The sequence below is a fragment of the Cryptomeria japonica genome, chromosome 6, assembly GCF_030272615.1.
Source record: "Cryptomeria japonica chromosome 6, Sugi_1.0, whole genome shotgun sequence".
Taxonomy (NCBI): domain Eukaryota; kingdom Viridiplantae; phylum Streptophyta; class Pinopsida; order Cupressales; family Cupressaceae; genus Cryptomeria; species Cryptomeria japonica.
Genome location: NC_081410.1, coordinates 172266350 through 172338438, shown reverse-complemented (window position 1 = coordinate 172338438; position 72089 = coordinate 172266350).

Sequence of the window (72089 nt, the reverse complement as noted above, 5' to 3'; positions counted from 1 at the left end):
CAACAATGTCAACAAACCTAAACAAGATGCCTTCTCTTGATGAAATATGACATAATTTGACAAAGGAAGAACTCGAAGCAGCCCGACAAGATCTCAGAACATTAATGATTGTCAACACTCTCATTAATAGTGATAGAGATAGATATCTCGCTCTCTTAGTACAAAATGGGGCCAAACTACCACCAAGGATACATATTTGAACAATACTACCACAAGGTATGACATTAAATCAGAATATACCTCAAATACCCGTTACAACGCAGACACAAGCAAAAATTGCTACAACACAAGGTATATCTCAAAATACAAATATGGCTACAACCTCAATACAGTCAACAGTGACACCACCAAGTGCCAATCTTACAACATGGGCAACACAAAATATGGCTACAACCTCAATGCAGTCAACAGTGACACCACCAAGTGCCAATCTTACAACATGGGCAACACCAAATATGGCTACAACCTCAATACAGTCAACAGTGACACCACCAAGTGCCAATCTTACAACATGGGCAAGGCCAACTATGACGCTACAAGCTCCAATTTCTCACACCACTACCTTGGCAAATATAACTGAACCAACAGTCTCAGTTAGTTCCACCTACAATAGTCAGAATATGAATCCAGGGACAACAAGCTTGGCTCAGCCAAATACTACTCCACAATTTGCATACTTCACACCGCCTGCTAGGACTTATGGGACACAGTTACTTGGTCTATCTACATTTCAACAAGCTCAAAGGTACCCAAATACTATTCCTTTTGTAGGGAACATTCATCAAGTCAACACACCAATAACCCAAACATAACTTCTGACTCAACAAATGGAGAACCTACAAAAGAAAATGGCCAGTATACAAGCAGGGAATGATAAAAAGAGCATGCCACCTTTTCCCCAATATTTCGAAATGGCAAAATTTGACAAATATAGAGGGAAAGGAGATCCTCGAGATCATATAAGACAATTCTTCATGGCATGCATTGAAGTAGCTCACAATGATACATACTTGATGTCATTATTTTCAAAAAGTCTGGGAGGGACAGCACTATAATGGTTTTCGCACCTTCCGCCAAAAATTACTTCATGGGGAGAATTAGCTGAGTTATTTATATCCAACTTTGCCTTCAACATAGATAATGCAATCACATTAATGGATTTGTGTGCAACAAAACAAAAAGAAGGTGAGACTTTCACTACATTCTTACAAAGATGGAGAGGCCTATATCATAGATGTCTTAGTCACATCCCTGAAGCAGAACAGGTAGACATCTTTAATGAAAATCTTGTGCCTCCGATTAAATATCCATTGCAAATGCAATGCCTGAATAATTTCAAAGATATAACAGAAAAAGGCATCAAATGTGAGAAAGGCCTATTAGAACAAGGGATATTGAAACACCAAAAGGATAGTGGACCAACCACCAACACAAGTAATGAAAGATCAAAATTTTGATCTAGAAACAAAAATGTCACAAATGACGGAGTTGTTGATGCACGTATTGTGAACAGAGCTCAACAAGCGATATATTTACAAGGACCAACCGATAAGAACCAGTCTTAGACAAATGACACCAATGTATTGCAGTCAAATAATCCAAGGCCTCCAAGGATAGGCGCACCTAGAAGGAACTTCGCACCCTTGGAGAACCTATTGAATAAACATTGAAGAAGTTGATACAGAGCAATGCTATAACTTTACCGAAAGCTAGGTCATATGAACCAGGTCCATTTAAGCTTGCTTGGTGGAATGACAACGACTTCTGCAAATATTACCGTAATAAGGGTCACAAGACAGCAACCTGCTACAAATTGAAGAACCTCATCCAAGATCTCATAGATCAAAGTGAAATTACAGTGGGTAATAAAGAACCAAATATAAGTCATACCATTTTCAAAGACCCTTTTGTCAAACATGACAAAGGAAAGGCTTCTAGTTCTAATACACAAGACAATACTGCCAATTATACTAATGTAGCATTTGACTATGCCATTAACACGCTAAGTGAAGGACATGAAATGGTAGCTACAATCACAGTGAATCCTAGAAGCAAAGATTGTGCTATCATTACAAGAAGATCAAAAGTCACATTAAAAGGAGTACCTCTGAACTAGCCTTCAATAACTAGCAACTATAATATGGTGGATCAATTGAAGAGAACTCCAACCCAAATTTCATTATTTGAGTTGTTGCACATATCACCAGCCCATAAAGCAGTCTTGGATAAAGCCTTACAAGATTCGATTGTGTTCTAGGGACATTGGATGAGAACACATTTCAATCAATGGTGGGAAACTTGTCAGCCTCAAAGGTCACATTCACTGAATGGGATGTTCCTGCAAACCAACTCATGCATAATGATTCGTTGCACTTAGAAGCTTTCATTGACCGAAAAAAGGTTTGAAGAGTACTAATAGATGGTGGTGCGAGCCTCAACATATGCACTCTACATTTGATCAAAGCTCTGGGATATTCTTAATATTATATTGACTCTACTAAGAGAATCAATATAAAAGCCTATGACGATGAGGAACGCCCTTCCAAAGGTATGGTGAATTTACCAATACAAGTGGGACCGGCTACAACAAATATCGCCTTCCAAGTACTAGACAGAGAACTGGGGTACAATATGTTGTTAGGTCGCCCATGGATACATACAATGCAAGCAGTACCATCAACTTTTCACCAATGTGTGAAGTTCCCATACAATGGTATAGAGATCAATGTCCATGGTGACCTGAACCCTTTCCAACATTGTAATCATTTAAGGGCAAGCTCAAACAATCAGGTACCAAACAATCAGGAAGCTCCTATTCACCTACAAATAGAATCATTATAAATTAAAGAAACAGATAAAAATACACCAACCACATCTTCTTTGCATATTAAAGAAGTTGGTTGTGGAGAATATTCCATTTCAAGCACATCAGATGGCAAACAATCATCATTTTCTCCCAGGTCCTTTGAGAAGCCTCAGAACACAACAATGAAGCAAGATAAAGGTAAAGATATAGTAAAATATTTAGATCCTTGTTCCTTCATTAGATGGGGAGATCTACAAGAAGAATCTCTAAATGAAGATATTAATCATTGGATATATAGAGAGGAGGATGACATGGTAGTACCCAAGATACCTCTACATCAATATAGAAATGGCTTCAAGATGTTACAAAAACATGGATATGATGGTGTAGTCACATAAATCTGTCCATTTTAATTAAATGAATATTTGCTATTTATTTGATTAAAAGCCCACTAGCCATCAGTTAATTAAATTAGCATTTAATTAGTTCATCTTCAAACATTCTCCTATTAATTGAATAAATTATTCAATTTATTTTAATTAATTCATTAAACTAAATTCACAATCAATTAAATGAATAAAGCCTACTTATTTCATTTAACCCCCTTTCCTCTTTTAAATAAATTAAATAAAATATTTATTTAAATCACTAAATCCTCCCCCCCACCCCCCCACTTACCCCCCCACTTGCATTCTCCTAAAAATGCAAGTTGCACCTATTTGTTGAAATAAATGAATTTTATTTTAATAAAAATCTTATTTTCCCTCACCCACCAAACCCACTTCCAATCCTAATCCCCTTCTAGATTCTTCTAACCCCTTCCTAATTAGCCTAATCCATCCCCTAATTATTGTCACATTCTTAAGCAACTTGAAGTCACTTCTCAAAGACTCCAAAGTCTTTGAAAAGCATTAAATGCTTTATGTGTTCAACAATTTAACCTCTAAAGTCTTCCAAACCACTAATGGCTCTTACATGACCATTAATGGCTCTTACATAACCATTTATGGTTAATTCCACTTGCACCCATAGTTAGGGACTTTGACCCCTAACTCAACCCTCATGTAACCCATGTGTCTTCTCAAGCATTTATTGTTTTGACCATGGTTATCCTCACTAACTATTGCACAAGAGTTTATCCAATGGATAAAAGCATTATTCTTTGGATAATGAATTTATTCATTCAACTCAACCTTAACCTTACCTCTCAGGTTAACCCTCAGGTCATGTCAAGCATTTAATGCTTATTCCCTCTCCCCTCAACCCCTCTCATGTTGACACTTGTCATCTTGGGATTGGGTTGAAAGTCTTCACATGGATCTTAAAACCATTCAATCCTGACCCTTGTTGAGATTACTCAATCTCAACCATCCATTGCTCCATTTTTCCTATAAATAGAGCTCATTTCTTCAATCTCCAGATCCTGAAAAACTTGTATGCATTTACCTTATAGTCATTTTTAGATAGAGAGCATTTAGCATAAATCATTTACATTCACTCTTTTGGCTTAAAATCAACACTAGCTAATTAAAAAACATCTCATTTTAGCTTTTGTTTACACTTGCATAGCATAGATTAATCATATTCAATCTTGAACCTCCATAAGGCATCCATAGTGTAAAAATTTGCTGAGAGCTACACTCATTTGGAATTTGGAGAGGAGAGGAACAAGGAAGGAGAAGCTACCAACATAGTAGAGAGCATTTGGAGGTGTTTAGTAGCATTTCTTAGATTTATTAAGCTTTCTATCTATTTTGTAGTGTCTTTCTTGATATGCTTACTTAGGAAAGTGTTTTGCTTGTGATTTCTAACACTAACAATTGGTTTCTTGTTTGTTGTTTGTGTTTGGCTATCCTAGCTAATCCTTCCATTTTGCAGATCATCATTTGGTGAACCCGACGTGAATCTAACACCAAAAGTTTAAAAACTACTAACATTTTTTTTATTTTAATTGCCACATAGGTTGTGCTTTGGCGCTTTTGAACACGCTTTAGCGCTTACGAAAGTTTGTGTTTCAGTGTTGTTGTTCACCAGAATAGCGCTATTGTCTGCAAAAAAGTGCTATTGCCCATATTATAACACTTTTGAACTTAGAGTAGCGCTTTTGTCTTTAGTTTAGCATGTTTGACCTCCCTGTTTGACAGAATTTATTTATGTCCGACTGAATCTTTTAGCGCATTTGTAATAAGTTTAGCGCGTTTGTAATTAGTTTAGTGCATCTGTCAGTTATTAAGCGCTTTCATGTTAAATAGCGCTTCTGTGTTTACACAGAGTGGCGCTATTGTAACAGAGAGTTGTAATTTTACACTATGTAATCGAAAATCAAAATTTAGGCTTGTGGAAGCCCACCTAGACTTTATTTCATCTTTTTAACTTTTTGATTGTTGTGCAGGGTGGAGGAGTTTAGAGTAGAAAACATTTGAATTTATTTATTTAACTTTGTTGCTTTTCAAAGTTGGATAAAATGAATTCATCTTCTTTTTTGGTTTAAAAATTGAACTTCATGCTTTATTTTGGGTTCTTAAAAAGAAACAACTTTTATTTGGGCTTAAAACAAACTTCATTTGTCCAAGTTAAAAAGAACAACAAACTCAAAATCCCACAAAGTTGCTTTTTTTGCAAGTTAGGACACACTTTATTTTGGTGCTTAAAACAAGACAAACAAATCTCATTTCTTGCATCAAACTTAAGGAAATTCACAATCAACACTTCAAATTTTGTGCAAGTAAAAAGATCAATCAATTTGTCAAAGGTTTTCATGTTTTAAAGCGATTTACTTCAAAGCATACGTGTTTCAAATTCAGTTGACTAGGATTTCAATTTCCTAATTTACTCAACATTTTGCCTTTGAAGTTAAAAAGAACACCATGATTGTTGGAGCAACATCTCCCAATAGTTAGATCACATTGTGATGATGGGTTAAAAAGAACAAGTGTCTTTTGTGTTTGGCACACTTGTCCAAAGTTTGTCGAGTGGTCCTACTTCTAACACACACTATCCTCTCCCTTGGCTTTCATGGTCCTAGGTGCAAGAGAAAAGTGTTAGTAACACTCAAACTTTATATTTTAATAGAGGCCTGCCAAGAGACACATCACTCTTGGGAACGACCTCGCGTAGTAAATCCTTCGAGCCGCTATAGAAATCAGGTGTGAGCGAAAGTTGTAGCCTTGGGTATAGTTGTTCCTACAATGTAACTTGCCGAAAGGACAAATGGGCCCCACCACAAGTTACAAGGCTCTTAAGTGAGTCACTGCAAAAGGAACTTATGTCCAAAGACATCGAAAATTACTAAAAACATTTATATAGTAGCCCACCCATTCTATTGATTGAGGATATTTGTGAGAAGTTCAGTGCAAGAGCATAGATGGTTTTCCTCCCAAGATACTCACCATACATATTTTCTTGAGTAGAAACATAGCTTTTTGAAAGGCTACTTGTAGCTTGATAAAAGTGGTGACTCCCCCATCATAGGGATCATCTATTTGTTATGCTCGTGCAAGACTTAGTATATCATATCCTTACCTGCCACGACAGGATTCATCAGGTATGTAGTACCAAAGTTGAAGAAATATCAAGATGTGGGCTGAAATTATCGCAACTGGCCATTTGACCTTAGGGATAAAGTGTGTTTGAAGTGTCTTCATTTTGTGTCAAGACCAGTCATAAACTGAGCAGACTTCAGGCTTTTTGGAACAACATACTCAAAAACATTTCGAAAGAAAGGGTCATAAAAGTCCAAAGATTGGGTTGATTTAGACCCACACTTATTTGTGCCTTTTGAGGCAACATTCTTGTGTTTGTGTGCTTGCTTTTGTTTTCTTGTCAAAGAAAAATCAAAAACCAAATTCCAAAACAAGTATTCATCCAACACAGAATTTTCAAAACACCAACATTTGACAAAGATCAAAAACCAAAGAGACAAGCAAATGGTTCAAAACTATATGACCATCCTTCACATTTTGAGAAGGAAGAATCTTCATCAAAATATTAATTTGAAGAAAAGACCATTAAGCTCAAAGGCTTTCATCAAAAGAAGGAGATTTTTCTATCTCAATAGACAAATCTTTGTCTCACATAGAACCTTCTTACATCACATGCGTCTATATCTTCAAGGAAAATCTAACGAATTTGATCAAGAGTTTTTAAACTGTAGAGCTTTTACTCAATATAGAGCTTTGAGCTATCATAAAAACAAAGGAGGCAAAATCAATCCTGCCTTCTTTCCAGACATTTGCATCACATATAACTCAGCTAGGGAAGAACCACCAACCCCTGAACAAAAAGAGGAAGAATTTGTCCCATTTGTGACACAGAGTTTCTATTGAAGTTAACATTCCATCCCTTTTCACATTCATACACATCACCAATCCGTTCCAACTCTCAAAAACATAAAGAGGTCTTGTCCTAAGTTCCTTTTTTTGATATTGCTTGAATCAAAAACAAACACATCACTTTTATAGTGTCTCTACATCTAGGATAAACTCATCCTAAGAGACATTTCTATGCAGGTTAAAACTAGTCTATGAGTGCATCCTCTCATTACTAGGTAGTTGGGTTTGTAACGCATCTCAGGCCTCTCTAAACCTTATCATATAAAACATTGTCAACCAAACACAACAAGCAATTCATAGAAAAACTTTCGTAACATCTACCTTTAGTGCTAGAGATCCATATGGAAAACACTTCACCAAACATATATCTCTCATTCCATCACCAACTCATCATCATTTTCACCAAACTTCAACAAAAACTTGTAAAAAAAATGGCTCAAACCAGATCAAGGACTAGAAAACAAGAAATTGAAGAGGAAGAAGAGGAAAATCTTAATGAATTCCAAGAAGCTCCTGGAGTAAACGCAAATGATGAAAATCCTCATACTCCCACTCCTGAAGCAATCGAAAGGGCACAACACAACCCCCTCTTCAATCGAATTTTTGATGAGATCCTCAGAAACAATGCGGATGCTCACTTTTTAAGGCTTGCCCAAGAGGGAGCCAAACTACCCTCTGATTTTGATATTGCAGAACTAAGGCAAGCATCAGAACACCAGAGTCATAATGAGGATGGACGAGGTCAAGATCACATCAGATACAACCTTCATCAAGGAAATCCCCCACCTCCTCCACTTCCAAATGACATTGACATGTTGCGGCGACAGGTCGAGAATCTCGCCCAACAAATCCATAGTGGTGTGAAAACAAACCAATTTTCACTTAATGATATTTGTCCCTATCCCTTTGATAGGAACCTACATAGGCCACCTTCTCCACGAGGGTTTGAAACACCTAAGTTCGAAAAGTATCAAGGAAAAGGAGACCCTCGCAATCATGTTAGAGAATTTCATTCAGGTTGCCTAGAAGTGGCATATGAGGACACATACCTAATGCGACTCTTTCCTCAAAGTTTGGCAGGGACAACCATGCAATGGTTTTCCCGACTAACAGGCGGCATTAGGACATTCGAAGAACTAGTCCAGAAATTCATTGCACATTACTCACATAACATTGAACGTGATATCACCATGGCAGACCTATGTAACACCAAGCAAAAACTAGGGGAGCTATTTTTAGCTTTCCTGCAACGACGGCAACAAATGTCTAGCAGACGTTCCCTTCAGCTACTTGAAAGAGAGCTAGTGGAAATATTTATTTCCAACTTGAATGAAGAAATGGAATTTAAGTTAGACATGAAAGGCACAAAGTCTTTCAATTACATGATCACACAGGGTTTAAAATGTGAAAGGGCCCTCATCAAAAAGGGGCTTATCAAAATATACAATGAACCAAAAGATGCCCCTCACCCACGCTTTAACAGTGATAAACCTAAATTTTGGAATAAAAACAAAAATATCATCAATGATGGGGTTGTAGATGCAAGGACTATCAAGAGTGCACAACCTATGGTCCGATTTGTGGGGAAAAACCCCCCTCTTAAGACCAACATGGTTCCTCCCCCACCAAATCAAGGATGCAATGTCTAGCAAGAAGAACCAAGGCAAAGACAGCAGAATTATAAACCAAAACTTACATACACTCACTTAGGGGAACCTATTGAAATAGTGTTACATCAATTGGTCTTGTCAAATCTAGCGACCTTACCCAAAACATCTAATTACGAACCTCAGGTCAAACCTCCATGGTGGAGGGATAATGAACATTGCAAATTCCATCAAGGGAAAGGGCATAAAACAAGTAATTGTCATAGATTGAAAGATCTTGTTTAGGATCTTATTGACTGAGGAGAGATTGAAATTGAAGGACATGACCCAAAAACCATGAATAATGATCATCTTATGTTTAAAAATCCACTTCCATCACAAGATCAAAGGGGTCCTTCCACGTCAGGATGAAACACAGATACAACTGATTATACACGAGCCGCCTATAATTACACTGTGAATCACCTATATGATGCCAATGAAAAAATTGCAACCATTACCATAAAAAATACAAGCCCTGCTTGCAATGTTGTTATGCGTCATAGCAAGATCACCATTAAAGTAGCTCCACAAGGCACAACTTCCATCCCAAAGCAGTACAACCTTGTGGAACAGTTAGATAAGACGCCTGCACTTATCTCCATCTTAGAGCTTTTACACCTATCCCCGTCTCATTAAACAATCTTGGATCAAGCTCTCCAAGAGGTGTCAGTCCCTTCCAATCTAAACACAGATCAATTTCAAGCTATGGTTAGTAGTCTGAGGTCATCACCATGTCTCACTTTCTTGGAAAGTGACAATACATCCTTCCAGCAACCTCATAACGCCTCACTCCATATTGAAGGATTTATCAACCAACACAGGATCAAGCGAGTCTTGATTGATAATGGAGTAGGCCTAAATATATGTACATTACAATTAGTCACAGCATTGGGATATGCAGTTGAATCAGTGGATCCCCGCAAAAAGATAACCATAAAAGCCTATGATGATGCAGAGTGTTCATCCAAAGGAGCAGTTGTGTTACCAATCTGAGTGGGCCCAGTGGTGAAGCACATCATATGTCAAGTTTTGGACCTTCCTCTGTTGTATAATTTGTTGTTAGGAAGACCTTGGATACATGCCATGCAAGCTGTTCCATCCACCTACCACCAATATCTCAAGTTCCCTCATAACGGTGTGGAAATTACAATCCTGGGTGATGCAAATCCCTTTGCATATTGTCACAATATCAACCATCAACCCAAAATTACCATTCCCAACAACAAAGAAGTTGTCCCATCTACATCATATGTAAGTCCAACCTCTCTTTCCAGTTCAAACACCATTATACCCAAGCAAGAGAAGCTAAAAATGAAAATGGCAGAGGAAGGTCCTGGGGAGTACAATCTCAGCAAACTCTTTTGTGTAGGGCAACTACCCACTTCTCCTAGAACTCATGGTAAACCTCAAAGGTTACTTCAAGCACCACTGGTCAATCCAGCATGCACTTTGACACCTTTTATCCTTGGAAAATTTCAAGAAGAAGAGTCCAGAGATGAGGACTTAGCAGAATGGATCTATAAAGATCCTATCACCACGCACATCCCACAAGCTAAGCTTCCCACAGATCAATATGGAAAAGGCCTTCTCATTATGCAAAGAATGGGTTATGATGGTCAGAGTGCTTTGGGCCCTTGCAAGCAAGGACAACATGAACCGCTGCAGTCAGAATTAAAGCCTAATGATAACACTAGATTAGGCTTTCAAAAGGAGATTCTTCCTAAGCTCAGATTCAAAGGGAAAACCAGCAAACCTCTATATCAGCCTAATACTCTAAAGATGCCACCCTTGATTATCTCAGCAACACCACAAACCACACCAACTACCCCAATACGGCTAAAAATCCCAACAATATCATCCACAACACCAATCATCCTACCAATCAAACCAGCAACAACAACTGCATCAATAATACCATTCGTAGTATCAGAACCCCCAGCAGTATCGACAACATTAACAACTCCATCAGAAGTAGCAAATCCAACAATACCGATACTCCCAGTATCAAATTCACTGATCCCAATAATCCTCCCCGTAGCACCAATCATTTCATCTACAAAGATACATCAACCGATCACACCTGCGATATTTAACTCAAAAGATATCCCGATATGGTATAGTAATCGGATACTGGAAAGTGACTCAGAGACCGACTCACATGAGTTGGAATTTGATTCAGTACATCTCAATACTTTAGATGAGGAAGACGCATCACCCCCTCCACCTCACAAAGAAATTCGTGTTTATGGAGAAGCGCAAATTAAAACCTCTTGGGTTCCTGGACTAGAAACATCTTCCATAGACCCTACGTCACATCCTACGCCTGATTCTGAAAGGGAAAGTACCATCAATGACCTTCACCACAACGTCTTAACCCTCACTAACACCTCTTATGAACTTAACTTGATTGATGAGGTAATGCCCATTATCCACCCCGAACTCATCAAATGGAACCAATCTAATCCCCCATGCCTTGACCAGTTCCAAAACGATGAGGCGATCATTGAATTTTTGGAACTATGAGATAACATACCAAGCGGGGATCACAAAGATGGATTCGCCATTGAACTAAATATCCCAGCATACTTTAGGGCGGATGCCAAACCTTTCAGCTACAAAAATATAACAATAAAACATGGATCTTCCAGTGAAAACCACACTGTGGCGTTGTTTGATCCCACAAAAGTAAAATGAAAGAGCGTATCCAACGGTGAAAACCTCTATGAGGTGCTTGAAGATGAAAGGTTTGACATCCTCCCCTCTAGAACACAGCCTGAATAATCAACGATCCTTATCGAGGAAACAAAAGAATTCAACGTGGGGACTCCCGAGACTCCTCATCACATACATCTGGCATCTCTTTTAACTCCAGAAGAACAACCTAAGTTTGTCAAATTCTTACAAAAGCGTCAGATCAACTTTGCATGGTCATATGTAGACATGCCTAGTCTTGATCCTGATTTAGTCATGCATCATCTCACCATAGCAGAAGGAGCTAAGCCTATCAAATAGAAGCTTCGCAAGATGCACCCTCAAATTGCAGTACTCGTCAAAGTAGAACTCAAGAAACTCCTAGATGTTGGTTTTATTAGACCAATTGATTATGCAGATTGGATATCCAATATTGTACCTGTCGGCAAACCAAATGGGGGCATTTGTATCTTTACTGACTTCAGAGATCTAAATAAAGCATGTCCTAAGGATGACTTCCCACTACTAAACATTGACATAACCTCAAGGTGATAGCATCCCGAAGTCTTACAGGCTCACATTTCCATGTACAAACAACATAGCAGAACATGAGGCCTTGATCACAGGACTCAGACTAACCATACAATGGAAATTAAAAGAGCTACAGGTATATGGCGACTCCCAACTGGTCATCCGACAAGTAACCGATGAATATTAGACCAAGGATGATAAACTCATGTCGTACAAACAAATGGTGGACAAATTAAAAGCATCATTTACTACTATCACCTTTGAGCAGATACCTAGAGATCATAATTGAGCTACTAACGCTATCGCTACCGTTGCATCTCTCCTCAATCTTCCATAGAATTCAACACACTATGAGTTTTTGGTAGAACAACTTTGGATTCCCGCTTATGATATCCCTGAATCTGAGATGATATGTCACCTTATCGATTTTGAATCCCTATGGTACGGTGAGTTCTACACCTACCTACGCGATCATACACTTCCTCCTAACCAATCAAATAACCAACGTAAAACCTTCATTCGCTGAAGCACTCAATATACCATCATTGCTGAAACCCTATACCAACATAGTCTTGATGGTACTCTCCTTCGATACCTAGAACAAGATGAGATAACAAAGGTCTTGGAAGAGGTACATGAAGGAATTTGTGGAACTCATGCAAGCGGTCCTTCCTTAGAAAAGAAAATCATACGTGCTGGATACTATTGACCGTCCATGGAAAAAGACTCATACTATTTTGTCAAAAAATGCAAGAAATGCCAAGTTCATGGAGTTCTGATACATGCACCAGCACAGGAATTACAACCAATCACAACACCATGGCCCTTTTTTCAATAGGGACTTGACCTCTTGGGTAAAATCCATCCAACGGCCACAAATTCATTATTATTGCCATCGAATACTTCACAAAGTGGATCAAAGCTGGTCCACTTACCCAAGTCACTGGCAAGCAGATCGCCTCATTCATCCTTAATTACATCATCTGTCGGTATGTTGTACTCATGTCCATCATCACAAATAACGGGCTTCCTTTCAAAAATTAGGATGTCCATGAGCTTTGTGAGAAGTTTCACATTCAACACCGCTTTTCCACTTCGTATTACCCACAAGGAAATGGTCAGGCCAAGGCATCAAACAAAAACATATTGAGAATCCTCAAGAAGACAGTCAATGATATCGGTCGTGACTAGCACGTTTAATTAAATCCAACACTATGGGCATATCAAACTAGCATTCGAACCCCTACAGGCGCAACTCCCTACTCACTGGTTTATGGCACAGAAGCCATCCTTCCTATTGAGGTCAAGATACCATCTCTATGGGTTTCCTTGCATAATCTCATAGATAATGAAGCATACCGAGTCTCTCGTCTCCAAGACTTGGAACTACTTGATGAAAGGTGACAAGCTACATACAACCACCTCAAGGCCTATCAGCAACGCATGAGCAAAAGCTATAATCATCGTGTTAGACCTCGTACATTTGAGGTAGGTGATCTTGTTCTTCGAGAGAATCCTCATAACCAACCCAACAGAGAACATTAGGGAAAGTTTGAATCAAACTGGTTGGGTCCATATGTTATCACTGTTGTATTTGGGTTCGAGGCATATCAGTTGGCTACTTCAGAAGGAGAATCGCTAGCAGATCCAATCAACAAAATGCACCTCAAACAGTTTTATACTTAAAGCTACACAGAGCATCAAGCTCCCATACATACCAGCAAAAACACCAAAAACATTCTGAAAAATGTCCTAAAGAAAATACAAAAAAATCAAAATAGTAAAGAAAAATCATACATCCAAATAGTGAACAACCACTCTGGTGGCACCTTGGGTAAGTGCGATGGTGAAAACCTAGCAAACAGGCGCCACTCATAAATGCTATGGCTCCATTGTCTTTCAGACTTGTTGCGATCACATTCATTGCATCCACTCATCCATCACTCAAACCATGGCTTGTTATTGATCTGCAATCAAGGATAATACTTCACACGTCTCGCATCCTACTTTTTCATAGTCATGTCTAAACTAGGGGAAATGCCCTTAACCTATTGCTGGAAGTGGATTCTGCATTACTTGTGATTCATTGATTTATTCATTCGAAAACTGTCTGACAAAATACCAAAAACATTCAAAAACATGTCTCACAAAAACACCAAAAACATTCAAAAACATGTCTCACAAAAACACCAAAAACATTCAAAACTATCTCACAAAATACCAAAAACATTAAAAAACATTGATCACAAAATCCAAAAACATCGGAAAACATCAAAAATCAATTAAAAACATGGAAACACTTCATTTATACGCATCCACGTACATACCAAACAAGCATTTTGAGATAATCCAACAACGATCACTTGTCACATCGACCAAACAATCAACACAGGTACGCACAACTGACTTAACAAGGATGCATCCTTCCTTACCAAAACAAAGACAATATACCATTTTTCTTTGACAAGAAAATTCTGTTTAAAGCTATCAAGTACTTGGTCGGTTTGATAAGTTATGTATTCATTTATAGCAGGTTCCTACACTACTCTGGGATATCCACAAGTGATTAGAGTAGTCAGGATGGTTCCTAAGCATTGTTTGTTTATCTTCTGTGAATTATTCCAATGAAGTTCTGGGGAATGTACTAATGGTTTCTACGAGGGAAGTTCACTAAGCTACATGATCATATGCAAAAATCTAGTCATGGATCACTACGGCTTGCTGCCTATAGTGTATACCTCGACCATATGAGCATGAACCATTATGGAGGGTCCATATTCTTTATTCTTTATTTATTCTTCTTGTTTGTAGGTACAATGCTCCATCCTTGGTTCCTACTGCCTCATCCAAGATTGATACTACCATGCTCAATGATGAAAATAAAGCACTATGGATCGTCATTTCATCTCATCTGTTTATATTGCATTTTGTTGCATATCACCCATCCATTTAATCATTCATTATTCATATGTATGGTTTTGTATGCAAGTGTGAACACGTTTTTAAAAATGTGACATTATTTGGTCTTGGATACAATCACGACAGAGTTCTCTGATACATCATTAGTGCATCATGCAAAGTTTAAACAACCTTGCATTCATCTATCATGAACACATCATCATTGCATTTACTACCATTTATTAGTTGTGCATCATCATTTCATTACATTTAGTTGCATTTGAATAAACCTAGTTCATTATCATGTACTTGCATATAGGTTTTATTAACTTCATTCTTAGATATTCATTAAAGGGCATTTAATATCATTTAGTTGCATTTGCATACATAAAATTCATTATCATTTACTTGCATTAGTATCATTTCATCATTATAAAAATCATGACATTTACATACATTTGTATACATTTCTCATTATTACATATTATCATTAATAGCCATTACTATGTATTCATTTAGTATCATTTAAACTCATCATTCACCATCATTTACACTTGTTTACCATGCATTTGTTTAGATTTTCTTAGTTGCATGCATTTATTTATCTATCCATTAGTTAAAAGTGCATTCATCTATCCATCTCGTATATTCTTATACTCATTCATTTTCATCTTACAAATGATTTCATTTAGGATTCGTTAAAATGCATTCATTATCCTTTTAATTGCATTAAGGTGCAGTTATTCATTATCCATGAGCTGCATTATCATCACATTATCATTTCACTTGAATCATATTTTATCAACATTTAGATCAGAACAAAAACCATTTGTCTCAAACATTGGTTTATACATTTTACACTCATTCATTTAAATATCATCACATAAACATCGGTACTATACATTTGTTTATCCATATTGCATTCATTTTAACCACCTAGATGCATTTACATAAATCATTCCATTCATTGCATTTCAAAATATCAAACATCACTACATATCATCATTTCATCATTAGCATCATCGTTAGTATTAGTTCATTATGCATACATCATCATCATGGCATTACATACATAACGCATTACACCAGCACATCATGCATACATAAACCTGTATCCATATGTTAGCATCACATTCATAAAAACATGCATATAGACATCATATAAATCAAACATAACATGCATATAGGAATCATCTCATCAACACCTACATATAGCAAGTACAAATATTCATCTAAGCACACAATCATAGATCATCATCCTGCATAAATCCATACATATCATCAACATGCATATCATCACAAAATATGGGATCTCCTCATATATCACATCATATCATCTCGCAAAAACATACATGTATCAGAGTACAATGATGTCAAAAATATCGGCTACAAAGAGCCATCCAAGACACGGTCCAAAATGACAATGTAATAACATACATAAATGCTCTCTCAAATGCCACTCTGGCCAGATGTTGCACCACCTACACTACCTCACCGTGGAGGACCCATCACACTACCACTGCTCTGCATCCTCTGAGACTGCTCTAATCTCTCTCGACGCATCTATGAATAGCTCAGTGGCCACTGACTAGATGGCACCACCTGCTCATATAGACCCTGCCAATAATCAACCTCTGCACCTGCCCTCCGTAACTCTCGTGCCAACGAATAAGTCGATGGCCCATGTCCTTGTACTCCCTCCAAGGCCCTAACTCTCTCCTATAGTTGAATCACCCTATCAACTGCCTGATCTCTCTCCTGCAGCACTACAGTCAACTCTGACTCTCATGCAAACAGCTAAACATCTCTAGCTGCAACCTCTGCCTCCATATCCTCTAGCCGCTCTGCAAAAATAATATCATATGATCCTGTAGATCTCCTCCACCTATAGCTCCCTCTCCTCCAATAGCTCCCTCTCCTCCTCTAGTGGCTCCCTCTCCCGTATCGATAGGTGCCTCCCCCTCCCCCATATCCCTGCCACCTAATCTAACTCCTCCCTACATCAAAGGCCCCTGTGACAATCACAATGGCTGCACGCCTCTCCCTCTCCGCTGTAACCGTCCACCTCCACCTCCAAATACACCACCTCCACCTCCAAAACCACCACCCACACCTCCTCCTCCTCCATCACCTCCTCCTACATCACCTCCTCCTACATCACCTCTCCCTCGTCCTCCTACTACCACTTTGTGATCTCCTCTCTTCCTCCGTCTCTATCTCCTCTCCTCCTCGAAGGATGGAATTGGCTCTGTTGGATCTAATATACAAGGAATCGAGTGTGTTGCAATATATTGCGTGTACTCATCCATCACACCTACATCTACAACCCCCAACCTCATCTGTCATGGTCTCACCAGTAGAGTATGAAACTCTGCCAAAGCTTGATCATAGGGTAATACTGGCCCCCACTAGAACCTCTCTCGAACCACCTGTGCATACTCTCCAGATCCACTCGGCAATCCCTACCTCCATCCAAACTGTCTCAATACTCTCCCAGGTACCTGTCTCTCCACAATGTAGGTTGTCCTACCAATCAGGTATCGTGTCATAAAAACATATGGCAAGGCCTCTGCATCATCCTCCCAAGGCTCACACTCAATATACAGTCTCCAGATCACTATATCCAAATCGTTGACCGCCTGCCGCCACCACTCTAACTTCCCCAGGTGGGGCTGACTCATCATACCACCATACATATATACATAGGGCTGATCCACTGCCCTAAATCTCAGACTCACAGGTTGAGTCACAGGTAGGTGCTCCCATGCCCAGATATGTAGCAGAGTGATCCCCACTCCCAGTGAGCTCACCTCTCAATATACTACCTCATGTAGCTCCTGATATAGGTGCAACAGAACGCACAGTCCCCATGCAAAGTGGGTCCCCTCAGTCATCATTTGCTCTATCACCTGGCCCCAACCCATGGCCAATCCATGAGATTGTCGATTTGGGCATAGAAGGCCCCCAACAATACCTGATAAAACAATAGGTAGTGGCTCATATAAGGTGGCTATATCCTCCCATGCTATCGAGCCATCATGAATAAACACATCCTCATCAAAAAATCGTTGCACTGTTGCGGTCTCCCAGGCTCGGTCATATGTCACCTGCTCTCCTCGAATAAGAATATGCAAGATACGCCACACATCCTCCAATGTCACAGTCATCTCCCCTTGTGCTAGGTGAAACGTACACGTCTCACTGTGCCACCACTCTGCCAATGCTGTCATCAAACCATGATTCATTCAAATCACGGGCATATGCATCACATCATACAGGCCTGTCGCTGCAATGCAATCAACCTCGGCCTCTGTCAATTAATCTCGCAACACCTGTGTGGCTGGATGCCTCTCCCGCATCGATAAGATGCAAAGCTCCTCCTACACACGCACATCAACCATCATCATCAGTTGTTTTGTTTCAAACTTTCTTAAGTTTAAACCTAGACTATCAACAGATACTTTGATCCAGTATCTTCGGGTCTCAACAGGTAAGCAATCATAGCAAACCTAGACTACAACAAACATTTATCCTAATGACCTAAGTCTCAACAGGGTTGCTATGGTTCAAAACAACTAACCTCTCCATCCATCCATCATTGTCATCAGGAGATTCTTTTTTCTAAAAACACTGGGGCATCTATTTCTTTCCTAACAAAAGTGCTACTCTGCTAAACAATAGCGCTACTATGTTGACAATCGTGCTAGAACAACTACACATTAGCGCTAAACAAACAATAGTGCTAGACCAACCACACAATAGCGCTACAAGGACACAATAGCGCTTAAACAACAAAAGCGCTAAAACAACTATGCACATACGCTACAAATTGAAAAAGCGCTAAAACCACTATGCAATGACGCTATAGTGACACAATAGCACTAGTTTAATTGACAACAGCGCCAAAACATAGTTTTAGCGCTATTGTTTTGACTCAACTTGGACAAGGCAAAAAACCCATAAAAAATGCATGAAAATCAAAATTTCAAATTCACATACCGTTGGTCCGTAGTCATCTGGCTATTGGAATTGATGAACTCACTCTAGCCGATGATCTGCTATCGGTACCAACATCCTGACTATTGTTCACTCTTTCAAAAAGGTCCCAATCAGCGCTCTGAAATCACTATGGAGATGAATGCAAATGACCTTGTTTTTACCCCTTCACCCCCATATATACCCTTCGCCGTAAACCTAATTTTACCCCGCTCACCATCGTGATCCCCATGACCTTCCAGAGTCTCCCATTTCTCTGTTTTATCTCTGATTTCTTCCATTCTTTCACCAATATTGCTAATTCTTCTCTTCTAACTCCCCGCCAATTTTCATTCTTTTTCGAGAGATCGCCCGATTTTTCAAAATTTTCGGCCCATCTCTCGACGGGGCATACCACCCATTATATTAACATTTTATGGGGCATATTTCTTCATACCTATTTTTCTTTCTTTGAAATGACGCGATAAACCACACTATCTCAAAGAGGGGCAAATGTAGTCACATAAATCTGTCCATTTTAATTAAATGAATATTTGTTATTTATTTCATTAAAAGCCCACTAGCCATAAGTTAATTAAATTAACATTTAATTAGTTCATCTTCAAACATTCTCTTATTAATTGAATAAATTATTCAATTTATTTTAATTAATTTATTAAACTAAATTCACAATCAATTAAATGAATAAATCCTACTTATTTCATTTAATCCCCTTTCCTCTTTTAAATAAATTAAATAAAACATTTATTTAAATCACTAAATCCCCCCCACTTGCATTCTCCTAAAAATGAAAGTTGCACCTATTTGTTGAAATAAATGAATTTTATTTTAATAAAAATCTTATTTTCCCTCACCCACCAAACCCTCTTGCAATACTAATCCCCTTCTAGATTCTTCTCACCCCTTCCTAATTAGCCTAATCCATCCCCTAATTATTATCACATTCTTAAGAAACTTGAAGTCACTTCTCAAAGACTCCAAAGTCTTTAAAAAGCATTAAATGCTTTATGTGTTCAACAATTTAACCTCTAAAATCTTCCAAACCACTAATGGCTCTTACATGACCATTAATGACTCTTTCATAACCATTTATGGTTAATTCCACTTGCACCCATGGTTAGGGACTTTGACCCCTAACTCAACCCTCATGTAACCCATGTGTCTTCTCAAGCATTTATTGCTTTGACCATGGTTATCCTCACTAACTCTTGCACAAGAGTTTATCCATTGGATAAAAGCATTTTTCTTTGGATAATAAATTTATGCATTCAACTCAACCTTAACCTTACCTCCCAGGTTAACCCTCAAGTCATGTCAAGAATTTAATGTTTATTCCCTCTCCCCCAACCCCTCTCATGTTTACACTTGTCATCTTGGGATTGGGTTGAAAGTCTTCACATGGATCTTAAAACCATTCAATCCTGACCCTTGTTGAGATTACTCAATCTCAACTATCCATTGCTCCATTTTTCCTATAAATAGAGCTCATTTCTTCAATCTCCAGATCCTAAAAAATTTGTATGCATTTACCTTATAGTCATTTTTAGATAGAGAGCATTTAGCATAAATCATTTACATTCACTCTTTTGGCTTAAAATCAACACTAGCTAATTAAATAACATCTGATTTTATCTTTTGTTTACACTTGCATAGCATAGATTAATCATATTCAATCTTGAACCTCCATAAGGCATCCATAGTGCAAAAAGTTGTTGAGAGCTACACTCATTTGGAACTTGGAGAGGAGAGGAACAACGAAGGAGAAGCTACCAACATGGTAGAGAGCATTTGGAGGTGTTTAGTAACATTTCTTAGATTTATTAAGCTTTCTATCTATTTTGTAGTGTCTTTCCTTATATGCTTACTTAGGAAAGTGTTTTGCTTGTGATTTCTAACAATAACAATTGGTTTCTTGTTTGTTGTTTGTGTTTGATTATCCTAGCTAATCCTTCCATTTTGCAGAGCATCAGATGGCACCACAGGATTAGGGCTACAAAACCAAGGAATATTAGAACCTATTTTACCACATGAAAACCCAAAGAATCAAGGCTTGGGATATAAATATGTGCCACCAATAACAAAAGCTAGACAATGAACATTGGATATATTGAACAGGCCAAAGGTACTCTCAGATTTCATACCTATAAACCAGCCATCATCAAAGATGGATTTATTTTCACCTCAAAAAAGAAAGAGACTACCAACATCTTCTATCACATAATCAGATGGTGAAGACATGAGACAACTCCTGTAAGAACCTACCACACAGACAACCAGCAGTACAGTACCTGAATCATCTGTGCAAGCAAATATAGTAACAGATACAAGCGTAACACCAGTAGATGAACCAAATCCTTGGTTATTGTCTATACTCTTGCCAAGAGAAACAACTTCAGCACCTCCATTTGAATCAGATGAAGAAAGACTACAAAGACTAATACCAGGCTTAAGAAGGGTATCCACAATACAAAGGAGATCCACTCAAATTTAGTTACTAGAATAAGAGCAGATAAGTGATACAGAATCAAAAAGTGAAATGTACATGGAAAGCGTCATAGATTCTCGTGACTATGAATTTCCATTTGACAATGAAGACAACTCGTCACCAATTTATGATGAAGAAACAACAGATCATAATCAAATATGCATGATATCTGGATCCTCTAAAATGACAAGAGACAAAGACTTTCTCCTCATGCATCCATGTCTAACTAGGGGCAAGAAGGAGAGCCACAATTAGATTGGTTCCAAATGAAAAAGCTATAGCAGAATTCTCTAGTGTAAGGGATGGATTCCCTTATAATGATCACAAAGCTAGCTATGCAGTAGATCTAGACAAAACTGCATATTTTGGAGAAGCAAGCTCTTCTCTTAATCATGATAGTGATGATAAAGCCGAACACATAATAGTTGCCCTACCTGATGGTAAAGAATGGTCAACATTATTGGTAGAAGAAACTGAGGAAATCAACATCAGCGATGCTGAGAAGGTTCATAACATTCACCTAGCAAAATCCCTTGATCTAGTGGAAAAAGAGAAATTTATCAAATTCTTTAAGCAAAGACCCATCAATTTTACATGGTGTTATGCAGATATGCCTGTATTAGACCCAAAATTAGTCTTACATCACTTGCCTTTACTACCAGGGGTAAAGCCATACAAACAAAAGCTCAGGAAAATGCACCCTCACATAGCCTTCTTAGTCAAAATTGAATTACAAAAATTATTAGATGTGGGTTTCATCAAACCTATAGACTATGCTTAATGGATTTCAAATCTAGGTCCTTTTGTCATAACGAAAGTAATTGGAAATGGTGCTTATCATTTGCAAACAATGGAGGGAGATTCACTCCCTGATCCCATCAATAGTATGCACCTGAAAAGATATTACATCTAAGGGTGGGTTCGTTTCAAATTCCATTACTGCATTTGCATATTTCTTTACCGCATAGCATTATCCCTTTCTCATATAGTTGCATCAATAAAACAAGGTGATTGTCTGAGTTATTCACCTATATGCACTGAAAGGAATGAAGGTTGCCTCATTTCCTAGCTACCTGTTCATGAAATTTTTAGGAGGTCTCTAGTCATTCATCTTCAACATCACATTGTGATTATGCTTTATTCTTGGTTGGATAGAGGTTTCCTTATCAAGTCTTGTTACAAAAAATCTATCAATTTCTATATCTCACACATTAATCAAAATCTCTAAGCCATTACAGATACCTAGTTGATCGTATGGCTAGTGAAAAATCCAATATTCTACTTCAGCGTTGTTGTAATTGTCATAACCAAGTAGGTTTCATTACTTACAAGTCAAGGCAAGAAAATAAAAGAAAAAAGTGTTATGTCAATCTCAAAAAAAAAATTGATATATTATTGAAATATCATGCATACAAATGCAACAAAAAAGAGAAAGCTTGACTATGGGAACATGCAATTAACTCCATCAAGGCAATGGACGCTTGTTGGCAATGGAGCAATATTTGAGAGATTATAGTGCATAACCTTGTCGAAGCCCTAAAAGCTTGCTGGCAATGAGGCTCTATCCAGGTTGTTTTTGAAGTCAGAATAACCCACGTAGCTAGCCACATATGATTCTAAGGGTCTTTGATGGTTATAAGAGTTAGAATAAACTCAATTGCACACACATAGGCAAAAGAAGATCAAAATTTCAAGAATTGATGGAGAAGTTTTTCGCGCCTTCATTCATAAATCTTGGTTACATGGTGTGTTAGGTTGGATGATCTAAGTCTTTTGAGAATGGATTGAACTACTATCTCTAAAACTTTTCACACCTTTAATCTAATTAGTGCATTTCAGAATGAAAGATACACACACTCATCCTTGTTTGAATAGGAATTGCATTTTTGTCATGTATCCTGCATTAGCATAACTCATTTCAAAAATTCATTGTCTCAATCACATTATGCATCATCATGAAAGGTCTGCATACTTAGGGGCATATCTAAAAAAACTCAAAAAAATCAAAAAACAGTCCTAAAAAAATAACCTAAACATTTGAAAAATGATTCAGAAAAAATCCTAAAAATTCAAAAAATGATCCTAAAAAACTCAAAAACATTCGAAAAAATGATCCTGAAAAAATCCTAAACATTCAAGAAAATGATTCCGAAAAAATCCTAAACATTTGAGAAAACGATTCTGAACAATCCTAAACATTCGAAAAAATGATCCTGAAAAAATCCTAAACATTCGAAAAACAGTCCTGAAAATCAATCAAAAACATTTGAAATATGATCTTGAAAAAATAAAAAACACTTGAAAAACAATTCTGAAAAAATCCTAAAAAAATCAATATCGACCCACAAAATCAAAAAACATTCAAATACCAATTTAAAACTTGCAATAAATTGTCTCACAAGAATCAAACACCCCAAAAGATGTCCAACAAATACTTTGCACGAAGTTAAACAAAGGATACAACTATCTTGTCAAAACGTCTGCAATCACACTGATCAACTGTCTAATCTATCGATTTATGAAACTATCAATGTGATCAACATCTTGTCTTAAACAGAATTGGTACACTCGAAACCAAATAGATTGGTCTTATACAGGGTCCAAAACTTCTGAAATGAGACATTATCAAAGTCACATGAAACATATCAAAGCAAAGGCATAATCAGTCTAACTGTTGAGTTTTGTCTATTTTGGTTGACTCTTTTTATCAAATTGGCGAAGATCATTACTTTTAGCTACTCAAGGATGTCCAAAAGTGACTAGATAAGCCATGATGGGCATGATCCTTTTCTTTGTTTGTTGTTTGTATTTTGAACCGATGAAGTTCTAGGACAATTGCTCTAGTGGGTGTCTGTGATAGGAGCATTCAACTTGTGAATGTCACACATACCTCGACCCCTAGTGTAATTCCTAGAATGGAGGGTTCATTCCTTGTATGTTACGTGTTTGTTTCTTTGCAATGAGATATCTATACATCTTGGTTCCTCATACCCAGGTGTAATAAGCTCCATTGTTATATAATAAGGCTCAATAATGATAATGTATTTCACTACGAATAAAGCAATGAAGACTTTCTCATCAAAATCTGGCTTACAAAGATTGATTCAATTGATTGATTATCCTCTATCTATTCTACGTATAACAACTAACAATTCTTCTAAGATCTTCAACATGTATTTTGACACACAAAAATATATAATCATTACATCACATTGCATGTTCATTACCATTTCATAATCATAATAAAGTTTTCATCAAACATTATGCATCACAACATCAAATCATTGCATGATATCACATTCATATTGCATTCATCATCACAATAAGGAAACACTAGACCATGAAGTTCACCATCAAAAAGCTCATCAAGAATGCAAATTATATATATCATAAATGTGTCAAAATACATCGTATCTACAACATCAAAATCAATATCCAATATCTCAACCTATACTACCTCTATCAGTAGGTGCATCTCAACTAGCTCTAACCTGTCCCGATGACACTCTAGGTGGACCCATCACTCCCCCACTGCTAGTCTGTCGATAAGTAGATCGACTCGATCTTCTCCCCATGAAAGCAGTAAAACTAGGTTCCCTCTGACCCTTAGGGATAGCCCTCTCATAAACATGTCAATAATAAATAGCCTCTTGTGTTGCAGAAAAATATCTATCTGCCTGGCTACGTGCCTCTGTCACTGGCCCAAATAACTGGTCATATGCATCCATAGTGATATGAGTCCTCCTAAATACCTCATCTCTCTCCCGTTGTAATCAATCTCTATCAGCAGCTATTCAATCTCTCTCCGCAGTCAAATCCTCCATCGCATGTTGATACTTATCCCTATCCTCCATCCGCCGCTGCCGCAAAGTAGCGACCAATTCCTCTAAATGCCTAACCTAATCTCTCAATCCCTCTTCATCTCCTCTATCCACCTACAGACTCTGCAACCTGGGGCATCTCCACATCATAACCATCATCCCCACCCGCATCTCCATCATTGCTTGATGACCTTGATCCTGACTCATCACTCTCATCAGAATTGCTCATGGATGTAGTCCCTCCACCAATATCCACATTCTCTCTATCACTATCCACTTGCCCTACAACTGCTACTATCAGATCTCTACCTCCTCCACCTCTACCTCCTCCACCCCTATCCTCTCCACCTCTCCCTCTGGGACCCCTGCCATGTTTATGTTGGTATTTGGGTATTTTATTGTCATTGATGTCAACACCTACTAACACTTATCAACTCTGGCACTTTGGAGAATCAGCAACATTCACCGGCAAGCAAATGACTCATGCACAATCACCAGTATCTGGTACACCGGTAGGATATAATGATCACTGGCACTTGCAATGGCATGGAGAACACTTGGTTATGTCAAAGACATCATTTGGACACTTTTTCTTGGCTATTTGATTATTGGTATATTCGTATTTGCATATTTGTTGTTACTGGCAAATAGGTCTAAGTTATACACCGACGGGTTTATCTATTCCAGATCAGCATGGCACGCTATGGAGATGATTTATTATTGTTGTAAATGCATTAAGCCGACATGTTGAATCGGTTATTGCATCGAGCATTAATTTATTTGTAAATTGATTTTATTGTAATATCCTTTAGAGCTGACCTACTAAAATTGGTCCTAGGTTATGATATAAATGTAAGATCTTATTTGTAAGATCGGATGTAGAATGCGAAGAAGAATTGTGAGAAGGTATATGTGAGAATAAGAAGAGCTATACACGCAAACATCATTTGAAGTTGAAGCAAGGTTTTTTGTGAAAGCATATCAAAACTACACCGGTATCGAATCCAGCATATGAAGATGCTATTTTGAGGAGTACATTCTTATTGGATTTAACCATCCAATTGTAGTCAGTGTGACTCCCATTTTGTGTTTGAGCAGTGAGCTCTAGGTGCTTGGCCTTTTTGCATGTGCAGACCCCATTTGTATACACTTACTATCTGTAGTATTATCATCTAATTGTGGGTAAGGTTTCCCACCATGGTTTTTCCCCTTACAGGGTTTCCACGTTCAAATATTGGTGTTAAGTGTTGTGGATGACCTTGTCTTTTTGTTTCATGCATTAATCTTTATCGGTATTGCAATTATCTATTAAAATTGTCCACCGGTATAAAAGACTGGTTTACCGGTATTAAGTAATAAGTTGGTTAAGTTGTTTTGGTTTGAATTTACTTGACAACTGATTTGCCCCCCCTCTCAGTTGTCTCTGGGACCTAATAGTCTAATCTGCTGAGCACCAATCGGAACTGTCAGAACTATCAAAGGTATAGGCCTATATTGTATCCACCATACACTATACTACGTTGTGGACCCTGGATCCGCTACACCAAGCCGCCATCCCCACAAAATAGGAGCAAGAGCATCAAACTCATCAATAGCAACATGAGGTTGTATAAAATCACCCCAATCACCAACCTATCGAGTAGTACGAGCAAAATAAGTTGTCATGTCTGGAATACCCTGTACTTCCCTGAACTATCTGAGCACACGGCCAGGAAGATGCATATCAATAACCCTGTGACTACCCATATCTTGACCAATAAGGTATCTCTATTCTCGACAAAAAAGAAGATATTGAGCATCATTAGTCCAACCAGGACAAGTAAGATAAGGTCTCCATGAGAAGTAATGTAAGATATCAATCTGATGACACCAATACAAGATATTACCCGATTCCCCATGCCTCACACCAACAGTATACCCATAAGTATATGGTGCTCTGGCTCTAAATCTATATGTAATGCAGGATGGAAGATAGCTATGTGCTCCCAAGCCCATGTCTAAAGCAAAGTAATACCACATCCAACTGATTTCTATTGCAAGTAAACAACCTCGTGCATCTGATGATACAAAGTGGCAAGAAGAAAAGCACCCCAAGAAAACACACATCTGTCAATAATCATATCATGTATAACACATCCCCATCCAGCAAGAAAACCTTGGGCGCGTCTATCAGGAATCAATAATCCAACAACAGTACAAGCAAGCACAACAGTGAGATCATCATAATCAAAATCATCCCAAAGAATATCATAATGACCACAGATATGAAGATCCTACTCCTCATATACACAAAACTGAAATACCATCATCACAATCAAAAGTAACTCGGCTACCAAATATCAGAATGTGTAAAATACGCTACACATCCTCAAGTGTGATAGATGCCTCACCAGTCAGTAGATGAAAATAACATGTCTCTGAATGCCACCGCTCAACCAAAGCATTAATCATAGCCCAGTTGGCCGTAACCTTAGGAAAATGCGCTATTTAATATAATCCAACCTGTCGTAACAAAGTGGTATCCTCTGCATCCAACTCATGACGTCGATCAAGACTATCTGGTTGTGTCTGCCTAGCAAGAAGTACTGGATAATGCGCCTGCATTTGGAAAATATAAAAATGAGTCAACTACGTCATCAAAACTATCAGGACGCATAAACTGAAGGAAGAAAGGCCTTTATTATCAATTGTGATTCAATATTATCATATGCAAAGCAAAATAAGCAAATGCGACATATTTATGCCAAATGTGAATCAAATGTATCATATGCGACACGATATAAGAAAATGCGATCCAAAACATTCAATTGTGATATATAACATCAAGTGTGAAGCGTTAAACTCAATTGCGACATAATTAAGTCAATTGTGGCAATATCAATACTCAATTGCGACATACATGAAAAATGACACACTTAAAAACAATTAAATTTTTTACAAAATACAGACAAAAACAAGTAGAAAATAAGGCAACTCACCATGCCACCAGTGTCAGGAGGTCTCTAATAAGATCGCACTCGCTCGGATAAATGCAAATTCACTCTGTGACCTGCCATTTCACTCCAAGAACGCCAGAAGCTCTAATCTCTCTAAGAAATTCTTTTAAAACAAAAAAATGCAAATGAGCTCAAACCCATACCAATCCTCAATTTATAAGCTAAAAAATTAGGGTTTCTTAACATAAACGCCTGTGGACCCCTCCAGCTTCAACGCAGTTTTAGACATAGCAAACGAGATAGAAACTCTTTCAAACTTCATATTATCACTATCTAGCATATTTCCGAAAAACTAGTCTTCGATCTAAAATTTTCCAACCACTTTTTCTGAGGGGGCATTATACCCTAGTGTCACCGGGGCATACTGGGGCAGTTTTTCTTTTCATTTTCTTAGAAACAACGTCGTTTCGATATTGTCTCAAAGAGGGGTAAATGTAGACACCTAAAAATGTCTCATTGATCGCATACTAATTATTCGTCTATTTAATTAAGTAATTCTTTAATTATTTGATTAAACTAATTATTTCTTTTGATCATCGTCTTTCAACACTTCTAATTATTCTATTTCTATTCTCAATCATTTTAATCAGTTAACCCTATCTCAATTGTTAATTAAATATCAATTATTTAATTAATTGCAACATTTTCCTCAATTAAATAATCTTTATTATTTAATTAATTCAATCTCCTAAATTTAAATAATTTTCTTTAAATTATTTAAATTAATTAATTATTCCTCCAATTCCCCAAATCATAATTTCAATTAATTCCATCTAATTTCATTTCATATTTCCCCAAATTCGAATTTCACTTCATTTCATCTAATTTCGTATTTTCAAATTCACATTTTCCCAAATCTGAATTACAGTGAATTTCATGTGTATTTCAGCATTCGAATGACCAAATCCAAATCCAAATTGAAAATCAAAATCAAATTCAATTTCAAATTCCTACAAAACATGCTAAAATCATAACTGATTGATCAAATCAGTTGTCTAATCAGTTAACTCAGTTAACTCATCAATCAATTCAGTCTTCTCCCAAATCTATTCAGTTTACTAATCAATCAAGTGAGTTGACTAATCCATCTATTTCATTCACTCTTCAATCAATGCAGTTCACTACTCAATCAAATGAGTTAACAAATCAATCAACTCTATTAACTCATCAATCAATTTCAGTTGTCTATCAATCAACACTTGAGTTCTATTTCTCACCCCGTTTGTGTTGAAAAACTATAAATCCAACCTCTTTTCATCAATTCAAGCTAGCTTTTCTAGAATCATAGAATCACAGTCTTCAATATTGTTGCTTATCTTATGCAGGAAATCAAATGCAATACCTGAGAGCCACCTACATCAACAACAATGGAGAAGAGCAATGGAAGCATTGCTATGTCAATTGAGAGTCTTAGATAGATCATTTCAATTCAATTGATAATTATATTTATTTCATTGTTATTTAGGAGTAATAATTGGATTTAGAGTTGTGATTCACTCTTTGATAATCTAATTTATGCAATTTATGTCTATTTACTGCCTGAAGACACTATGTTTAGCACCCATTTTAGTAGTTGTGCTTGATATAGTGTAAACAAGATTATCTCAGGTCAAGACTGAAAATGTTGGTCTCAATTCTAGTGTCTATCCCTTTGTGTAGCCAAAAAGGACTCCAAATTCAAATACTTGACTGTCAGCTTTATGTCTTTAATGGTTGTATTCATGTTGTTGGCCTCTCCTAGGTAATTGTTGACAAAAAGGTGTTAGTCACATATAAAGGTGACTCCCTCCCTCTTTTGATACCATATATACTCTCTCAAAAGAATATAATGATCAATCTTATCAAGTAACCAATATTAATCAAGTATTGAGAATTTTGAGGATATCATCAAGCACGTTGTTATCTACATTAAAGTAATTTTATTTCTTATTGTTATTGTTATTGTTATGTTGGACACTAACATTTGTAGGACTTCATGAATAGCTTGTGTGGAACTCAAACAAGGGCCTCACATTTAAGGTAATCATTGTTTATTTTCCTCTACTCCTAAGAGATTATGCAATGATTATCATTCATCATTTCTATTGTGGATGCACGAACACCAAGTTTGACTTAGGAAATCTCAATACAACACAAAATTTTCCTCTTGTTTCATGTGTACAAGTTTAGATCTAATTATTGATGATGATCAAAAGCTATAGATAGATAGAGTAGGTTGTGACAATTAGTATCATATTTCAAACAACAAAAATCCTTGATCCTAGCATTGGGTGCTAATATCCTTCTAGTTTTGCATAGGACCAACTCCAATGCCTACCATAAATCCTTGTTTGTATTTCATCTCTAGATCTACCATCCTTTTCTACACTTCTATTATATATCTTGTATATTCTAGTAAAAATGTGAAGTAGACTTTGAAGGTGAACTTCAATTTTCTCTTGATGACCTAAATATTGAAGGAGATGAGTGTGAGGAATACAAAACAATTTCAATAAGGCAAAAAATATGATTGCCAAACTAAAAGCTCATATTATAGAAAACAAGGAATGTAAAGACAAACTTAGAATTGAAAAAGAAGAAATTATCAATCTTAAAAATAAGTGTGAAGGAAGCAGAGAATGTGATGATAAAATCAAGAAGGCGGGGAATGACATAGTTAATTTTAAGATTCAAGTTGAGGAAGGAAAGAAGATTGTTGATTGCTTGGAAACCAAGCTTTATGATAAAACTGTTGAATATGCCAAGCTTGAAGAAGAGATTATTGCCTTGAGAAAATAATTGTAGGCTGCATAAAGAACAAATAGAGAAAGGTATAAAACTCAAATGTGGTAGTGACCTTCTTGATGAGATTCTTAGTTATCAGAAACCACAAAAGAATAAGGATGGCTTTTGTTTTGAGAAGGGAGAAATATCTAGGACTACAAACAAGAATGACAAAGGAAAGGAAGTGCTACAAAATGAATCAAAGAAGGTAAAAGGAGATAATAATAATTTCATTCAAGTCTAAAACAAGAAGAAGAGCTTCAGAAAGTTAGCACCAAATCAAATTGTTCAAACCTGGTATTCTCAAGATTTCAATGGTAATTGTTTTCTTCCAATAATATTGGACATAAGGCTACTGAATGTAGGATTAGAATGAGCATTAATTCATTAAGTTCCCCAAGGCCTCAACCATTTAATGATCAATGATATAGTTGTAATAAATTTAGTCATAAAGATAATGAATGAAGAAGTAGGGTAATGAGGAATAAGTTCGTAAATAAAGGTAATGCTATGAATGGCCATTCTTTCTATGACTACTACGACACATGCAACAAGTTTGGTCACAAGGTTTCTGTAATGGTGGGAAAATGGTGAATGATAAATCAAGAAGGAAACTACCCTTTCCCTCAAAAAGAGATGAGAGTTTCGCTATCGATTACCATTCAAGCACTTTTCACCATTACATTAGAAAGAGGAGAGGATAATTCACTAGATTCAATCTCTCCACATAAAGATGGTAGATTGAATTCTGAATGAATGGGGAATGCTAAGTTGATCCCCTCTTTCTTGTTTGATTTGGAAAGGATTTGATTGAATTATGTAGTGCAAAAGTGACAAAGAATTGATTATAACTTGGGATCGGAATATGGGATGAAGTTGTGCACCTGGATCTGGAAGTAAAATGTCGAGATGAAGTCGCCCTATGAATTTGAAGAAAAGTTTCCTGGACCGTGGTGGGAATGTACACGATCCTCTGAAAAATCCATGAAACAAAAAGGGTCTCTCCGCCTCTACAAATGGAGCCCGAATCCAAAAGTACAACTACGCACTTGCAACCTACACACAAAAAAAAGAGGAAAATGGGTTGGGATTAGGGGTTTTCCTTTAGGTCAAACCCCACTTTTTGGAATTAACCAAGTAATGAAAGAAAGTACTTGCAAGTAGATGTAAATGAAAGACTGAATTGTAAATCACCTCAAGGGAGCTTGTGATAGCAATGTTGATATAATTCCTTGTGTGGAATTGAATGTTGAAATCAATCTCCTCTTCAATGGTTGAATCCTTGACTTGAATGCAACACCTATCCTTGAAGGGAGACTTGAGAATGCTCAATGATGGAAAAGAATGCTTGAATGCTTGAATGCTCTTGAATGCTTCATCTCTTGTGCACACTCTAATCTTATCCAGCTTAAAATGTCTTTAACTTCCACTTATGCAAATGAGAGGACGAATTCCCCTTAAATACATGTTTGTGGATTTGAGTTTCGTCATAGGTCAACATCGGGGGAGTTTCCCACCGAGGCACAACCAACAATGCAACCCTAGGAAGGGTCCTGCCCCAAAATAGGGTAGGGATAGGGGTGCCACGCCCCTATCCAAGGGGGAAAAGTGGTGTCATACCCCTGTCCTACCCCTTTGTCCAAGGTAGAGTGCGGACGAGGTGATGCAGAGGCCAAGCAAGAAGTTGTTTCCGCAAGCTGAGCAATCTTCGGTCTCCGATCAGGCTATAGGATTTGAATTCGCATGTGTGAGGACCCTAATGCAGTTGAAAACTATGAGTGTACAACAATAGTACAAGTAAAGTACAAGGAAACAAGATTGAAATACTTTTACCACATCAAGGAGGCAAGATGGGCCAATCCCCCAGTGGATTAGGATCTTACAACTTCGATTGACAAAGTAAAAGGGAAGATCAAGAAGGGGAGAACCATGACTGCCAGTAGCAAAGTTCCCTTCACTATGAGTCATGAAATCAAGGATACTAAAGATTACAAAGCAAAAAAAGTTCACTAAGTAATTCTAAGTATCACAAGAAGGAAAGTATGATCAGAGTGTATGCCCTCACATTAAAGCGATCGCACGCATCTTATCGGGGGATATTTATTTAAGGTAGGATACACCCAAGAGAGAGAAGGAAGGGAACACGTTATCACAAGGATTTAACCCCTAATCGAGTTATAAACCCAAGGATAATGAACACGAAACACGAGGTAGTGTCGCTTTCCTAGGGGTCAGTATGTTGTATGATAACTCATGTATATCATGTATGTATATACATATAATAATCCTCATTCCCCAAAGAAGGACACTATCTTAGAAGAAAGGGAAGAGAGGATGTCTTTTGATTCAACATGAAAGAGACCAAGAAAAGATCTTAATGCTTTGTGTCATCCCCAAGTAGACATTAAGGGAACATAAGAAGAACAGGGATACACATAGAAGAATGGTCACAAAAGAGAAAGAAAGAAGAGAGAGAAAGATCTACAATGCTAATATTGCTAATCTAGCACAACATCCGCCTCTCGATCTTGTTGATCACTATTTTGGGAAGGTGAGAAAAATGCCAGAGGAGCAATATTGAGCACAGAAGATGGAGCTATCACAAGATCCAAACAAGGACTATGCTCATGTTGTAAGTAACTTTGTTTGATTCTAGGAGCTAAGATTAGGGTTTGTGAAAACTCATCCGATGAATTTTTGTCCACATCAACATACTCATAGTCACTATCAAAAGCATTAGGAGTTGTATTTCCATTATGAATAACATTTTCACCCATTTCTTCATCAAAGTTTAGAGAAAGAGGAGCAAGAACACGAATAGGAGTAAAACCATCACATGTTTTATGAAACTTATGATTTGGAGATGTTGGTTGAACATCTTGCTTAGGAGAAAATGGAATCATGTCAACTGTCAGAGTCTGAGGAGATTGAATATTTTGAGGGATAACTTCACGAGCTTGAACACGATGTCTTCGTCGGCGTTCTCTCGCACAATGATTTTGTCGACTCTTAGTGGAAGGTTGAGAAGAAGGAGGAACACTTGAAAAAGTAGTAATGTTTCTCTCCTCGATAATTGAAGGTTGAGGTTGAGGTGTTTTTGGTTGAACAATAGGAAAAGCATGCCTCTTCTCTCGATAAGAAGGACGTGGAACTGCGCCATAGAAAGGAGGAATATTAGGTGTAGGAAGGAGACCGGGTCCATCGTGAGGAGGAGGTATAGGTCTAACCTTAGGAATAATATTGTTGTTATCCTTAAGAGAAGGTAAATTCACATCCATAGGGGTAGGTGGAAAATCTTCCTTAGGAGGAAGATTAGTTCTATCCAAGATGGGAAGATCCTCATCTTGAAGAATAATAGGAATGTCCAGTGTTGGCTATCTATCTTGACTTAAGGATGAGATCATTTTGTTCTTCCATTTTTTATAAGATTGAAAAAGAGCATCGCTCCTTGATGGAAGAGATTGAAATTGTTTAGGCCAAAAGAGATCAATAGGAACATCGGGGCTTCTTTCGGATGGATGAAATAAGCTATGGTTCATGGTTATGATTTCTCCATTGTGAGGAAATTAAGACACTTGTGGATTGGAGAGGCAATAGTCTTCATGGAAGATAGCCAAAGATAGCTCAACTTCACATGGAATTGCTCAAAAGAAGGTATGATAACAAAGTCAACATCCATGGATTTAGCATGAACTTTAACGAGAAGGGTGATAGAACCAATGGTAGGACAAGAGAAGCCATCAAATAACTTCACAACCACATTAGAAGCATCATATATTGGTTTATGCAACCATAAAGTGAAAAGATACTCTTCGGTTATGACATTAACCATGCAAGAGGGATCAAACAAGGCACCATGACAAGGGATATCCTTAACCTTTGCAACTATGTATAAAGGGCCATCGGGTGCTCTAATGGTCTCACTAGGGTCAAATATAATACAAGGATCCTTAGGATTATCTTGTGTTTCTACCATATTAACCAAGTTTGGAGTCAGAGAGGTGAAATCTTTAGAAGTGAGAGAATTAGGCACAATCTCAATAACGTTAGAGGTATGAGATGGCAAGGGATCAGTGAAAATCTTAAGATTTTGATTAGGAGGAGCAACTGATTTATTTCCTTTATCATTCACTCCTACCACAAATATAGTATTATTATCAATTAAGTCTTGAACCTTATTTTTCAGTGCAAAACATTTCTCAGTATCATGACCAGGTTGACGATGAAATTGGCAAAAAGAATTGTTATCAAAATAAGGAGATGTAAGTTTGGAAGGATCAATTTGTTTTATAGGAGGAAGTTTGATAACATTTATATGCAATAACTGATACATTATACTATGTAAAGATTCATTCAAAGGAGTAATTTGTCTTTATCTTTGGAAAATTTTAGAAATAGAAGGCACACCTGTTGTAGCTTTCACATGGTTGTTGTTGATTGGATCATTGAACTTGATGGAACTTTTTGTTGGTTTGAACTTCGCAAACAATTGTTGAACACTCTCCCCCTTATCACTCGGAGCCATAGGAGTGGATTGCTTTATTTGACTCATAGCCAGTTGATAATTGTGGAGTGTTGCACACAACTGCGGAAAGGAAGTAAACTCAAACAAAAGAGGCTTTTACTTGATATCTTTTTGTAAATTAGAAATGAAAATTCTTTGAATATCATTATCAAGCACATGAAAAGAAATTTGAGCATACAAATGCTTATATCTACCAATGAAATCAATCACTTTTTCTTTAACACCTTGTTTACAATGCATTGAATCAGTCAAAGTGATTTTAGGACCAATGTTGTTTTGAAATTGTTGGATGAAAGCATTTGCCAATTGTTGAAAGGAAGTGATGGAATAAAAAGGCAAAGAGAAATACCATTGTAAGGCCTTATCTCTTACTGTTCATGTAAACAATTTTGCAAGCAATCGTTTATCATAAGCAAAATCAGTACACAAGGTTTGAAATGTTTTGACGTGTGTAAGAGGATCACCTTTTCCATTATAGAGTTCCAATTGAGGGATCTCCACATGTTTAGGTGGCATGAATTTAACAATATCAAGAGAAAGTGGGCTCTCAACATCAAAGGTGGGCACACTAAACTTGGATTGACTCATGGAAGCAATTTGTTGTTGTAAGGAAGACACGGTTTGAGCAAGATTGTTGATTGTCATTTCGGTGGAAGAATTGATGTTAGACATAGGTGATTGACAAGGTGGTGTGATGTTGTTGAAAGAAGGCATAGACTGAGAATAAGGTGGTGGGATATTATGATAAGTAGGCATTGGTGATGATTGGGTAGGGAAAGGGACACTTAAAGGAGGAATAAAGTTGTTGAAGGAATTGCCCCCTTGTGTCACACTGATTGGTTGAGGAATAATAGGAACACTCATGGGAGACATAGGTAAAGATGGAGGATTAGATGAAGAAGAGGGACTGCCCCCATGACCAATTGTTGTAGGAATGACATTTTGAGTTGAAGTAGCCAAGATATTAGATGTGAAAGTAGGAATACTAGTCATAGGATTAGTCAAAGGAATAGAGGAATTGACTTGTGTTGAAGGTTGTGAGTAACCTAGGGTTTCGGCATAACTCTTGATAGGAATGACATTAGAATCAACAATATGTGCAATGCCACACAATATATCAATTCTATTCTTATCACTTTGAAGCGTGTGTTTAAGAACTTCAATTAATGGAAGAGCTTCACTATTAGGGTATTCTTGGGACATCCATTGTTGAAAGCTGTCAAATTGATTGTCCATTGTAAAAAGTTGATCTAAAGAAACCCTAGTTAAAGCTTCTTCTTCATTATGGGATCCATCAATGGAGTGAATAGGCACATGATTAGGATAGGAAGAATTAGCATGATCCTCATTAAAGAAGTCAACCAAATTAGGCTCCATCTCCTCTGTAATTAAACCTTGGGAAGCCTTAATTCTAATGCTTTGTCTAACAGAGATAGGATAGGTAGGACTAATAGTGGTAAAACTCATGCACTAGAGGGAAAATTTGAATTTTGAATTGTAGAACAAAGCTTACAAAATTGAGTAATGCAAAATTCAAGAAAATAATGATTACACAATTTGAACTTTGTTGGGGGAAGAGGATGACACAATTTCCAAAAATGAAAGGAAATTGGAATTTTAAAATTAGGGCCAAGGGAATACCACTTAATGTTAAAATCAGAATTTTTAAAATTAGGGCAGACTATAATTAACCTCTTAATTTTAAAAAATTTCTTGAAAGTTGAAATGTTGAATTTTGAATGTATTTCCAATTCTAGAGGGATCAAAAATCGATAAAATCAGCTAATCTTCTGGATTTAGGCTATTAAATACAGTCATAATAGTCTCCCAAAATTTTGGGAAAAAAATCGAGGACCGTGGCGGGAACGCACATGGTCTGACCAACTTTTCTCAAAATTTTCAAGGATGGATATTACGATGATTTTAACGCTAACCCCCAAAAATTGGTAAATTTTACGATCTCTAGATGGGCGAAATGAAGGCGCAAATGTGAAAATAGGACCCTATTAGGGTTTCGAAGAAAAAGAGGAATTGATTGGAATTTTTAAAAGGGTCAAACCTAATGGATAGGGACACCTTGGAAAATGTTTTGAAATCTGATTGTAAATGAAATTGATTTGAAATTCACACAAAATCCAATTAATTTTAAAAAGTAGTGTTTGATGACCTAACCAATTAATTTTGAATTTTAAAAATCAGGGTTTGATGACCTAACCACTTAATTTTAAATTTTAAATTTTAGGAAAAAGGGGGAAATTGAAAATTTGAATTGTAGGAATGAAGACAAATCTGAGAACAAACAGAAATCTGAAAATTAAATGGAAATCCAATATTTGCACAAGTCAAGATATTTTTTTGAAAATTAGGGTTTTAACATGTAGCCTCTTAATTTTGTAAATTTAAATTGCAAATTGAACAAGATAATGAGGAAATTGATTTTGACAAATAAAACAATTTTCAGATCTAAGATAACCACAAGCAATTTTTACAAATTACAAGTTCAATTTAAAATTTAAAAACTAGGGTTTTGAATGAATTAACCACTAAGTTTGCAGAAAGTTGAAACTTGTAAATGAAAAATAAGCAATGTTGTTCAAAGGAAAGCATGCAAGATGTCGGGTTCACCAAAATGTAATGGTGGGAAAATGGTGAATGATAAATCAAGAAGGAAACTACCCTTTCTCTCAAAGAGAGATGAGAGTTTCGCTATCGATTACCATTCAAGCACTTTTCACCATTACATTAGAAAGAGGAGAGGATAATTCATTAGATTCAATCTCTCCACACAAAGATGGTAGATTGAATTCTGAATGAATGGGGAATGCTAATTTGATCCCCTCTTTCTTGTTTGATTTGAAAAGGATTTGATTGAATTATGTAGTGAAAAAGTGACAAAGAATTGATTATAACTTGAGATCGGAATATGGGATGAAGTTGTGCACCTGGATTTGGTAGTAAAATGTTGAGATGAAGTCGCCTTGCGAATTTGAAGAAAATTTGCTCGGATCGTGGTGGGAATGTACATGGTCCTCTGAAAAATCTGCAAAACGAAAAGGGTTTTTTCGCCTCTGCAAATGGAGCCCGTATCCGAAAGTACAGCTACGCACCTACAACCTACACACAAAAAAGAGAGGGAAATGGGTCGGGATTGGGGGTTTTCCTTTAGGTCAAACCCCAGTTTTAGAATTAACCAAGTAATGAAAGAAAGTACTTGCAAGTAGATGTAAATGAAAGACTAAATTGTAAATCACCTCAAGGGAGGTTGTGATAGAAATGTTGATAGAAGTGCTTGTGTGGAATTGAATGTTGAGATCAATCTCCTCTTCAAAGGTTGAATCCTTGACTTGAATGCAACACCTAGCCTTGAAGGGAGACTTGAGAATGCTCAATGCTGGAAAAGAATGCTTGAATGCTCTTGAATGCTTGATCGCTTGTGCACACTCCAATTTTATCCAACTTCAACCTTCTTGAACTTCCACTTATGCAAATGAGAGGATGAATTCTCATTAAATACATGCTTGTGGATTTGAATTTCGTCACGGGCTGACATTGGGGGATTTTCCTACTCGAGGCACAACCAACAATGCAACCCTAGGAAGGGTCTTGCCCCAAAATAGGACAGGGACAGGGGTGTCAGGCCCCTATCCTAGGAGGACAAGGGTGCCACACCCCTGTCCTACCCCTTTCTCCAGGGTAGAGTGCAGACGAGGTGATGCAGAGGCCAAGAAAGAAGATGTTTCCACAAGCTGAGCAATCTTCGGTCTCCGATCAAGATAGAGGATTCGAATTCGCATGCGTGAGGACCCTAATGCAGTCAAAAATTGCTAGGGTTGCAATTTTATGACACTATAGTTTCTTAGGTAGATCTAATTTGAGAAGACGTGGAAATGGTCTACAATATGGTACAACTTGTTATAACTGCAATAAATCCGGACATATTGCTAAATTTTGTCGAGGGAAGTATTTCGGACCTATTGTCCCATAAAAGAAGGTTGATCCAATTCAGATGAAGAAGGAGATGGACAAATTTTGGAAGAATAAGGAAGGGAGTGATGTGAAGGATGGATATGTACCTCAGGGTGATGTAGATGGTTCTTCTAGAAACTAAAATGAGATTGGTTCAGAGGAGTTATATTTGTAGACTTTTCAAGACCCCCTGTGAAGAATCGGTGTTGAAATATTTAGCATATTGGTTAATGATGATGTGTACATGTTGGACTAGCGATATTATCTCTTTCAGTCAAAATTCTAGAGGAAATACTTTTGTTGCAAGGGTCTATTTACTATTTGATAGAACCTTATTATGACATGATGGTGTAAAGTTGCTAAAACCTAAAGAGAATTCAATGCAACAAATAAGAGAGTATTTATGTGACACTTAATCAATTTTTAACCTCATTCAAAATATTCAAGAGTGGTAAGGATCTAGGGAGTGAAGAAGAGTTGCAAGATCACCTATCTAAAAACCCTAATTGTCAATTTTCTAAGTGTTTTCAAGTTATTTTGCAAACCCCTAAGTTTTTAAAGTTAGTCATGGCCACACCTAAGGTGATAAACATTGTGGAGAAGCCAAGGCCAAAATTCAATACACTCATACAAGTCCACTGAGATAGATAAGGATGGTGCTTTTTCGTGTGTTTCTATCAATGTGTTGCATACTAAAGATGTTTGCATCTACATCCATTCACCCCTAAATTAGTACAATTATGTGAAGATGGAAGAATTCAAAAGAAAAAATCTACTAGATGACCATTTCCAACTAAAACTAGAATATACATGTGTGGAAGAAAAAAATTATATGTTTGGAAGGGTTCTTGTGACTTAACCCTTCAAGACAAGTGGACAAGAATCGATTTGAGTCGAATTCATGAAGAGTTTATATATCTTAATCAACCTTATAGAATCACAAAAGAATTTATTAGGGATATTAATAGGTTACAGTGCTCCATCAAAACAACACCTACACTCAAGATGATGAATAATGATGAAGTTATAAAGGTTACCGGAGCAAAATTTGATAATAGAACTCTAATAGTGAATGATATAACTAACCTAGGTGCTTGCTATGCAACAATGGGGATACAATACAATACAATAAATATTATATAAATCAAGAAGGATCTTCTACCACTAATGCAATATGTGTTGCACATTAGATGATAAAGGAAGTTATAGAGCATGATCTCTATGAACTCATGTAGTAGCATTTGATGAAGAACCCGCACAGAACTAAGGAGGATCGATATAACTTTTGGTATGAGTATTTAATTATTTGTCCTATGTTCTAATTTATGAAAGAATTTCCTAGTGTAAGCAATGTGGTTTGGAGAAAATATATCCCTTTAGCCTTTCGGATTAGGGATCACATGCACAATTTTTTAGATACCAAAACATGTAATACAATGTACAATGGCTTCTTTAAAAAAATTCAAAAGGAGATGCAAATGAGATGAAGGATTCCTTTTGAAGTAGTGGAGAATTGTAATAATGTTGTTACTTTCATGGTTGATAAATATAACAGTTCTATGTGTTAGAATGAACCAGAGGAAAACTGAGAAGGGGGGGGGGGGGGGGGGTGTGAATCAGTTTTCCACAAGTTAAACAATTATTGCAAATTATAAACCTTCTACTAGAGAAAAATGAAAACAACATAGTAAAAGATAAAGCATGAGAGTACACAACACGTAACACCAATATTTTGACGTAGAAAACCCGATGAAGGGAAAAACCACGGTGGGAAACCCTACCCACAATCAAATAATACTTTTGTAGCAGTATGTGAAAATATTACAACGGGGATTGCAGTCGCAATCAGGCCAAAAACCTAGAGGACACTCCTCAACATAAAAGGGAAGTCTCACTGACTTACATAAACATTGGACTACAATCCAGAGGAAATGAACAGTGGAAATAGCATATCCTAATGCTTGGTTATAGTTCCAGTTAAGCATAGTGTCTTCTCTACAATACCAAACTCTCCACAACACTTTGCTAAATGATATATCCTTGTTTGCATATTTACCTCTCTTTGATAATGCAGACAGAATACCTATCCTCATACCCAAATTACATAAACATATCACCTATATATACAAATCATCAACCTTGATAACAAGGTCAGCTAAACCCTCAACCCTCAACTCATAATTACAAAAATTGCATTACACGATACAAAGATCGACCACCAGACCAATATTATGATTTACATTACATAGCATGGACCTAATTCAAATTCCCCAAAAATTATATCCGCTGGAAATCTCGCCAAGGTCAACCGCAACAGGTTATTCCAATCGGGAAAAAACCCTTAGTGTCAATAATACAGAATATCCAACCGGACCCAAATAGGATCACCAAATCTTCACGCAAGCCAATGTGAAGCCACCAAACAATTGGGACACAATCAATAACACCTTAAACACATTAAGAGCCATTTCTAGAAACCGCATCAAAACCACTTAACCATTTCATCAAATATCACCAACCAGGACCAAGAACATCAACCGACAGTTTACAACATAATCGATAGCTTCCAGAGCACAAAATCATGAACCAACTAAATATGACATACATTTAATCATCATGAATATCCTTCCAAAACCGTATCCAATAATATGAATGTACCGGAGTAGAATCTCTGATAATCTCTGCCAAAACCATGTCCAATCAGAGCAGGTTAGCAACCAACTAGAGCAGTGTTGACATCAATGACAATACAATCAATTCCTGCACATTGCCAACAATCTCCCCCTTTGATATTGATGGCAACACTGAATGTGAAAAACATCCAAGTGCCAAGGAATGCCAACAATCTCCAAGAAACTCTTTGTCCCAAGATAATAGCAAAAGAACTAACTGATCTCTCCCCCATACTAGAATATGACTATTTTTTTTTCACATGGACGTCACTCCCCCTTTGACATCAATTACAAGGGTTGAACCAATCAGCTAACTACTCCCCCTGAGTAGTAGCACCATCTCATCAACCTGGATCAGAAGATATTTCTGATAAGCTCACCGGATTGATGCATCTCTAAGTCTCTAAGTCTCTTCTGGAGGGGTGGTGACCCCCAATTGATTCCTGAGATATTCAAAAGTATCTTTAGGCCATGGTTTTGTTAGAATATCTGCAATTTGTTCCTGAGAGGGCACATATACCAATCTGACTTCCTTTGCTTCAACCTTTTCTTTCAAGAAATTATATCTTATAGATATGTGTTTTGATTTGGAATGAAATACTGGATTCTTTGACATATCAATAGCAACGGTATTATCACAGTGAATAAGAATAGGCTCATCATAAGTTACCATTATATCCTTCAAAATATGCTTCATCCATAAGATCTGAGTACAATTTGTTGCAATAGCTACATATTCAGCTTCAACAGTAGATAATGAAGTGCATGATTGTTTTTTGCTAAGCCGTGAGACTAATTTCTTCCCAAGAAAGAATGCATTGCCTGTAGTGCTCTTTTGTTCATTAACTTCTCTTGCCCAATCTGAGTCTATACAAGCACATAATCTGAAATCGTCATCCTTTGGATACTATAACCCATAATCTGTTGTGCCTTTCAAATATCTGAATATCCTTTTAACAGCAATTTCATGATTTTCTCTTGGATCAAACTGAAATCTAGAAGCAATGCAGACATCATTCATTATATCTGGTCTGGTCTGAGTTAAGTATAGTAGTCCACCAATCATTGATTCGTATCTACTTGAGTTCACTTTAGGAGAATCATCTTTCTTTGACAGTTTGCAACCAGTTATCATAGGGGTTCCAATTGGTTTTGAATTTTCAAGTCCAAATTTATTTAGCAATTATTTCACATAATTAGTTTGACAAATGAAAATACATTTATCAGTCTGAGTGATCTGTAGACCTAACAAAAATTTCATCTCACCAATCATAAGCATTTCAAATTCATTCTTCATGTCATTAGCAAATGTCATGCATAGATTTTCTTCTCCTCCAAAAATGATATCATCAACAAAGACTTCAATTATCAATATCTCATCATGCTCAATCTTATAATATAAGTTTGTATCAGCATTACCTTTTCTAAATCCGAGCTTCAAAAGATGTTTATCCAATCTAGCATACCAGGCTCTATGGGCTTGTTTCAATCCATATAAGGCTTTCCTCAATCTTTAAACCATGTCCTTGTCCTCTGATAGTGAAATCCATCAAGCTGCTCAATGTAGACTTCTTCTTCAAGATCTCCATTTAGGAATGCACATTTGACATCCATTTAATATACCTTGCAGTTCTTGTGTACACCATAGATAAGAAATAGTCTTACTGCTTCAATCCTTCCAACCAGAGCATAAGTTTTATCATAATCAATTCCTTCTTGCTGTGAGTATCCTTTGCAAACCAATATAGCTTTATTTCTTACAACCTGTCCTTCTTCATTTAATTTGTTTCTGAATACCCATTTAGTTCCAATAACATTTTTATCTTTAGGCCTAGGAACCAATTCCCATGTGTTATTATTTTATATTGATTTAATTCTTCTTCCTTTTCTTTCATCAAATTCTCATCTTTACATGCTTCAATAACTGATTCCAATTCAATTTGAGAAATTAAACCCACCTCTTCAACAACTAACCTTCTTCTTGTCATCACACCTTTTCTCTTATCTCCAATGATATGATCTTTAGAATTATTCAACTTTACATACCTGGGAGTCTTTGGATTATCTTGAATTTCTGACTCTTTATGCTCTTCAACAGTTACTGTGGAATTTTCTGATGTCACCGGAGCAACTGGATACATGCTCTGAACTGATTCTTGCATTACCTGTTCTTATCTGACAATCTCATCTTCTCGTCCATAGTCATATGATCTGATATGATTATTGATTTGCTCATCCACTCTGACATTTATGCTTTCCACTATCCTTTGCAATCTTTTGTTAAAAAATCTATATGCTTTTCTCTTAGTAGAATAACCTAATAATATTCCTTCATCACATCTAGGATCAAATTTACCTATTCCATCATCTCTTCTAATATAGCATTTACTTCCAAATTGTTTGAAATACTTGACAGTAGGAGTATGACCGAACCATAATTCATAAGGAGTCTTACCAGTATCACCTTTTATGTGTATTTTGTTGAAAGTGTAGACTGCAGTATTGACAACTTCTCTCCAATAGATATCAGGCAGTTTGGCTTCCATCATCATTGTCCTTGCAGCATCTAAGCTAGTTTTGTTCTTTCTTTCCACTACTCCATTCTGTTGTGGAGTTCTAGGTGTAGATAATTGTCTTCTGATTCCATGTTTCTCACTTTTTTTTTTGAATTCACCGGATGTAAATTCACCACCTTGATCTAATCTTAAGCATTTTATCTTCAATCATATTTTTGTCTCAACCATAGCTTTGAATATTTTGAATTTTTTAAGAGCTTCTGATTTTTATTTCAAAAATGCAACCCACATCATTCTAGAGTAATCATCAATAAGCAACATAAAGTATCTATCTCCTTGAAAGATTTTAGTCCTTGCTGGACCACATAGATCAGTATGAATAAGATCAAGAATTTCCTTAGATCTGTCATGTATGCTTTTGAAAGAAGTTCTAACTTGCTTACCCATTTGACATTCTCTACATATCGGATTATGATATTTGATGATCTTGGGAAAATCTCTGATAGCCTTGCTTGAACTGATCTTTACTATGCAATCAAAATTCACATGACACATCATGTTATGCCATAGACAACTTTCATCAATCTAAGCAATCAAGCAAGTCTTCTCACCAAAGTTCAAATGAAAGATATTTCCTTTGGTCTGAGTTCCGGATGCAATTTCCATTCTAGATCTATTGATAATCTTGCATTTTCCATCTTTGAATTGCAAATGAAATCCTTTATCCACCATCTGTCCTACACTCAAGAGATTATGCTTCAAACCTTCAACATAATAAATATTGTCAGTATTGTTCTTACCATCCAAGGATATTTCTCCCTGTCCTTTGATCTTGCATGCCTTGTTGTCTCCAAATCTGACTAGTTGCCATCAAATTCTTGTAGAGAGAAATTTCCTCTTATCACTGGTCATGTGGTATGAGAAACCACTGTCTATAACCAATTCATCTTTCTCTTCAATTTTAGAAGATAGGGATTTCTCCTTAGTATGAGTTGTATCATTGACAGGTTCTGGAGGCTCATCCTTGATAGCAATGAAGACCCAATCTTTTCCACTACCTAAGCTTCCATTACCGGATCACTTACAGGTTCATCATCATCCGAATCATTAGTAATACCAAAAATCATCATCACCAGCATAGTAACAAGATTTGTCCTTATTCCTTCTATATTTAGGTTTGATCTGATATTCAGGATTAGGTTTACAATTCCTCGAAAATCTTTCATGATTCCTTGCATCTCTTTCAGGATATCTAGAAGCAAAGTGACCAATCTTATTGCATGAAAAACATTTAAATGGAACTTTTCCTTCATATTTACTTCCAATCGGTCCTTTAGGAATTTTTCTAGCGATTAGGGCTTCCAATTCTTCAAGCTCTTTGTTCTCTCTTTCAATGTCTTCTATCTCTTTAGCATATAACTCTTTCCAATCTATCTTCTGCTTACCAGAGGTAGATGCTTTAAATGCAGTTTCTGTTTTAGTAGCATTCTAATCTCCAAGCTCTTCAAGTTCAAAAGAAGTAAATTTCCCAAGTAAAGTATCTCTGGTAATATGGGTATTTGACATTGTCTGGAGTTCATTTATTGCAGTAGCTTTCATTTTGTAAGCCGAAGGTAAAACTCTTATAGTTTTTAAAACAATCTCATCCTCGTTAATTGTTCCACCGCAACATTTGATTCCCATGACAATCTCATTCACTCTATCCATTAAAGAACATATCTTTTCATCTTCTTCCATCTTCAAATTTTCATATCTCACCCGGTAACCTTCAAATTTTGCAATCTTTACTGCTTGGTCGCCTTCATATAGAGTTTCAAGCTTCAACCAGATCTGCTTTGCATTTTCCAGCTCTGTGACATTCAACAATTTTTCATCTGACAGGGTACTTAACAATGCTTCTTTTGCTCTAACATTATTATCAACATTCTTATGTTCATCAGCAGGTGTTAGAGTTCCGAAACTAGGATCATGAGGTGTATAACCTTTTTCTATTATCTCTCATATCTCAGCTCCAAGACATCTCAAATGAATCGTCATTCGCTCCTTCCATAATTTATAATTTGTACCATCAAATCTGGGACTCTCCTTTCGGTAGAAATCAGATGAGTAACTTGATGCCATCGGATCTCCTCAAGTGGTTAGGCTTCTGCAAAGAGGACCTCTCTTTGATACCAATTGTTAGAATGAACCAGAGGAAAACTGAGAGGGGGGATGCATCAGTTTTCCACAAGTTAAACAATTATTGCAGATTATAAACCTTCTACCAGAGCAAAATGAAAATAGATCAGTTAAATATAAAGCATGAGAGTACACAACACACAACACCAATATTTTGACGTGGAAAACCCGGTAAAAGGAAAAACCATGGTGGGAAACCCTACCCACAATCAAATAATACTTTTGCAATAGTATGTAAAAATATTACAATGGGGATTGCACTTGCAATCAGGCCAACAACTTATAGGAAACTCCTCAACACAAAAGGGAAGTCTCACTGACTTACATAAACATCGGACTCCAATCAGGAGGAAATGAACTGTGGAAATAGCATCTCCTAATGCTTGGTTACAGTTCTGGTTAAGCACAGTGTCTGCCCTACAACACCAAAATTTCTCCACAACACTTCGCTGAATTATATATCCTTGTTCACACATTTACCTCTCTAATAATGTAGACAGAATACCTCAACCTTGATAACAAGGTCGGCTAAACCCTCAATCCTCAACTCATAATTATAAAATTACATTACATGATACAAAGATCGACCACCGGACCAATATTATGATTTGCATTACATAGCATGGACCTAATTCAAATTCCCAAGCAATTATATCCACTAGAAATCTCGCCAAGGTCAACCGCAACACGTTATACCAATTGGGAAAAACCCCTAGTGTCAATAACCCAGAATATCCAATCGGACCCAAAGAGGATCACCAATTCTTCATGCCAGCCAATGCGAAGCCACCAAACAATTGGGATATGATCAAGAACCCCTTCAGCATGTTAAGAACCATTTATAGAAGCCACATCAAAACCACTTAACCATTTCATCAAATATCACCAATTGGGACCAAGAACATCAACCGGCGGTCTAGAACATAATCGATAGCTTTTGGAGCACCAAAGCATGAACCAACTGAATATGACATACATATAATCATCATGAATATCCTTCCAAAACCACATCCAACAATATGAACATACCAGATCAAAATCTCTGATAACCTCTGCCAAAACCATGTCCAACCGGAGCAGGTCAGCAACCAACCGAAACAATGTTGACAACCAACTGGAGTAGTGTTGACATCAATGACAATACATAATCAATTCCTACATATTGCCAACAATACAGAGGCAATTGAGCCTAGGACTATATGGATTCCTAAATTACCCTATGAGGTCTCTTGACCTGAATGGATTGCCTATATTGGTCATCAATCCTAAGGAACCAATACAAAAATATTTGAGACTTATGATGAGATTACTCAAAGGAAGAACATGAAGAAATAATAAGAGTGTGAAGATGATGAAGACAAGGTGAAGAAAAGTAAGGTCCTAAAGAAAAGAGAAAAGTGAAGAAAATAAAGGAAACCAAGAGGGATGTTCAATAACATGATCCTTTACAACTAGATGCCACATTTAATGTATTTGTTGAACATGGTTACTTTGAAATGGACAACAAAATTGTATAAATATATGCCTCAAGAAGACAAAGGAGCAATTGAGAAAACTATAGTGATGTACCCGATGACCTTCAATATGGCTCTTAGTGAGATTCTTGATCAACTTCTAGTAAGACTTGTAGATGTATTGAGTGCTAAAAGACAAAAAGCACTTTTGGAAGAAGCTAAGATGAGAAAAAAATCCTTGAGCAAGGTGAGAGGTTCTTTTACACATGAAGAGAGAGTTCAACGTTCAAAAATGCAAGAACAAGAGTTTCAAACCAAGTAAACGATAAATACCCTAATGGGGAAAGACCAATGTGATATAGAAAGGATGAAGAGAGAGATAGAAAGGAAGAAAACCATAATTCTTGAAGAGATGAAGAAGGCTAAATTGATTGTTGAAGAACATTCTCCTTTGGATGACACTAATTTGGAAAATATTCTCAATATACAAGACATTGATGTGTTTGTTTTTTATGACCCTTTGAGAGAGACATGTAGTGGTGCTGAGGTGAACAAGGAGACTTATCCTTCAGAGAAGATTAATACCCTAATGGGGAAAGACCAAGGTGATATAGAAAGGATGAAAAGAGAGAGAGACAAAAAGGAAGACAACCATAATTCTTGAAGAGATGAAGAAGGCAAAATTGATTGTTGAAGAACATGCTCCTTTGGATGACACTCATTTGGAAAATATTCCCAATATACAAGACATTGACGTGTTTTTTTTTATGACCCTTTGAGAGAGACATGTGTTGGTTGTGAGTTGAACAAGGAGACTTGTCCTCTGGAGAAGACTAATATTGCATACACGAGATGAAAAAAGAGAGAGCAAAGAGAATGTCCTTTATCCAAGGAACATAAACCAGAATATAGAACAAAACATTCTGGAGGATATTGAGATTATATATGAAAAAGATAATCTTGAGAATGCATATGAGAAGCAAGGCAAACAAGAATTTGGTGAGAGATCCTCCAATGATTCTTTCAAATACTTATTGGGTCTATAGATGCAGTTTGATTATGTAGTAATGCCACAATTATTATAAATTCAACTCATGAAAGACAAGTTGACTTATTGAATATTTCACCCCTTCATAAATTTCAGCTTGGGGACATCTTGCATGCATCTACAAGAAAAGAAATGCCATGAGAATATGTGAAGAAGACAAACCTAATTGGTGATGATGTAAAAATAATACAAGAGGGTTGACTGAAGGTGAACATTGATTCCTCTTTAGCTTTAGAATAGAAATTGATCTTACTAGTGAACTCTTTTAAGGATCATTCATCTCATGTTGAGCAAAAAATGTAACAGGAGGTCTTAAGGAATCTGAATGACAAAAAAATGGTTGAAGTGTTTGATTGATGCGGGCCAATGCACACAATAAATTGTAGGAAGAAAATTATGTTGATGAAGCTACAACTCTTTGCCAAATTTTTTTTAAGGTGGCTTGACTCTACCAAGAATATTAAAGGTTGACTTGACTCTATTGAGTTAGATTCTTCAGTTGGTTGGAGGGTATGATTTGATAAGGGACAAGAATGGTTCCACTAGGGCCTAAGTGGGAAATCTTCATTTGCAGCTATCATTGTTGCAGAGCCAAAAAGAGAAAATAAAGAAATAATATAATTAATGAGAAAAATAGTGAATTTGACATTGGCTTCTCTGTCTGAAGTTTTAGGTGTAGAAAAATATATAGAACAAAAGATGAAAGTGTTGGATAGTATTGATGTGGTTGGGGATTTGTACATAAAATTTGAATACCGTAACCAGATTCTTCCTTCAGCTAAGGCAAATTGGGATGCAACCTTGGCCCATCTCAAGGTAATGTATAGGGTATCTTACCCTCTAAGGGAGTTGTCAGTGCATAGCTAAGAAAATTTTATGCTTTGTGGTCGATAGCAATATCATTTTTTAATAATTCATGTATGTAATATCAATTTTTAGGGGTCTCCATCTAAGGGGGATTGCTTTGTAACGAGTACACACAGTTAGGGGGAATATATGTAGTATTTTTTATTGTTGTAAATATTATACCCTTTGTCCTTGATGTCAAATGGGGAGAGAATGTACAATTGGTTCTATTGTCAAAAGGGGAGTATGTATAGATAAAGGAAGAGAATATTTCTAGATATATATGTGTGTGTTTCCATCAATGACAAAGGGGGATACTGTTGGCAATATGTGTTGTCATTGATGTCTGACAATATGTGTTGTCGTTGAGGAGATGAGTAGAATATCTGTTGGGGTCATTGATGAATCAAATGATGTGTGTCCAATATATTTGAGAGTAGTTGTGCCTCTAACATAGATTGTGTCTTGGGATCAGCATGAAAGATAGTTCAGAAGTCCAACAGTTGTATTTATGTCAATACATTTGTCTAGAAGTTTGTTTTGACATTACAGTCTACATTCCACCGCATTGCATGATTTGGTTATGAAGTTATGGTATTAAGTTGAGTAGTGTGTAAGGTGCCTATTTTTAGGATTTCATGAGATAATATCCCCTACAACAAAATATGTTTTTTTTCTCCAGGTTATAGTTCAACAAAGTAACATGTGTTTGTTGTGTCATTAAAATACTATGCATTCTTTCATTATGATTGGTATGCCTTTGTGGATTTAAGAATATGTTAAGGATGGTGTAAGAGTTTAGTGATATGTTTTTTAGTTAATTTGGTTCTCTATAATGTGATATTCATTATGTTGATGTGACACAGTCTACAATGTGTTTACTAGTTCAGTGAGATTACTCTTTGGCACTAGATTTTTGGTGATTTATATGTTTAAGAAATGTTTGCAGATAGATTGAAGAAGATTTGCATTACTTTATTTTTGGTTCACATAATTATTTTGGTATCTCCCTAATGGTGTAAAGACAAACAATTAACAATATTTACAATATTGTTGATATTTGGCCGACTGGTTGGGTTCCCCCAATTATGGTTGATCTTGACCTACTCTAATTACTTTGAAGGATGTGATAAGACATGTTTAAGGTTCAAGTATGCATTGGGTTTATACACACCCTAATGTTTATGTGCGATATATATGTTTGCATCTGACCTATATTGGGTCACACGTTTCATTTGATAGGTCTTATGGATGCTAACCTAATTAATGTTTTGGTGTGTTGTAGAGGGTATATAAGGAAGGGTAAATTATTTGAGAGGCAGTAGTTGTGTTGTAAGGTGTGAAGTATTATGGTGGTGAATTAGTTGAGCATGAAGTGTGGAAAATTGGTATGAGAGAATAATTGTGCTACAAAAGAGGACTGCAAGTTTAGCATAAGCCATATGCTTTTCTAAAGCAGTTCATGTTCCATTTATCATTGTAATTTACATGTATATTTATCATCAAGTGCATCTTCTCAACAAGTCTTTGGGAGCAATGAGCTTCCTTGGTAGTGTGCCTAAAACAAGAATTGTTATTTATGTTTCATTGTGAGTTAACTCTCATCATGGTTTTCCCCTCCTTGGGTTTTTAAAGTAAAAAAGTTGGTGTTCTTTTGTGATAAATCCTTTGCTTTTGTTATTTTCTTCAACAGATTCGATTCGGTGCTTAAATGGTTAATGAATACACAAGTTTTAGTTATTTTTTATTTGTAAAAGTTTCAGAAATGCAACTTCACAGAACCCAGTGAACACCTGTATGCAAATAACCTGTCACAACAATGGAAGATTCACAAAACACAAAGATTGCTTTGAAAACCTAGAGAAAAAGAATGCAATAATAATAATAATCAAATGATGATTTACAAAAATTGATCAATCCTTATAAAAGGAGATCAAAACCTAAAAAGGGAAAACCCTAAAAGCAATTAATTATTAATATTCCTAAGTTTAGCTTCCTAAATTTAGCTTAAGTGAAATAGAGAAAAGGTGACTTAATTATTAAATCAATATGATTTAATTAAGTAAGTAAACTAATACCTCTACTCTAACACCCCCCCTTAATATGAAGTTAGGGAGAAGCTAAAAAACAACAAAGGACTAGATGCATGAAATCCAAAAAAATGGGTCCCAACAACAAGGCCTAATGAGGTACCCAAGTACAAAGAAATATCTGTAAAAAGGAGAAAAAGGAGAAAACCCAGTGGGAAAAAACTCCTCTCCTAAAAGAGATGAAAGCATGCTAAAAAACATGAAGGAAGGAAGGCCTCACAAAGACACCCCAAGGACAACTTTCTTCACCCCGAGCATAGAGCGCAACTGAAGATAGTGCGGCAATGCCAAAGGTTTCGTGAAGATGTCAGCAACCTGCCCCTCTGTAGGAATGTACTCCAAGGTGAGTGAACCATCCTGAATCAACTTCTTGATGAAGTGCATGTGGATCTCATTGTGCTTCATCCGTTGATGCTCCACTGGATTGCAGGAAATGTGTATAGAACTCTGATTGTCACACCAAAGAAGTGTGAACTATCAAGAGAAAAACTGAACTCTGTCAACAACTGTCGAAGCCATAAAATCTCATGGTTGACTAACACTGCAACTTGGTACTCAGCCTTTGTAGATGATAATGCAATAGAAGATTGCTTCTTGCAACACCATGTGATAGGACCAAAACCAAGACAAAAAAAACAAAGCCAGAAGTAGACTTCCAATCATCGACATCACCAGCCCAATCTGAGTCAGTGAAGCCAACTATGTGAGGAGCCCCTGATGTGTAGTGAATGCCATACTGTAAGTGCCCTGAATGTACCTCAAAATATGTTTGGCATCTTGCCAATGGATCTCATGTGGATCATGTGAGAACCTAGAGACAAGGCCAGCTGCAAAGGAAAGATCAGGACACGAATGTGTCAGGTACAACAAACTGCCAACCAACTACCTGTATAACGTAGAGTCTGCTGAAGGAGTAGGGCAAGTGGAAAACAAAACAACACCCGACTGAAATGGTGTAGGGGTAGGCTTGCAATCAAGCATGCCAAATCTATGGAGCATGTCAAGAGCATACTTCTGCTAATATATGGAAATCCCATCTGAAGACCGAACAACCTGTAGACCAAGAAAATAGTGCAGAAGACCGAGATCTGTCATCTCAAACTGCTCCATCAAAGCTTCAGTGCTAGAGTAAAAGGTATTAGTTTACTTAATTAATTAAATCGTCTTGATTTAATAATTAAGTCACCTTTTCTCTATTTCACTCAAACTAAATTTAGGAAGCTAAACTTAGGAATATTAATAATTAATTCATTATTAATTGTTAATTGCTTTTAGGGTTTATGTTTTAGGTTTTGATCTCCTTTTATAAGGATTGATCCCTTTGTAATCCTAACCAATTTGATTATTATTATTATTGCATATTTTTGTTTTGTGGTTTCAAATAAATCATTGTATTTTGTGTGAATCTTCCATTTTTGTGACAAGTTATTTGCATACAGGTGTTCATTGGGTTCTGTGAGGTTGTATTTCTCAACTTTAACATGGTGTCAGAGCTTCAAACCTAAGGCTTTCCTATTTGTTTGATTGGGAGATTCTACCTATAGCGGATCTTCTATGAAATTTGGGTTGATTTGGACCTCACCATTGAATCTGGCACGTGTCAAATAGTCAAGATTGACCTTTTGTTTGTCAATTTTTGGCTCATGGGGCCAGATTTGTGAGGGTTTGAAAATTCTTTTTTTTTTGTGACCTAGGGGGCATCTATTTTTTGGAGCAATTTGGGCCCAAAAGGACATCATGATTGGCTTCTGGAGGTCGATTCCATGAATTTTAATATATTATTCAACTACTTTGGGCATTGTTGACCTCTGAGGCAAAAAACAAATTGCCTATATGGCTGTAAGGCCACCTGCATGCAGTTTGAAAAAAAATGGTATTTTAAAAAAAAAATCTATTCGTTTTTTTTTGTTTTTGTTTTTTTTCAAAAAAAAGGTTAACCCAGAAAAAAAAATTGTTAAACACTTTTTTTTTAAAGTAAAAGGGGGTGTCGGCGACCTCTGCAGGTCCATACGGCCTGCAGCAGGTCGTGGACCCTACCCCACCTCCGTTGGCATCCTTTCCTTGGAACCTCTACTGTCGTGGACCTAGTGGGTATGGTAATGCATGTCTAGCATCCCTCATAATTTCAACCAAATCTAGTATCCTTTGATGGTGGAGGTTCTCTTCATTGTATAGAAAGATATAACTTCAAATATTTTTGTCAATTGTTATGTTGATTGACATGTTTCACTTTTTTCTAAAGCTAGAATATCTTCTAATGTCTTTTTACAAATTCAAGTGAAAGCAAATAAATATGCACTTGAGGTGGCCCACTTACAAATGCTCTTAGCCACTGGGACAATATTTTGTATCCTTCCCCTAACTTTTAAAGTTATCATAATGCACTTGCTAGAGTTCCATTGCATTAGGTACTCAAGAGACTTGCTCCTAGACTTTTCCTCTGATTGTTAGAAGTGATTGTGGTCAACGAGGTTGGTCATGGCCTACTCATTGATGCTTTACCTCCTCTATACAACTTGAGTTGAACTAGTGGTGGAGAACTTGTGCTCTTGAAAGAGAGGTCACAAGTTCAAATCTCATAGGGGGTAAGGTAATGTATTCCTAGCATCCCACAACCAGATCTGGTATGCTTTCATAGTGGAGATTCTCTTCAATGTATATAAAGATATAACTTCAACTTTTTTTGTCAATTGTTATGTTGATCGACATTTTTCACTTTTTTTTTAAAGCTACAATATCCTCTAATGTTTTATTGCAAATTCAAGTACAAGGAAATAAAGTTGCACTTGAGGTGCCCACTAACAAATTCTCTTAGCCATTGGGACAATATTTTGCATCCTTTCCCTATCTCTTAATGTTACCCTAATACACTTGCTAGAGTTCCATTCCATTAGGTACTCAAGAGACTTGCTCCTAGACTTTTCCCTCAATTGCTAGAAGTGATTATGGTCAATGAGGTTGGTCATGACCTACTCATTGATGCTTTCCCCCCTGTATACAACTTGAGTTGAGCTAGTGGTGGAGAACTTGTGCTCTTGAAAGAGAGGTCACAAATTCAAATCCCATATAAGGGTAAGGTAATGCATACCTTGTTTGTAGAAAGGAATATGTGGTAGTCCCATATTAATATATGTCTCTTAATGGTGGTTCTTTTAGCTGAATAACCAAGAGGCTTTTATTGTGGACTTACCAGTCCACATTTTAAGATAAACCTATCTCACGTCACAAAACCTATTTTCACTCCGAAAAAACCATGTCATGAAACATCTTCCCATTGCTAGAAAAGTACCCTTTGATAAGAAACTTTTTGCATTGCCATTAAATATAATTTATTTACTTGAACTTCATGTATCTTTAAAATCCTCCATGTTTTGACAATTATGGGCTTCCACGAGCGTTTTATCACAACTGTGAGCAGAATGGTAATTTTTTACACAAGCGGTCTCCTAAATTTTATTAAAGGAGGAATTGAATTACCATTTTGCACTAAAAGGAGGATTTCCTGTGTTAATTCCATTGGTAAAGCTATCTTGGCTTACCCAATTTTCTCTAATTTTATTCATATTCGATTTGGAAGGCATAAATTATGATCCATGAATTTAGGTTTGTTTACATTGTTCATCATAAGCTAAAGAATGCAAAATCTATGTTATTTAAATAAACCCTTGCACATCTTTGTTTTTAAGAGCATTGTGACAACAAGTTGCCAATATAATTGTTGTTGTATTTTTTTTTTAGAAACCAATCTAATTGTCATTACATTATCTGTATATTGCGACATATTTCTATTTCTTTTTATACTTTCAATAATGAGAAGGATAATCTATTCAAGATTCAATATTTTCATAGCTAGACATAATATATTGTATTTGGTTCCACTATGTAATGTTTTTAATTTCGACAAATTATTCTTGTTTGGAGGAAGGTGTAGTTAGGGATAGAGATGCCATTTTGAGACTCCTACTATAGGGATACCAGGTTACAACAAACTCATGAATGTTGAATTATTAATGAAAATGATGTTGTTCCTCTCATTGTTCATTTATCATGTGATCATTTTCTTTATGAGTCTATATTTATAAAACCAATAGAACTTTTAAAACTTGTTCTATAATTTTCAAATTTTCACTGACATGTGCAACCTGCCCCAAATTTATAGATATTTTATTTGAATGAATGAATGAAAAATGGTTTAGTTGGGGTGTTTTGACCTTCTAGGGCTTAGGGAATTTATTTGATTGTTGTATTTTTGCTTTTTCATTATGTTTATCTATAGAAGTAGGTGTCCACACATGAGTAATAAATTTCAGGGCACATCCTTTGGGTGCAACATAAGTCTCCTTATTTCAGGATATTTCTCCTGCATATACCCTTATTCCCAACTCAGGTAACCATATCCAAAACTATACCCTATCTTAACTCATTCTTATGTGTTTGTGTCTACTTTTGTAATGACCCAAACATATGTTTTTGTAAATAACATTGGACTTGAAACTCCTCAATATAATTTGAACAAATATGGAAAATAGATTAACCAAATTTTCTCAAAACAATCAACACAATTTGAAAATTTTGTTGCTTGCATAAAAAATGAGTGACTTTCCAAATATGCTAGGGTCGATCTGTATTATGTTGCAATAAGCTAAAATACAACATATATAATAGAAAAACAAGAGGTATTCAAATCTACAAACAAAACTTTGTATTCTAAAGCTTCTCCCTTCACAAATTGTACAAACAAAATATTGAAAAAATATACAATCTTCAAAGTGCATAATACAACTTTTGTATTAGATTTCTCTTAACTCTTAAGAAACCAATAGATTTTTTCCCTCTAATTTTAAATTTCGAGAAGTTTCATCCTTAGATTGATAAATGGATTCAAGTGCTCAAACATTTTTATGGGGTTTTGGTATTGTAAAATATAAGATGTTGAAACGAAGAAATTGCTTGTATTTTATATATGTCGAATGCCCAACTTTTCTCTCAAATTCCAAAGCCCTCTTCTCTAGAAAATACTTATTAATATATTTTTAATTTTCTCCCTACAAAAATGTCCACCAAAAGATATGTAATAACTTCCAAGTAATTCTTGGCTAAAAATAGTTGGTAACACTTCTACAAAAGCTTGCCATATAATATGCCAAAAATAGAGTGACACGAGGCGTGTGAAAAATTTGACACCTCATAAGAAGTTGAAATGGATAGCCAAATGAGAACATATTGACTAAAAAATTAGATAAGATGCACAAAAGTATTCATTTTAGATAACCCAACTTGGTGTGGGGTTCGTGAATTTTTCTATTGCTGAAAAGATTGTCACATATACCATGTTTCCAACGTTAAGGAACAAATACGCGGTCAATGACACTTTTTCCGACGAATGGAAAACATGATCGATCAATATCATTAATGTGAGTGACGTCATAGTAATTAATAATATATTCTATGTATAATAATGTGTGTTTTTTTTTTTTTTTAAAGTGAATTTTTCATCCACACAAACTAAGAATAAAGAAAAATAGTATTTTCATATTATATAAAATAAAAAACAAATTAAAACTATAGAGTTTTGGTTGAAAATTTTAATTATGTGAATTCATTGGTCAAACTAATTAAAAGAAAAAATCAATGAATGCAAAATAATATCTTGCCTTTAGCAAGGACTAGCAAGTATAATCTATTACCTTCACCATTGCAACTAAATAACAAAAGAATTATTATTAATTCACATAATAATAACTAAGAATAAACTAAAATAAGCATTAACAATTGTGATACAAGATAGAATATAATAACTTTGGATAGTGAAAAAGAAATATTGGTCACCTTAAGGACTTTTGGTCCTCCCCTACATCCTTGACCACTCTAAGAGCCGTCTTGGACATGTTTATGTAATTTTTCATATATTGGGGGATGGGTAGGGTACTTCTAAATGTTGTCCTCGATATGGGAACACATATACTAGCATAGGGTATGTGTCTTTGTGGAGCATGGGTTTTCACCCAGCAAGCTAGGAGTGAAGGCATGCACATTTGTATTTACCTTTGGATGGCTCATAATTGCTTTCTCTTTTGTTTTTACTACCTTCATTACAATGTTTCAAATCATAATACCTCATCGTTCCCAAAAATTTGTGAGAACTTCAATATATCATGCATTATATTTAAATTAAAATTTTCAAATAATTTTTTATTTTTTTAGTTTATTTTATTTTATATATTGAACTAGACTACAAACTATGAGACAAGGGTATAACTTCAATTATGAGTTGTTTGTATTAATAATGAAATTATAATGAATAAGTTTGAATTAGCATTTTCGCATTGCAATCGATGTTTTCAAATTTATGATTTTGATTACATGACTAATATCTTCCAAATTACTATCACATAATATTTAGACAAGGATTTAACAATTTGAAAATTTAATTTTACTTAATTAGTTTAATTAAGTCACCTTTTATTCCATCTTAAGATTCTCTTAGTTATGCATTGTATGTATTTCATAATTATTCTAATTATTAAATACATTCTCATTTGGGGTTGCACACCTTTTAGGGTTGCACAATCTCCTTTTATAAGGATTGTATTGTATTTCTCTATTATTCCTTCTCTGAATGATAATTTTCTTTCTTCAGAGCCATTGTTGGTTTTTTGTCTCCATTCTTCTCTTGTGACGGGTTTTCTTGCATACAGGTGATCTTGGGTTGTGAGAAGTTGGATTTCTCAACTTCTTCATGGTATTAGAGCTCAGATCTGTTGCAGCTTGTTCTTGATTTGTTGAAGAATTTTTTGGAGCTTTGAGAGTTTCAATTATTTAGAGTTTTTTTCTATTGGATCTGGGGGTAATTCTTTTTTTCAATGTATTTTGGGCTCAAATGGACATCATCGTATTGCTCAGAGCGCCCAAAAACCCCCATTTTCATATAAAATCTGTCCATTTTGGACAAATGTGGCTTCAGGAATTTTTTTTGGATTTTGCCCTTTTTTGCGCATGATTCCCAAAAAAAATCGCAATTTTTTTATTTTTTTTTGCAGGTTGACACGGCTTACAAGTCGCTCGGAGCAGACGATAGTTATACACTGCTATCGCAGCAATTACTTTGGTCGTTGCGGTCAGTGGCTCCCTTTGCTGTCGACAACGGTCTAGGTAGCTGCTAGTAGCTTCCACTACCGCCTGACGATTAGCCTGCCCACCAGCCGGCCACCACCACCACCATTGGTACACCACCCCAATCCGCTGCCTCTACTCAGCCCAAGCACCACCATCGCCAGCTGCGCCGCCCACTAGCCACTGAAGCTCCACCAGACCCTATTTTACATGCTTTTTGATAGGGGTGGTTTTTTGTCCATAACTTAGGCAAACGGAGCCCTTTTTCGACGTATCATATATCGTTGGAAATCTCTTTTCGAGCACTATCTAGATATGGAAGTGATGTCTGAATATTTTTTCATTTTGTACCTAGTTTTTGATGTCAAAGTCAGAGATCTTTTCTACACTCCGAGAGCCATAACTTGGGCAAACAAACTCCTTTTTCAGCAAACGAATAGGCATTGGAAAGGTCTTGAGAGCCCTATTCATATTTGGGGTTAATTGTTCCATAATTTTTACCAGGTACACAAGATATTGTCTGAAGCAATATTTTTGCTCTTACTTTTCTTTCTGGCTCTCAGATTGTTATTTTCTACGTTCTGTAATTTACTTCAGAAAATCAAAACACCTAAACTCAAAAAAAAAAAACCCTTTTGCATCCTCTGTCTAGTCTGAAAGATCACCTAATTAAAAAACACAAGAGCAAGTATAGGTACAGGTACACATGGCAGATTCTTCAATTGAGCTTCTTACATCACAGAACTATCACCTTTGGAAAGATCGTATGACGAGGCTTCTCAGATCAAGAGGGTTGTGGTTCTATTTGGATGAGGCTCAACCTTAGTTGCAATATCCTTTTGAGATTCTTTAGCACGGGATAAGATGGATGAGGCTATGGGTGTCATCTCCTTCCATTTGTCAAATAGCTTGCTCTTTCACCTTGATGGTTTTCTCACTCCTCAGGCTATGTGGTCCAAGTTTGTTGATATTTTTGGTATCGTCAATGAGTTCAGAGCATTGCAGATTGAGGTGGAACTCTCTTCTTTGTTACCTGAGTCCTTTCCTCACATTGAGGACTTTCTGAACAAGTTTAAAACCACTAGATCTATCCTCCACAGTTGTGGTAAAAATAAGACAGACATAGAGTGTATCTACCTGATTCTCTCTAAGCTTCGAGGCCCCTATACATTTTATTCTACTATGGATGCCTTGGGCGCACATTTCACCATGCCTTCATTTGATGTGTTTTGTATTCACTTGACTCGCGAGAAGGCTCACCTATCTCAGTTGGACTCTCTCACAGGATCACAGGACAAAGCGTTGGTTGCACATACATCTAAAGAGAACAAGAAGCAAAAACCAAATCCTATGAAGGATTTAGCTGGCAGTGAGAGTCCCTCCAATCCACCACCTAAGTCTGATTATAAACTGAAGTTCTATCCCAAACAAGAGAAATATTCTAAGTCTGGTGAGTCTTCCTCGAAGACTAAGAAGAAATCAAAAGAACTTTGCAGTTTCTGTGGCAAGGAAAGACATCCAGTTTCCTGATGTTGGAAATGCTTAGAGGCTTTGGAGGAAGCCATGTAGCAGCATCATATTGATGAATACTAAGAGGGGGGGGTGAATTAGTATACCCAATAAGTTTACCAAACACTTAAGCAATTTTACTGTAGATCGGTATAGCCCTTTAAACAGTAAATCGGTTAATACACTGAAAAGCCAAATAGCAAATAAAGCATTCACCCACAATAACACAATCACCATAACACAAGATATTTTGACGTGGAAACCCAAATGGGAAAAACCATGGTGAGTAAAACTCACAAGTCTACTATCTGCAAAATAGTAACCAGACTGGTTAAGGTTCGACCGGTTAAGGACTTACAATGTTCTTCACCAGAACATATCCTATTAGGAATCCAGATCTCTGTTAGGAGATAAGTCCTGTTAAAGACTACCCTGTTAAAGGATTTCAGATCCACAACTATGAACCACCTTGTTAGAGGATTTGTAATAGGCTTAACTAAGCCTCCCCAGTTAAGGGTTTCTAACTTGTTGAAGACATTAGTAATCAACAAGTAATTTATCTAGAAAGTAGGACAAAATGCTTGGTTAGATCATTGAATGCTCTCTGTTAATGCATTACAACATTACTTCAATCTTCTGTTCAATTTCTGTCGCAAGATACTTTTTCCGCAAAGACCTAATCTTCTCTACAACACTTCGCACCTATGCATCTAAAACCCTAGACATGATGTCCTCATATAGGAATCTAATTTCATGTCGGTCCAATGAGAATAGACTACAATTTCCTAGGTGCAGTGCATCTAGACACAATTTGTAACACGACATAGAATCACCACATTGGTGTCGGTGGATGATAACTCATCACACTTTACAAGTTTGTCAATTAACCAAACACAGTATATCGATTACCAGTTTACAAACAAAGATTGGCAAACTCGAGCAGTGTTCCAATCTCAAAAAGATTGGCTGCCGCTTGGGGTCCTCGTATCGCTTGAAGTCCTCGTACCACTTTGATTTCATCAGTCATGCTTTGACTAGTAAGCTCCTTTTGCAAACACCGATAGTCTTCAACAAACAAAGACTATGCATACAATAGCATACAATACCAGTTTGGGCAATACATCACATAGTACCGGTTGAGAATAACTCATACAACAAATAAGTGTGTGTCCATCAATGACAATCACAACCAAACATCATCAAAATGCCAACAATCTCCCCCTTTGGCATTAATGGAAACACTTAGTAAAATTTGACATCTAAGTGCTTACAAAACAAAAATGATGCCATAATCAAATTACTCCCCCTAAGCATATACACTACTCCCTTTGCCAAAATTACAAGCATGTACTACTTCAATACCACTCCCCATAAAATTTTCAATTCAATATTACTCCTCCTTTGCCAACAATGACAAAGTAATGCAAACATTCCAAAATCATATTGTGTAACATGAAAAAAGAGTATATGTTTATGACAATAATGAGTAAAACTTTTCAAAAATGAATTTAAAGTTTTTCAAAAATTCCTTCATGTCTGTAGACCAGGTATCTAGGAGTGAGGCAACAATTTCACTCCGAGTCTTCATCTGGAATGCTAATTCCTTCATGGAATCAATAGTACTCAATTTCTAAGTGACGATAATGGCGTCCATGTTCAGAAAGCACTTCTGAAGAATCCACAACTTAGGTAACAACAACAACTAAAGTTTCTACAGATCTTGAGACCGCTTGCAGATCTTTGAATCAATCCTGTCAATCTATTGTCGGTGAGTCTGTACAGTCTTCCCATACACTATGAAGGAATCATAGGGAACTTTGAAGTTGTTTATATATTTCTTTAACTCCGATTGGAGTTGACCCTTCTTCTTCAGAGCATCATCACAGAATAGATCGGGCCGACAGATTTTGCTCAAAAGTTTATTGCCTTCAGCTATTGCCAAACTGATATCATCTCTCTGGTGTATTAGCTTGGCTCTGTCTTCATTAAATTGCTTTACCAATGCAACTTTCACTAATACATTTGAGGTTAAATTCCGACGGGGGTTTCCGACGGACAAGGAGCATTGTGTAAAAATTTGATTTTTTTTTTTTAAAATGCCCGTGTTCGTCAGAATTCCGACGACCTCGGGCATTTTATTAAAAAAAAAACACAACGCATTTTCATTTTGAAAGCACAAGCGGCGACCATCTTGCCTCCCTGCCCCTCCCGCCAGAGAGATCTCTGCACAAGCAAGGTAAGGTTTTTTTCAAATTAATCCATTTTGTGCATTCATGCGATCTTGGCAATGTATTTTATCATAGGTTGAAAACGATAGGCTGGGGATTCTTTCAAAATCGTAACCCCTCCAATTTCTTGCTATATTTCGATTGGCCTACAAAGGTGGAGTTCAAATTGTTTGAGACCATGCCATTATTTACTTCTCCTCACCACAAATCGGCTGGGTAATACTTTTGGTATTCATTTGTTTGTTTTGTTTGTTTTCATTTCACAGTTCCTGCAAATCGTGGCAGATATATATATATATATATATATATATATATATATATATATATATATATATATATATATATATATATATATATATATATATATATATATATATATATATATATATATATTATCGATCTTTTAAGCACCGATCTGGCGAAGCACATGGGCAAGGATCGATTTGGTTTGTTTGAAGGCTTAATCGGTACCCATGAGGGTAAATTCGTACCCTCCATATCTCCCTTTTTGAAACCCTATGTCCTGAATCTTGTTGGACAAGAACTGACCTATATTCCAATGCTCTCTTGATTATGCTTTGATGGATGTCCATACCTTGTTCGAAAACTCCTATTTTGGCACACGCAGGGAGGATGTTGGCAAACATTTAATTATTTGCTATATGTTTGTAAAAAAATTCTTTTGTTGTCAAGGTAAGGTTTATTTATCAACAATAAATATGAGAAAACATTAGTGTAATCTCTGAGACAGTATCCAAAAGAGTAGGGTATAAATGAGGGAGAGATGAATGTCAAGACAAAACAAACACTAGTAATGATGAATTCTTATTAAGACAAATCAAAAGCCATCATCAGAATTCTTGACCAAAGACAATATTTTTGGAATCTTAGAGGGGCTCGTGGAAGTTGCAACTCTGAAAGTTTGTAATAGAAGTTTGTAATGGAAACAAGTGCATGGACCATTAGCTACCATGATAGTTTCTCACACCTATTAAGGAATAGTCTCCACTCTAGAACCAAAGGTTTCACATGGACAGACATCCTAACATGAGGAATTTGTACCATGAAGAGGGCAAATTAGTAGTCCATTGTAAAGAGCCATTACTACAAATAAGAGTGCAAAAGTGACAATATGAGAATAAGGATAGTATGTCATATTGTCATGTATTTTTGTGACGGTATAGAGCAAACTCTAACAAGAGCAAAAGAAAAAGCAATTTCCTAGAAGCTTTCAATTAGTTGGCATATCAATAGTACGGTCCAAATCTTAATGAGCAAGGATCATGCTAGTGACAATCGTAGACTTTGAGGATGTTCCATAAATGGAGGTCAATAAGCTATAGAAAGACAATAATGATCATCCAAAAACAAGGTTTATAGAGTCCATCAGATAGAGACAACCAAAGACAACCAAACAAAAACAATGACACAAGATTCAATTGAAATCGCCTTTTTTCATGCAATCACATGATACAGTGCATCCATCTAAAAACAATGATTAATGATAGCCAAGTTGTTGTAGACAATGAAGATACCTAAAAGATTTTATATCTTGAAGAAAACCTATAGAAAGGACTTACAAGATTAGTCCTATGACTATTGAGATAAGAGCACATCAAATGACCAGAAGAAAAAAACATATTATTTGTTGAGTCCATTGGCCTTCAGTAAGGCACGAGTCATAACCGTTCTCAAAACATCACTTGTCATTTAAAAAAAAAATCTTTACATTTTCTATTGTAGGAGCAGCTATATGTAGTATTTTGCTTTCAGTCAATGTGAGCAGGTATTTTACTCGGAGGTTCCACATAAACCGGGTTGGTCATTTGTTGTTAGACATGATCCAAGAGGAAGGCCGATAATGTATAATGTGATGGAAGAAGAAGATACTGAAGAAGTAGAAGATGATATAGATGATGATCATGATCGACAGTTGGTCAATGAAGTTCCTGACGGAAATGTACACGAAGAAGAAGCTGATGATGATGATGTTGTTGCTGCTGATGATGATGGTGATGGTGATGGTGATGGTGATGGTGATGGTGATGGTGATGGTGATGGTGATGGTGATGGTGATGGTGATGGTGATGGTGATGGTGATGGTGATGGTGACGGTGATGGTGATGACGATGACGATGATGAGCACAATGACAATGACGACGATGATGATGATCATCATGATCATGATCATGATGGTCATGATCATGAGTTGGATGAAGAAGAAGATCAATGACATGAATGAAATGTATGAGATGCGATTATTATATTATCTATTTAATATTGATATCTTGATAGAAATTGATTTGACTTATATGGTTACATAAATAATTCATATGTTTTGAATTCTAATGCCATTACTTAATTAATTCATGATGCACCTCTAGCTATGTGATAGATGGTGATTTAAAATACATATGTGATGGATTACATGCTTATGATGATACATGTGACATTTTTTGAACTTTGTGTTTATTTATGGAATGTGGACTACTTATTAGCTATGTGATGGATGGTGATTTATGATACGTATGTGATGGATTACATGTTTATGATGATACATATGTGATTCTTATGATGCTCAATTACATATATGATGATACATATGTGATGCTTATGATGCTTATGATACTGCAGTATTTATTGTTTATCAAATTACAAATGTAATGCTTATGATGCTCAATTGTTGGTGCAAGAACTTGAACCCCTTTGACGAGGATCCTGCACAATCTCATGGATTGACAGGTATAAGTCAATACACCTTATAGAAATAATATATTTTTAAAAAATTACAAGAAAAACAAACTTCCTCAGTTTTTCAAACCTCAACATTAGCAGCAAATCTAATACAGTTATCAACACTTGAGGCCCCAATTGGAATTACTCAAATTTTAATCTCAACATCAACTTTATGGCCAACTTCTTCATCAATATTACCCTCATTTGCAAAATATCTCTCTCATTACCAAATAACTCTCTCATTTGATGGTGCACAGGTATCACCAAATAGGTATTTGTCAGATGTGTCTTCCTCGAGTGAGGGAAATGCAAGAATAGAAGAGGAAAGTGAGACATGTAGTAGATCTCAAATAGGGAGATCAACTAGAGGTCAAAAGATTAGAAGAAAATTCAATAAATGCATGGAAATTTTTCTTGCTCAAGGGGGGTCATGTTCTTATGATGATGAGACCAAAGGCGACATTGAGGTGCCCTTGAGGTACAAACATCTACTGAAACAATGTGTACCCAAGGAACTTCCTCCAATAAACACTGATTTTTTTGTTAATGAGAGGATATATCGCATAGCACCTTTGTCGTTACATGGTTTGGGCCTATTTTCCATGGACAGCATAAAGGTATGTTACAACAAAGTTGTTGAATTGATGGAGTTTGTTGGACCTTGTTACAATTATAATGATTGGATGCAAATTGTTCGATATAAAAAAAGTATGCGTAGGTACGCACTGTCAGCCAATTATGTACAACAAAAAGATAATGATCAAAGTAAACGAGTGGCTGTATACATTGATGGAAGGCCAAAAGCAACAGGGAATATTGCAGGTTTTATAAATAGTACACGATTGGGTCAACTAATAAGCAACCCAATTGCATATTCGAGGCACGTGAGGGAAATTGTGTGTTTGTATGTGCGATAAAATCAATAAGTGTAGGGGAAGAGCTGCTAATCGATTACAATTTGAATCTTATAGATACAAACAAAGTTACTATCATGGGGGTGGTATGTACTATATATATATATATATACCATTTAAGCCAACTTCCAATTAATGAATCCAATAAACTATTGTATTATTAAGTTTTTTTGCTAAGTCTATTGGTTTCATTTCGCTAATGTTTTTATATTTTTTCTTTGTCACAGGGCCACATGGATCCACCACATAGCACAGATAGGGGTGTAGGTCCCAACACTTCTACAGAGCAGGTAAACCTCATTGTAATTGTACAAATTAGATAGAAGCAAACTGTTACATTATGATATTTTCTTGAGTGTTTTGAAGTAATTTTGATAGTGTTAATTATATTCTTGTCACAGATGGATGTTCGGGATAAGGGAAAGGAACCTGCAGTACCTCAACACCTCCATAGGGATGTGGGGCGCTCGACAGTGTTATGTGCTGATGACATCGCACTTAGCGCAAACCCTATACAATTTGTACAAAAGAATATTAGAAAAATTAGGTAAGAGATTGTTGATTTGGCAACCATAAGCCCTCAGACTGATGAGATAACAAAGAGGGTGCAACTATTGTTGCGGACAATGGAAAACTTGCAAGTAAGTAGTAATGAAAGCTTTAATCATAACAAAAGTTCAATAATGGTTTATATTTTTTTCTCTTTTATGTCATTAACTAAAATATGTATGTGTTGTTTTTATAGAAATTTATAGGGCCTCATCATCCTGGTGGCGATGATCAGGGTATTGCGGGTAGTTAAGGTGATGACCATGTTCTATATATTAAAACCACTCCTTTGGACTTGTGAACTTGCTTTTTTAATGTTTTACATATTTAATGTATTACTCTTCAGGTGCTGACATGGGTCCAAGGTCGACCCCAATTGTATTGTCGACTGCAATATCGACAACACGTAGCATGCAGACATCATCTGTTGCACCGGCTCGTGTTGACCCGCCCACTGGTGGTAGATCCCTCTTTTTCTCTCTCTTTCGTTATGTGTTTATTACCCTTGAAGTGTTCTTTCTTAGAGGCATTTCATAGTGGATTCATTTATTGTGGCAGGAGATGCACTTGAGGATGTGCCAGAGGCGAGTACTAGTGATAACATACCATCATTTCCTGGATCTTCCCGTATTGCTAGTACGGGAACGTTGCAGGCCACATTGGTGGTGAGTGACGAAGAATTGATTCCCTTGAAGATACAGAAGGTTCCAGGTACTTTAAAATTATTATTATATATAGTCTAATTGTAATTTACTTACTGATCACTCATTTTGGACTAATGATCCCATTTTTTTTTGCAGGAAATGATATTTTTTATAAAAATCTTAATGACATTACATTGCAGATATTTGGGCCCACCATACGTAAAAGGTGGAACATCATACATGAACTAACCCTTATCCACTATTTTGATTTCATATCATTGCTAGAATAGTTTTCCTTTTATCCATTTCTTGAACTATATCAAAGGTAGCTTCAGTTTCTTTCTAAATCTAACAGGTTTGTTTTTGCTTTAAAGGTGGAATGACCAAGAAAAAAAGTTAAAAAATGAACTCACAAACCGTATGGTAGGGTTGTTTGGAAATGACACATTCGACAAGACTAAGCTCTTGGAAAAGCTGGCATATATCTAAAGTATGTGAGGGACCAATACAGGACACATTTAGAGAAGAACGTAAAGTATGAGCGTCCCCCCATGATTCTAGAGAGGGAGTGGAAGGACCTGATTTTGGATGCAAATGAGAGAATTGAAAGGAAAAAAGGAAATACACCACCAGACGCCAGAAGAAGGTATGTGATACTATTAAGAATGTGAATATGTACTAATTATTCATTATATTTATATAATCTAACATATTTCAAACTTTTCATAGATTGAGTGACACGTCAAAGGCAACCAAGGCAAGACAAGAAAAGCATGGGCAACACAAACTCAGCTCTGGTGGTTATATGAAACTTGTCGCATGAATTGTAAGAATCAGTAAATTAAGTATCACATCAAAATATTTATAAATTGTAAACAATTTTTTTTTTATCAAACAATACAAGCAAAATTCACAATACTAAGCAAAAATGCAGGGCTCTGAATTCAATAGAGCGCCCACGGAAGATGACAAGAGAATTGGCTACCAGCAAGGCTATATAGCCGTGGCTGAATGGCTATGAGAATTGAGTGGGCAAACACGAGATTCTGATGCATTTGTCAAATGGTAAATAAGCTAAATGAAAATTATTTCAAATTGAATACTTAACCAATAATCTATTTGATGTTAAGTTTCAACATAAAGTGACTATATTTTTTTTAAATAAGCAAGCAATGATAACACTGTGCATGACATTGGAATGCAGCATGATAATCATGGAACAGAACCTGTACATGAAGGTCCAGATGTGCATCCTAGTAGTGGAGGTATTCATTTGCTATTCAATTTTTTTTATGTAATTATTAATACAATTAAACATCTTAAATTGAAAATTAGTGTAGTAATTAATGTAACCTTTATTGTTAATATTTTAGAGCATGTAGTCGGTGGTGACCAAGTGGAGCATGATCCGGGTAGACAACATCAGGAACGTGATGTTCCCCAATCAGGCAAAGAGGACCACTGTTATTCCTTTAAACAAATTTAATTGCAATTGGTGTATTGATTAATGTAACGTTTCATATTTCAACTCTAGAGGATCTAGAGGGTGTTCAACATGTCAAGGTTGAGGCTAGACAAAATGATGTGGAAGATGATGTGGCCCCATCAGGTAAAGAGTGTAACGGTTGTGTTCTTTAAATTAATGAAATACTTGTAACAATAATAAAAAAATGTTTTGAATTTAACCCAATTCTTTGTTATTGCAGAGGACCCCCCTTTGGTTCAGCATCCTCATCCTTTGTATAGGACTAGGCATACATCAAGAGCACGAGAAGAGGGCAGAACATCCAAAGATGGGGGAAATGATGAATAAACCGATGTTCCACTTAGTCTTTTCATAGCTTCAAAGAAAAAACAAAGAAAGAAATGATTGTAATCTACCTTATTTGATAATGATTGATTTTTATGTGTTAATGAATGTAATTATGTGCTAATGAATGTTTATGAATGATATGTGTTGATGATTATTGATGAATGTTGCATTTTAATGAAAGTTAATGAATTTTATGTGTTAATGAACGTTATGTGATAATGAATGAATGTTATATTTTAATAATGGATGAAAGAATGAATGAAAGAATGACTGAATGTTAGATGTTAATGGGGAATTTAGAGTGATGTTAGGGGAGGGGAGGGGCCAAATGAGCTTCCACCTTCACATGGTTGGCCCTGTTAAGTAGAGAATATTAAACTATTATCGAAACAAAGCGAAGCTCAATAAGATAACACACTTTTCAATATTTCATTATGTTGCATAGTTAATCTTATTGAATAATCTACGTATATTGAATCTTAATTGCAGGGTCCAACAGAGCCAACACGAACAACACCATGGTACGACTATAAAAGTTGTGAATATGCCTCATCATGAATAAAGCTGAATTAGTGCATTCTCTGTAAAATCTCAAATGCTCTATACTTTGGAAGTTTTGAAATTTTTATGATCATATCGGTCCCCTTCCTAAAAGCTTTTTTCCTTGATTTGTTTGTGATACACATTGAGAGATTTTTGTTTTCCTTTTATTTATGCATGTCTTAACCATTCTCCACATGCTTCCCATTCTTATTTAGATTGTTGTATTTTTACATATTTTGGAATCTGTAGTTCCACGTACATGTTTTCTATGTTCTTTGTAACTGTATGAAAAGGTGTAAAATGTGGGTATAGTCCAAAATCTTGATTACCAACAAGCTATTGTTGTTTAATAGTTCCAGTGTTTGTATTAATTGAAACAGTTTAACCCTTTTAACATGTTTCATAGCAAACCTGCACTTTGTATGCAATCTTATTGTTATAGTTCAATTACTGAGGTGATGTGATTTATCTTGACAATAGAATGTCAGAATTTATCTGAATTTATCTTGACAATAGAATGTTGGAATTTAATACCATAATCCATGATGAAAACTGCCAAAAATGGAAATTTATCTTAGTTCGCAATTACAAAATGCTTTTGTATAGGCCTCTCGAAGATTAAGTACATCAAATTGAGTGTATGTATTAGCAATCTCCCAAATTGTTCAATGGTCTCCAAACCTTGTCAATTTTTTATTTTTATTTTAACTCAAATATGTATGGTATAGGCATATCATTGGTTGTGTGATTTTTTTTTTCCTTAAATGCTTCTACGATCAAAAGAGACAAGTTTTAGATGAAAATGGGGTCTTATGGGCCTTTTTGACACAATGGTAGGTTCTTTAGACCTAAAAATGCCCCAAAAACTAGTCGATTGCCTTAAGTTACAAACAAATCCTTGTTTGTGAGCATGCTTCTTGATCTCCAATTTTGGTGGAATGAAAGATAATATTGAATTTCTCAAGCCTTTTGGATGCTTCGAAACCACCAAAAAAAAGCTACTTTGATCATTGAAATGTTGTAGTGACTTGGATAAAAAAAGAAAACTAAGTCAAAACTTTAGAAGTTAGTTTTTTCTTGTCAAATTGTTTTCAATTTTCAAATCATCCAAGGATGCAAGAGGAGTATATTTTGTTATGACAAGATTAAAAAAAAAACTTAGAATCTTTTGAAACCATTGAAACACGGGGACCCCTTCCCGCCCTCCAAAATCCCTATTTTTTCAAGATGCAATACTTAGGGGAAACATCCCCTTGCCACACCACTTAGGGACGTCCTAGGGACTCCAAGGAGTCTCTTGACCATCTTGAGGATGCCTATGAGTCTCCCATGGCCCCCAATTAGAAACTCCAATTCTAAACAAAAATGGTGAAATTATTGTGAAAATGTCATCTGTATTCAAGGTTTGGCAATGCCCCCTAACCTTGATGAGGGCTCTGCCCCAAACCCCCCACAAGGGGCACTACCCATTGACCCCAAACTTCTACCCACCATTCTTATTGTTAATGCAATCGTTTCCATTTTTTTTATGTTGACTAGTTTAAACACTTAGTATGCCAAAGTTTCATCTGCAATTCTTATACTTATTCTTAGTTTGTTCCCAAAGTTCCAAAACTCTACCACCATTGTTAATGTTCAAATTTCAATGCAATCATTGACATATTTTTAATGTTTATTGTAAAATTTACATAGTGTGGCAAAGTTTTATTTACAGTTGTTATACTTATTCTATACACATCCTTTTATAATTAATTTTTTAAGTTGTATATATATTTGCA